The sequence below is a fragment of the Quercus lobata genome, chromosome 9 (assembly GCF_001633185.2).
Source record: "Quercus lobata isolate SW786 chromosome 9, ValleyOak3.0 Primary Assembly, whole genome shotgun sequence".
NCBI lineage: Eukaryota > Viridiplantae > Streptophyta > Magnoliopsida > Fagales > Fagaceae > Quercus > Quercus lobata.
The window spans coordinates 43,479,887-43,551,487 of NC_044912.1; the positions used below are offsets into that span (position 1 = coordinate 43,479,887).

General features: G+C 33.7%; 5 protein-coding genes across 8 annotated transcripts; all 5 read left to right on the forward strand.

Annotated features, from left to right (window-relative positions):
* Positions 1-8,552: 8,552 nt before the first annotated feature.
* On the forward strand, positions 8,553-9,059 carry LOC115961801 (TMV resistance protein N-like). Its single transcript, XM_031080717.1, has one exon. It carries the CDS (start codon positions 8,553-8,555, stop codon positions 9,057-9,059), a length of 507 nt encoding a protein of 168 aa, XP_030936577.1.
* Positions 9,060-14,502: 5,443 nt separating this feature from the next.
* Positions 14,503-19,116, forward strand: LOC115961802 (disease resistance-like protein DSC1). Its single transcript, XM_031080718.1, has 8 exons — positions 14,503-15,420; positions 15,540-15,815; positions 15,912-16,315; positions 16,537-16,801; positions 16,872-17,435; positions 17,578-17,666; positions 18,748-18,862; positions 18,964-19,116. The coding sequence occupies exons 1-8, from the start codon at positions 14,503-14,505 to the stop codon at positions 19,114-19,116; spliced, it is 2,784 nt and encodes a 927-aa protein (XP_030936578.1).
* A 6,309-nt stretch (positions 19,117-25,425) lies between these two features.
* Positions 25,426-30,634, forward strand: LOC115962063. 2 transcript variants are annotated; one of them, XM_031080934.1, is made up of 8 exons: positions 25,426-25,665; positions 26,606-26,716; positions 26,962-27,096; positions 27,304-27,426; positions 28,731-28,836; positions 28,942-28,972; positions 29,055-30,127; positions 30,407-30,634. In XM_031080934.1, the coding sequence occupies exons 1-8, from the start codon at positions 25,524-25,526 to the stop codon at positions 30,570-30,572; spliced, it is 1,887 nt and encodes a 628-aa protein (XP_030936794.1). In that variant the 5' UTR covers positions 25,426-25,523; the 3' UTR covers positions 30,573-30,634. The 2 variants fall into 2 exon arrangements, with proteins under 2 accessions (XP_030936794.1, XP_030936795.1); XM_031080935.1 differs by lacking the exon at positions 30,407-30,634 and having other exon boundaries at positions 28,915-28,972; positions 29,055-30,394.
* A 25,756-nt stretch (positions 30,635-56,390) lies between these two features.
* Positions 56,391-61,001, forward strand: LOC115962070. Of its 3 annotated transcripts, none has more exons than XR_004085341.1 (4): positions 56,391-56,632; positions 57,725-57,872; positions 58,740-59,402; positions 60,214-61,001. XR_004085341.1 is itself a non-coding variant. In XM_031080946.1 (4 exons), exons 1-3 carry the CDS (start codon positions 57,609-57,611, stop codon positions 59,081-59,083), a joined length of 495 nt encoding a protein of 164 aa, XP_030936806.1. In that variant the 5' UTR covers positions 56,965-57,608; the 3' UTR covers positions 59,084-59,402; positions 60,214-61,001. The 3 variants fall into 3 exon arrangements, 1 of the variants encoding a protein (XP_030936806.1); XR_004085342.1 differs by lacking the exon at positions 56,391-56,632 and adding an exon at positions 56,960-57,516; XM_031080946.1 differs by lacking the exon at positions 56,391-56,632 and adding an exon at positions 56,965-57,611.
* Positions 61,002-65,705: 4,704 nt separating this feature from the next.
* Positions 65,706-66,808, forward strand: LOC115962072. The gene is made up of 4 exons (XM_031080947.1): positions 65,706-65,889; positions 66,037-66,147; positions 66,389-66,499; positions 66,700-66,808. The coding sequence occupies exons 1-4, from the start codon at positions 65,748-65,750 to the stop codon at positions 66,762-66,764; spliced, it is 429 nt and encodes a 142-aa protein (XP_030936807.1). The 5' UTR covers positions 65,706-65,747; the 3' UTR covers positions 66,765-66,808.
* Positions 66,809-71,601: the final 4,793 nt, after the last annotated feature.

A 71,601-nucleotide genomic window follows, 5' to 3' on the forward strand; every position in this document is an offset into this window, starting at 1 on the left:
ACTACTGCACAAGCTCCTCAATGGCGTCAGCCGGGAGAGGGTTGCTAAACTGCTCCTCTAGCCATTTAGCTTTTACCCTCGGCCCTTCCATCACCACAGTGTTCTTACCAACACCGACTTGTCTGTTCAGCAGCCTATGTCCTAGTAATTCGGCACAGAGGTTGCCCCAATCTTGCATATGGGTAAATCCCACCGCCGGCAAGCCATCTACAAGTACCCCTATTATAACTTCCATGTCTTGTAGCGTGATGGTCATCTCACCGTGGGGCAAGTGGAATGAGTGCGTCTCCGGCCACCATCTCTCCACCAACACTGTGATCAATGCATGGTCAAGGTCTATATTTGGGACTCGAAGTAGCCCCTCTAACCCCACATCTATGATATAAGCGGAAATCCATGGATCTAACCCACCTTCTAGCACACTAATAAATCAGTGACAACAAGTCAGTACACCTGGTACTTCCTGCAAATGAAGCAACATTGTATTAGTAATAGCATTCACTAAGCACGTAATAAACATGCTTTAAACTTAAATGCCAATGCTAGGGACAAGTGCATTGTAAGAAAAATCTTTCTACTACACTACTATTTTGGACAAGTGCATACCTCGCCTGTCGAAGGAGCATCCCAAAGCAAACTTGAACGATGCACAGACTGCCTCGTCAACAAAGGTTAGATAGAGGGTCTCACTCCATGTGGGTCCATATCTGGCATAAATTACAGGTGATTAATGACCCATTGTACTTAAAAGCAATCAAATACAACAATATGCATCTTAGAAGCCAACCCAAATACAGGATAAACATTGAAACCAAAATGATTGAAAGGAGATACTGATGCATATCTAAAATTTTAAAATCCCAACAAATTTCCCAAATTATAATTTTTTTTTTTCAAAATATACGAATTTGGCCACTCCCTCACTTCCCGTAGTAGTGGACAATGAATTTTGCCAACAAAATTTCTCTTAACAAACAAATTAGAGCAACCATCACTGAAGAAAGTGCAAACCTATCATGTTATCAAAATCACAATAGTTGAATAAAATATAGAAATTGTTAATCAGAACAACAACATAATATAATGCATCAATGTGATGAAGCCCTAACACAATTAAGCCGAACCCTTTGTCTTCTCTCACATTCCTAAAACGACACCATCTTACCTTGTTCCCATATTATCACCCTTGTCAAAAATCAAAATTTTCACATCAAATATTACCCAAAATATATATATATATATATATATATATATATATATTCCCATCAAGTCATCAACATCCTTCACCCTAATTTTGAAAATGAAAATTCAAACAACATTCATCAAATCAAAACAAACCAAATTTATCATTAAAAAAAAAAAAAAAAAAACCCTAATTTCATTCCACCAATCAAAATCATACCCAAATAACCAAAAACCCAAACCCCCAAAATCAAAAATTCCCATCCCACAAAACACCAAAAAAAGCCAAAATGTTTAGTTATCTCAACAGTGAGATATTCGAGCACGGTGAAGAGATAAACTGGAGCACTGACACCAACACACTCGGCGTACTTTCCAGCCTTAAGAAACCTAGCGATCAATGTGCAATGTGATTGAGAGGGAGATCGAGAGTGTATTGGAGAGTGAGAGCAAGATTGAGAGAGTGAGAGGGAGATTGAGAAAGTGAGAGTGATGAGAGAGTAAGACTTTTTTATATATACAGATGAGAGAGTAAGACTGAGTGGGAGTAAGATTGAAAAAGTGTTTTAAGTAGCTCGGCCATACCCGAGTGCAATGAACTCGAGTATGAGTCAGCATCGTGGAAGTAATTAACCCGAGCCATACTCGAGTATAAGGGACTCGGGTACCACAATAACACAATACTCGAGCTTATTAAACTCGAGTATTAGGTGGCATTTTTTAATGCCCAAATGCCAGCTCAGCCAGCACCATGGTGGAATGTTCGCTAGGAACTCGAGTTTACTGAACTCGAGTTTACTAAACTCGAGTACCATTTAGAACTCGAGTTTAGTGAGCTTGAGTACCTAAAAAGTGGTACATTACTAATTAGTTCCGAAATAGTGTTAAATTGTCAAAATTTTTGCCAAAACGTGGTATTTGGCTATTTTGACCTATAAGTAGATATAGTCCTTGTTTTTAGGTTAGGTTCATACCCTTTTGCGATGGGACATTATTGCTGCGTGGGTGACTTTGGTTGTACATGCTAGGATTATTTTTTAAGCTTAGATGAATTGACAAGCTTAAAGATGATGAATAATATATTTTATAAACTAGTAAGGGCAGTTGGAGGTCTGTCCAATGCAACTAGGACACCTCAAGTTGATAGTTATTGTATATTAAAAAAACAGATATATAATTTAACTACTTGCTTACATTATTGAATATAATTTAATTTATAAACTTTTTTGAGAATCAATTTAATTTATAAATTGATTGAAAATGATCTGCAAAGAAAGCGAATGGCAAAGATGAAAGTATATATAATTCCAAGTGGATGCTCATTCCAACTCAGAAGTTATTTTTATTTTATGAGAATTGCTACGTCTATAATATTTTCACTATTTTATAGTATTTTAATTAATAACAAATTATAGGTGGTTAGTTGTTATTGGTTCCAATTTAAACCTGCCACTAAAATTATTTTTTTACCCAACCAATTACAACCCTTAATAACTTACTACTTAAAATTTATTGTAAAAATATTATAAAATTATTGTAGAAATAGTATTTCTTTTTATTTTCTCTTCCTGTACACACAATGTGTAAAGAAGTCTTGTCTTTATTTATTTATTTTATTTTTATTATTATTAGTTATTTATTTATTTATTTTATTAACAATTTGATAACCTCCAGTCATCCTTTTGACTGGAGGATGCCGAAAGAAATGGTATGTTGACAAAAGAAAATGGAAAAGAAAGATTCGTTGACTTGACCCATAACAGTTAGAGGGTGTGATTCGTGAATGCTTAGCCCTTTAATCAACCAATTACATTGAGATGGGTTTATCTTTTCAGTTATAAATAATTTCCTCTATGTATATTAAAGTAAAATCGTTACCATTTAAAAATAATTGTTGTCGTTGTTTTGCTAGGACGATTCCTGGAAGAAAAGGGTGAATTGCACACCTACTTATTTTTAAAGGAAAATAAAAAGGGGTTCTATTTTAAGAGAAAAACAACAGATTGGAATGCCGCGTTATTTCAAGCTGCTTTTGAGTAATTAATTATGTATTGCTTGTACCCTTTCTTAGGGGTGTCAATGTTCAACCCAACCCGTGAACACGACACGAACCCGACACGTGTTTTTTCGGGTTAGGGTTGGGCCTTAATGGGTTTGGGTTATAAACGGGTCGATCCGAAAGCGACACGATAAGAAACGTGTCATAAGCGGGTCAACCCGCGTAACCCGCAATAGACACGTTTGACACGCCAATTTATTTGTGTCAACTCGTAATGACCCACTTAACACAACTCGTTTAACTCGTATAACAAATAAATATTTATTTTATTTTAGATTTGTCAAATACTTTTTATATCCAACATATATTTTAAATTAAAAAAGATAAGTGAGTAATTACAAAGATTTACAATGGATATAATTGGAAATTGAAACTTTACAGACTCTAGAACTACTAATACTTTTTTTTTTTTTTTTTTTGGAGCATAGAACTTGCACAAATGAAATTGAATGAGCTTGTGGAAGATGTTATGAATTTGAACATCAGCAAAGAATCTATGGATGATAATCGTGGTCATAGTTAGCCTACTGTTTACTCAAATTCTTTCAATATTGATACTTAGTATTTGGCGAGTTCCAAAGATATTATATTTTTGTTGAACTATGTTATTTTATTTTTGTTATTTTGAATTTGGGTTGAAGTGTATGCACTTCTTTTGGAGTGTAAAGAACTTATTTCTAGATGAATATTATATTTTTGTTGAATTATATTATTTTTAATATGGGTTGAAGACTTAAAGTGTATGCACTGCTTTTTGGGATGTAAAAAAAATTATTTCTAGATGGATGTTATATTTAATATTATGCAAGTTGAAATGGGTTGTGTTACATTCATGTCAACCCAACACGACTCGTTTATTAAGCGTGTCAAATGGGTTGGGTTAGGTCAACCCGCTTTATTAACAGGTCGGGTTAGGGTTGAAGGATCATGACACGATTATTAAATGGGTCGGGTTAGGGTTGAGTCATTTAGTCGAATACTCCTACCTCGACACGACACGAACCCGACACGCTAACCCAAATTGACACCCCTACCCTTTCTTCAGCTAATTTACGCACTGCTTAAACAAAATTAATTAAAAGGATGAATTACACAAAGTTTATAGATTTTACTAATAAGTATTTATGTGTGACACGTCATGATGACATCTTTATTTTCTTTTCCTCAATTCAGAATGCGTTAAGTGTGTAATTGTCATTAAACTTCCACTAAGGTACTTATCCTCAAAGTAATAAAAAGTTTTTAAAAAAAGGAACCAACTCTTTCTTCTCTTTTCATTTCTTAATGAGGAGTAAATTACTTGCGTAAGTTCATCCCGTGTGCCACATTGGTGGGCCTATTCGGTGTTGACCCAGTGACATTCATATCCAGCCCACCTGCTATGATCTGAGGAAAATGTTAGAAACTTTAGAATTGATTTACATGGGTTTGACGTTTTGTGGTTATGCATGACAGATCACGATGACTTATCTCTATTCTGAATAAACGTAAAGAAAGTAATAGGAATACAACTTTAAGTGTCAAAAAGCAATATAAACGGAACTTTATAATTGACCACCACCAAGAAGTAATCTTTCTTTCTCTTTTCCTGAATGCAGAATGTGTAAAGTGTTATTTCATTTCCATCTAATTTCCACCAAAGTACTTCTCCTCCAAAAAATAATAAAAAAAGTTTACAAAAAAGAAAAATAAAATGTACACAAAAAAAAAAAAAAAAAAACTTTATACCGGTTACCAGGAACTCTCTCTTTTTTCTTTTTCTTTTATATTTTAGTAAATTACTTGGCTATAAGACACTACCATTTAAGAATAATTGTTGTCGTAGTTTTGCTTTTGCTAGGACAATTCCTGGAAGAAAAGGGTGACTTGCACACCTACTTCTGTTTAAAGGAAAATAAAAAGAGGTTCTATTGTTAGTGGGAAAATAAATAGTCAGTCTAGTAAGAGAAAAATAACAGATTAGAATGCTGCGTTGTTTCAAGTTGCTTTTGAGTAATTATGTACTGTACCCTTTCTTAAACAAAATTAATTAAAGGATGAATTACTCATAAAGTTTGCATATTTCACTAATAAGCATTTATGCATGACACATCACGGTGACATCTCTAGACATCTCTATTTTGAATAGACATAAAAAGAAAGCAATACAAATAGAACTTTATAACCCGTCAAAAAGCAATATAAACATGCATAATTTTTTTTTTTTAAAAGCAATATAAACAGGACCTATAGCTGGCCACCAAGAAGTTAATCTTTATTTTCTTTTCCTCAACGTTGAATGTGTAAAGTATAATTGTCATCAAACTTTAACTAAAGTACTTATTCTCAAAGAAATAAAAAGTTTTTTAAAAAGGAACTTTACTCTTTCTTCTCTTTTCTTTTCTTAATGAGGAGTAAATTACTTGCGTAAGTTCATCCTAGGTGCCACGTTAAAGAACCTAAAACAGCAAAGTCAGAGGGAAGGCATTCAAAAATAACTAGTCTAAGTTCTCTCAGCCAAGGTCTTATAGCTCAAATAGTTGGTGTTTTCCGGTGTTTTCAATGAAAATATCAATGATTCCAATATTGATCAATTACAGTACCCAACACACATTGCCCTTTACATTTAATTATTTATGATTTATGATTGTTTTCTTGGTATCAATTTTGTTTAGACCGGATTTTTGATTTGTTGTGTTGGCCTTTTGGTTTGTTTAAAGCCCCAAGAATTAGAGAATCCTTTAGACAAACCAAACAAATAAACAAACAAAAATCACAAATCCAGAAATCAAAAGGGATATCATAATTTGTTTTGGTGTTTCTCGGGTCAATTTATAAATTTTTTGGAGAGGAGGTGTCCAGAATAAAATTTTCTGCCCAATTGCAAAACTTTTGTGTTTGTATTTATATAAAGTGGTGAATTTTTTTTTTTTTTTTAAATAAAAATTGGGAGTGAGGAGGTTGACCCTAGTCCACACACGGTTCCATCTCTAGTTAGGGTTGAATTATATATTCAAATACTTTTACCTCAACACAACACAAACAACACCCACTAACATAAATTTCCACCCTACTCTGACTAGAAAGGACAAATAATGGGTATAAAAAAAAAGTTTTGTTGGTGTTTTAAAAAGCAGAAGAAATCATCTCCTTGAAAGCAAGAAACTATTCAAAATTTCTTCCCATATAATTTGGTATGGTTTAACTTAAAGCATGCAAAGGGGTTTCATTTGTTTGGTACTATTAAATGACTTCCTTGTTTTTTCATTGGCTACAAGTTATTTCTTTTACCTTGCGCATCTACCAAAGTTCTTCCATGATTAAAGATCCAAATCCAATATATACAATCCTATCCGTTAAAAGTCTAGAAGATTAGCTCTAAAGATTGGGAAATCAACGAACGATAACAGGTGAAGAATCGGAACCCATAAACTTATTAATTCTTGAGAAGGCAAGACAAGAACTAATGGTCCGTTTGAATTGAGAGGGAGGAAGAAGGAGTAGAGTAGAGTAGAATAAATTTAGCACAAAATTAACTTATTTTTAGCCAACACTACTCTACTCTCCACCACTCCCCCTCCTTCCCCCCTCCATCCAAATAGGCCATAAGTTGGAATTACAAAGAGTCAATTTGCTGGGAACACTTAATTAAGTTGACATATTCAAATGTTTAAAAAACAAAAGTGGGTTTGGAGACTGATCCCCTCTCATGCTTCATCTGATACCTGCAGTTAAAAAAGAGGAATGGCCGCTTGCATACCCTATTTTGCCAAATGAAAAGAAGTCTTCGTGGGTCTTTTTTTATTTATTTTTTTAATCAATTTGAGAACTTCCAGTCATCCTTTTGACTGGAAGATGCCTAGAGGAAAGAAAGAGCATCTTGACAAAGGAAAAAGAAAAAGAAGGATTAAAAATAATTGTTGTGGTTGTTGTTTTGCTAGGACAATTCCTGGAAAGAAAGGGCCACTTGCACACCGTTCAAAGCTGCTTTTGAGCATAAGTAAAGATAAAAGAAAAGGTTGGAATCATTTTTTTGAGAGCATTGCCTAAGAACAAAAACAAATTCTAGTTTAAAGCAAAAAGTTGTTCTATAAATTAGAACTGTATCCAGAAGCGTTGTTTCAAGAGGTTATTATAGCACTTCACAACAACCAATTTCTGCAATTCTCCAAATTTGTAAGTTATTACTTTTCTTGCACACATCCATGTCTTCTACTTCCCTCCTAGAAAAAAAAATTATTCACAACAAAGGTTTTTTTTTTTTTTTTTTTTTTGCTCTTTTAATTTATTTTACTTCAATTTGAAATTGCAATGGAACTACTTAGTGGTTCAAGATTTATCAACATATGCTATGATTTATTCCTTTCAAACAGATGATAGCCACTAGGGTCATTAGGATATTGAACTTGCCTGCATTCTTGTCCTAAGAGTAAGGGAGTAGCAACAATAATTTAGAGTTTATTTGCTGGACACACTTAAGTTGTTGACATATTAAAGTTCAAAAAACAAAAAGGGGTTTTGAGACTGATCCCCTCATGCTTGATCTGGTAGCTCCTACAGTTAAAAGAGACATGGTAGATAGTTTGAATTGGTAAAAACATTGTATAATTGATGTCAAAGCTTCTTTCTATGAATGTTCTTTTCTCCTAGCTCTCATTTTTAGGGAAGCAAATGCTTTAGCTAACTTTGCTGCCTCTCTCAGATCCTTTGTTTGTTGTAATAAGAACTCCCTACCTGATTCTATTCAGGATGTGTGGAGGAAGGATTTAGTCTTTGTTTGATCAGCCCTTTAATGAACCAATGACATGGAGAACGATTTATCTTTTCAGTTAAAAATAATTGAGTTTATCCTGTGTTTAAATATTTATATTAAAAATAATCATTACATTTAAAAATATTTTTTGGTCATTGTTTTGCCAGGAAGATTCCTAGAAGAAAACTAGAAAAGACCACATGCACACCTATTTGTTTAAAGGAAAATAAAAAGGGGTTCAAACTTGTTAGCGGGGAAAAAAATAAAAAAATACTTAGCTTCAAGAATAATCAGTTTAGTTAGTAAGAGAAAAAGAAAAGGTTGGAGAAGGCCGCATTATTTCAAGCTAGCTTTTGAGCTTTATAACCACCCCTGCAATTCCTTAAATCTGTAATTTTTCACTTTTCAGACACATCTATCTCTTTTATTTTTCTTTTCTCAAAAAATCCACGTTAAATCATATTCTTCTTCCCTAGCTAGTTATTTTACTTTCCACACATCCTTCAAATTGTTTTTTTACTAATTTATTTTTATCCTTGTTGCGGTTCAAGATTTACCAACATATTTCCTTTGGATTCAATGAGTACTCAAGGAGCCTCATTGTTGTCATCATCATCTTCTTCTTCAAGACGATGGATATATGACGTTTTCCTTAGTTTCAGAGGCGAGGACACACGCAATAGTTTTACTGACCATCTATATACTGCTTTGCAACGTTCGGGTATTTCTACCTTTAGAGACAATGAAAAACTTGAGAGAGGAAAATCTATTGCACCAGAACTCTTGAAAGCAATAGAAGAATCGAGATTTGCTATTGTTATTCTCTCAAGAAATTATGCATCTTCAACATGGTGCTTGGATGAACTTGCAAAGATCATTAGATGCATGAAAGAGAATGAAATGACCGTTCTACCTATATTTTATAAAGTGGACCCATCTGATGTACGAAATCAAAATGGAACTTTTTCACAAGCCTTTGCTAAGCATGAAAAACGTTTGAAGGGGAACACAAAGAAGGTGCAAACTTGGCGAGCTGCTTTGAGTGAAGTGGCCAATCTCTCCGAGTGGCATTCACAAGATAGGTAAAGTAATTTGACTTTTTTGTAAATGTTTCAAATAGCTCTTCCTATATATATACCATGAATTACATCATACAATACGATGTTTTGACTATAATATATGTTATGTTAAATCCACTCACATTATACATGATAGGTAATTTATATTACTATAAACAAAGTAAGACTTGATGATTTTTTTTTTTTTTTTGAGGAAATAAGATTTGATGATTTGATCCTTTAATTTATCAAGAAATATCTCATTAACTAGTTTTAAATAAAATGAAAGAATTTAAAGTATAGAATATGATAAGGTTAAAATTTTTAAATAAGAAGATTCCGAATAAATCTCAATCTTTGGAAAGTGGGGAAAAAAAATGATAAAGAGTTTTTTTTTTTAATTTTTTTTTATAGAATAATACCAAACATAATTACTAAACAATATGATTTTAGAACCCAATAGCGTAAACATCGGATTAACAAGTTGACCGTTATCAAATTTCATATAAGTTCAGAGTTAAAAAATTGATCTATTGTAAAGCCAGTGGCGGAGGGCAGGAGTGTAATATTTTTTGACATGTCAAAACTTACGTCTTCTTCTTCTTCTTTTTTCTTTTTTCTTTCTTCCTTTCTTTTTTCTTTTTTTTTTTTTGGCAAAGATGTAAAAAGTACAAACACTTATTTGATGTAAATATCTTTATTAATGTAAGAAAATATCATATGTTAAATCAAAATTACAAAAATTTCATGTATAAGCAATAAATAAATAAATGGCAAAAACACCATTTTGGTCTTCACATTTTGGAGATATAGTCAATTTGGTCCCACATTTTAGTAACCGTCAATTTGGTCCCGTTATTTTCACATTGCAATCAATTTGGTCCCTACCATTAACTTATTAACAAAATTACTTATATGGCAAACGATGTACACTGTTTGCATATTTAAAGATGACATGACTAATAAAATAATAATAAAATTTTTTATTGATCATTAAAAAATTCCATGTCAATATTTGAATTGAAAAAAAAAAATTTCAAGAATAAAAAATTAAAATCATCCTCAAATTTTCTTGTATTTTCCTGGTATCAAATCACAAAACTCAAACTCAAATTTCTTCCAAATTTGATTTTCCGCTTCTCTCTTTATTTGTTTCTCTCTTAAACAGTAAAACCCAGATTTGATACCTCTCCAATATCTATCTCTCTCTTTTATCTCAGTATCTCTGAAATCTTGCAACAAACTCACAATCAAACTAACAACAACAAAGACACGTATTCAAATAAAGAATACCTAGAAGACCAATATTTCAATTGCTTTTTTATATTTTGTTTTGTTTCTGGGCAAGCAAAGAGAAAATGGTTCCAAGGAAAGAATTGAAGGAAGGAAGGTGTCTACGTTTGTGCAATCGTTTGCGTGTGTGTGTTATCTGTTATGGCCAACATCATGTCCGATGGAGTTGCGGCAATCAATGGTCGTGGAGGAGAGCGAAGACATTGAGTTTTCGCTGGCAATCAAGCGGTGGTGCTGCTGGTAGTAAATGCTAAAAGAGCTCAAGGACTTTGGCTATGGAGGCCGATCTGTGCTTCGGCCATGGAGGATTGAAGCTAGGTTCAGTTGTAGATTAGAGTCATTAGAAAGTGAGAACTTTGGGTTTGCAAGGGAGAAAGAAAGATAGTAAAGAGTTTGAGAGAAAAGAATTGTCAGATATGGTACAAATTTGTTTTTGAGTTTCGTGTTTTGGTGTTTGGCTGAAAGGCTCAAGATGTTAGTATATAATATAGTTTGAGAATTGTGCCTACTAACTAAATAGTTGGGAAATCATAGTTAATTTCCCATTATCGCCGAGCTTTAACAAACAAGTTAAATCAAAATCCCTAAACCTAAAGACCAAACAAAGATAAAATTGAGCTTAACAACCAAGTCAAATCAAAAACCCCAAAACCACAAAACAAACAAAGAGAAAATAGAATAAATTTTAAGAAAGAAAACGATGACATTAATGGTGATGGCGCAGCCGTAGATCATTGGTGGTTGCGCGGGTTCTATTGTTTGGCAATGGAGCCGTCATAAACTGCTGGTGTTTATGGTTGCGTGGGTTCAGCTGTGGTTGAGCTCGATTGCGTGGGTACAGCTATGGCTGAGCTTGGTCCAGCCAAGGAGGCTTTAAGGGAGGAGATTCTAAGATGAGAGAGCAGTAGTGTTGGCGTTCAGTGAATAGAAGAGAGAGGGAGAGAGAAAAAATTGTAAAATAATCAAATACACAGCTACAGTACTCGTGTATATTTACACGGTATTGTAGTTTTTATATCTTTACACATTTTTACACGGTTTGATGCGGGGAATTTTTGAGAATTAGATGTGCAAAGATTGATGCAATTGCTCTAAGAGCTTTTTTTGGTAAGCACTACATAAGAGCTTAAATTACTTTAAAAGTTAAAAGAAATTTCAAGTTACTTTAGTCATCTGTCATAGTTTTTAAGTTACGTAGTAAACTTAGTCTTGTATAATCATTTATAATATAAATTAAATTACTTTTTATTTTATTTTTATTATTCAATTTAATGATAAATGTGAAATATTTATGGGAGAGGAGATTTCAATTTTAATTTGAACCATAAACATCTCTATTGAAAATATCAAGAGGTGCTAATTGAACTACAAAGCTCTTTAACATATTCCCCCTCAAAAAAAAAAAAAAAAATAAATAATTTTTTTTTTTTTTTTAAAAAAAGGCTCTTTAACATATAAGGGAAATATTTTCCTTGATAACATTTAAAATTTTTAATGAATTTTTGCTACTGCGCACCAATAGTATATACTACCCTCATCACATGCACTCCAGACGTGTGATGAGACTTTTTTTTTATTAAATTTAATACTCTCTCCATCCCAATTTGTTTGTCCTGTTTGAAAAGTCAACATTTTTAAGGGAACATCATTTATTATCTTGTCTACCTTATAAAAATGTATAAGTTTACAAAATAATCCTTAAATAAATTTATCATTTAAAAAAAAAAGTTATTCTTAATGAGGCAACTAAAAAGGTGCCCCAATTAGACTGATTTTTTTAAATATTTGTTAGTTTTCTTATAAATAGTTTTAAAAATAAAGTAGGGATATAATAGGAACATTAGTAAATTAATTACTTTTATTTTTAGAAATAGGACAATATTTTGAGACATCCCAAAATGAAATAAAGGACAAACAAACTGAGACGGAGGGAGTATAATTTTTCAATTTGAATTTATCTATTGTTAGTGAGGTTATGTAGGAAGAAATTTTTCTAAAACTAAAATTTAAAATTTGGAATAGATTAATAAAACTAAAATTTAGGATTGCTGGGTTTAGAGTGTGCTAGTTTTTAGGGAAAAAATATATCAAACATACATGAAATATGTTTAGATAGAGAGTGTGCTAATTTTTAGGAAAAAAGTTTCTCTGGTAGTATTTTTTTTATTAAATTACAATTTTAACCCTATTTTTTATTTTTTAAGAATAAGGATTATCTAATTAAATTATGGTTACTTTTGACATTTTTAGAAACCATAATTAACTTTCTAAACTCTCTTAATATATAGAGATAAAACAGAACATATTTTTTGCATCAATAGTTTGAGATGCACTTGGACTTTGTGAGCCCTGAAAAGGATAAACATGAAGAGATCAACCAAAATACTTGCTTCATGTACAATTTTGTATTGCATGATTAATTTGAAATGTACAGTAGCTCAAGCAATTACAAATTCCTGTGGCAGCTCTACTTGATATCATATTCTCTTTTTTCTTCCGAAGAAAGTAATTTTATTAGTTGTCGACTAACTCATTTGGTAATGAAAAAAGGAGAAAGAGAGAGACTGAGAGGATTGTCAAACTTATACGTGGAAACAGAGCTGTCAAAAAAAATTTGGGTAGACTCATTATAAGTTACTTGTTGTAATAGTAGAAGTTCTACTTCTAATACTAATTTGTTGTGAAAAAACATGTAAATAAAAGGTAAGCAATACTAGACACAAATGCTAACGTAATTTGATAAACTCTATACCCACATTCAAGGGCAACACTAACCAAAAGAAAATGCAATGTTACATCTACAACAACAATTTCACAATAAATTCTAAGCAGCAAGTTGTAACTAGTTGCCTTATTTTAGTGGTATGCTTAGATTGGAACGAGTAATAACTTCCCACCTAGAATCTTTTGTGAAAATATTATGAACATAGCATTACTCACAAAAAATCTCATTAACAATTATGAGAAAAAAAAATAAAAATAAAAAATAAAAAACCTGCATTCCCAAGTCCCAACTGTCATAAAGATAAAGAAACACAAGTTATCATTTCAGCCAAAGGTGTTCTTCACCTTTTCACCATTTTAAAAGACATATTATTATTTCCATATGGGCAATATTTCACTCAATTAAATGCAATGAAACACACAGTGACCTTTGTTTTTATTTATTTATTTATTTTTAGAATAATGTTAGAGGTATAAACTATTTTACAAATTTTTTTACAAACTGCTGATGTGGTAAGTGATTATTGGTAAATGAAAAAATGATATTAACGATAGACCTAGATGAAAACCAATAGGAGGTTGGCCATATCAACATTTTTTAAAAATGTTGTAAAATAGTTTGTGACTGTAATATTACTCTCATTTTTATATAGTTTTAATATATGACATTTGTTTCTAATGATTTTTTTTTTTTTTAATCATCATACTAAGACACCATTTGGTTTTTGGGGCAAACGGGGATCGAATCCAAGATCTTTTATTCATCTATAATAGATTTTACCAGTTAAACTAAGTAAAACCCTAAGCAACTTTTGTTTTACAGGAACATTGTGTTATAAAAAAGAAAATCTTACATTCAAAATATCTTCTTCTTTTTTCCTCAATTTTCTTTTTTCTTTTTTGGTTAATGAAGGGGAAAAAAACCTGGAGTTGCTTATATTATCCTAGGTCGAAAACTTATTAGACTCAAAACCCACCCAAACATGGAAACATAGGTAGCATGAAATTAGATTTTATTTTTTTAATCCAGCTAATATTCAGATTTTTAATATAGAGTATATATTGCATATGTCTCAAATTAAACCTAGGTTTCTTAAGGAATGAACTAAACTAAAACGATATATTCAGATTTTACATTATAGGTTGCATATACATTTATTTGTTTGGATTTCAGTTTTAATCAACTATACTAAATGCTATATATCTGCAAAAAATTTTATTTGGGTCTTGTCATGGGAGGTTTAAACTCACTGCTTATTATTCTCTCTTCATTGTAGGCTTGAGTCAGAAGTTATTGACAATATTGTGAAAGTGATAATAAATAAACAGAGTTATACATTCTTTGTAGCAACCGAGGGACTAGTGGGAACAAGTTCCAAAATTGAGAAATTGATGTCACATTTAGCTCTAGAGTCAAATGATGTTCGCATTATAGGAATTAGAGGAACAGGAGGATGGGTAAAACAACTCTAGCAAGAGTTGTTTACAGTATGATTTCTAATCAATTTGAAGCATGTAGTTTTGTTGCTAATGTCAGGGAAGTTTGCGAAAAATATGGCATACTTCAGTTACAACAAAAACTTTTGAATGATCTTTCAATTCTAAGAGACATGAATGTAAAAGATGTTGATAATGCAGTTTACATGATCAAGAATAGGTTACGTCACAAAAAGATTCTTCTCATTATTGATGATGTAAATGAATTAGACCAGATGAACAAATTAGGTGCGAAGCATGATTGGTTAGGTCCAGGTAGTAGAGTTATCATAACAACAAGAGATGCGAAGTTGCTAACGACCCAAAAAGTAGATGGAATATATGAGGCTAAAGTATTGAGTAATGGTGAAGCTTTTCATCTTTTTAATTTGAAAGCTTTTGACAAAGAGCATCCTCCTAAAGATTATCTAAAGCTATCCCTAGCCTTTGTACATTATGCTGGTGGCCTTCCTTTAGCCATTGAGGTTTTGGGTTCCATTCTAAACGGAAGAAGTACTTTTGAATGGAAAAGTGTATTAGATAGGCTTAGAGAATTTCCTGAAAGAAAAATTCTCAATGTACTTCAAATAAGTTTTGATGGACTACATGAAACAGAGCAGGAAATTTTCTTGAATATTGCATGCTTCTTTAATCATAAAAATCAAGAAACTATTATTCCAATATTAGATTGTCTTGAGCTTTACCCTAAAATTGGATTAAGTACTCTTATTGAAAAATCTCTCATCAAGTTGGAAGACAATCAATTGTGGATGCATGATTTGCTCCAAGAAATGGGTCGAGATATAGTCCGTAGAGAGTGCCCAAAAGACCAACCTGAGAAGCGTAGTAGATTGTGGTTGTATGAAGATATTGACAATGTGTTGACAAATAATACGGTAAGAGCTTATTGATAGAACCCAAGAATATACCTAATTAATTCAACATAGTTTAACATAAAGGTTTTGGTAATTATAAATTTTACAATTTACTAATTCATTTTGTTCATGATTATTAGGGAACAGAAGCAATTCAAGGCATCGTCTTACCGTTTCTAGGAACAGAAGGGGCACAGTGGAATCCTGAATCATTTTCAAAGATGAATCGTCTAAAACTCCTCATAATTGAAGATTCTTACCTCATGTATGATCCCAAAAATCTTCCTAATGGCTTAAGATATCTTAATTGGCATGGGTACCCTTCAAAATCTTTGCCAACAAGTTTCCAACCAGATGAGTTAATTGAACTTCACCTGTGTTTTAGCAACATTGAACAACTTTGGACAAGAGCAAAGGTAATAAATACCCTTCTACAACTTTTCTTTCAATAGTTTCATTAAACTATAAGGTTTTTGAAGCTAAAAATTATTTTGTCTTTTGGCTTTTTACAGCCTTGGGAGATGTTGAAAAAGCTTATTGTTCTTAATCTAGAAGGTTGTAAAAATCTCAAAAGTCTTCCAAGAAAATTTGAGATGAAGTCTCTAAAGATCCTTATTCTTTCCAACTGCTCAAAAATTAAAACAATTCCAGAATTTGGGGAGAATATGGGACGTGTAAAAGATCTTTACTTAAATGGCACTGCTATTACAAAACTACCCACATCAATTGGGAATTTGAGTGGCCTTGTTTCATTGGATGTAAGGGATTGTAAAAATCTTATGTCTCTTCCCAGCACCTTTTTTAGTTTGACGGGGCTTAAAGATCTCAGTCTTTCTGGCTGCTCAAAACTAATAGAGAACTTGGGGCGTGGTGAAAGTTTTGATGGGATCGGACAAATGCCTTCTTCTAAGGCCATGTTCGAAACTTTAAAAAAATAGCTTTTGGTGGATTTCAGCTTCTCCCTTTTAATCCACTGTCGAGAAGTTCCGAATCCATGGGCTTGCTATTGTCTTCTCTATTTGGTTTGTCTTCTTTGAACTATTTGAATTTAAGTAATTGCAATCTCAAGGAAATCCCCTATGATATTGCTTGCTTATTCTCTTTAGAAGGTTTAATTCTATGTGGAAATAATTTTAGTTGCCTTCCGGAAAGCATCGCTCAACTATCTAATCTAAAAGTTTTGAAGGTGGATAATTGCACGAGTCTTCAATCCTTTCCAACGCTTCCTTTAAATATAGGTTATGTTGAAGGATTTGGTTGCTCCTCATTGGAAACGGTACCAGTTTTGTTGAGACCAAATTCTTCATTTGAGCCAAGACTCTTTCTTTCAAATTGCAGCAAACTGACTGGCAATCAAGGATTCATTGACTTGTTTTTTGCAGTTATAAAAAAGTCTCCTCAGGTCTCTCTCTCTCTCTCTCTCTCTCTCTCTCTCTCTCATAGTTCTAAGCCTCAAGCTTTGCATGTTTCAGGGACTCTCTCCTAACTATCACGGGGAAAGATATGGAATGGTTTTTCCTGGAAGTGAAATACCGGAGTGGTTTAGCCATCAATGTATGGGGAATGAAGTGAATATAATGGAACCTTTTTCTCATTTGTGTAATGACTGGATTGGGATTGCTGTTTGCATTGCATTTTGTTCTCTTTCATGTCGCCAAATTAATTACAGTCCAGTTCACTTCCGGTGGAGAGTCAATGGAAAAGATATGTCTTCCGTAGGTATAAATGGAAGAGCTTCGAATTACTGCATTTCCGATGTTATGGTTGCTTTATCAGATCATATTTGGCTATGGTATTTGCTTCCTCAAGACGTCTGGGAGAAGGACAGAAAATCACTGTGGGAATGTGATGCAAATGGATTCCGTGAGATTGGAATTAAAATTGATAACACAGATTCAGGCTTGGTGAAGAAATGCGGGTTGCGTGTGGTATACAAGAAAGACATTGAAGATCTCAACGGTAATGTGGTTCAGAGTGGCAACAACAGCATCATTCCCTATGAGGGCTTGAAAGAGTCCCTGAATTTATGGCCCATGGTAAATATTATGAGGAGTCAAGTCGGTACAAGGAATGTGGTGAAGAGCTAAGCAATTGGCAGGAATTACATGTAAGTCACTGTCATTGTCTTTCTTCTTAATTCAAGCTCTGTTGGATGCTGCATTATCTTTTTTTCTTTAGTATACGTTTATAAATGGATTGTCCACCATATGTTTGATTACAGTTGTCAATGAGTCTCCTAGCAGTTTTACTAGAATGAACAAAGAATGGCAAGAAATAGCTTTTTGTTGGAAAGTTTTAAATGCAGAAGAATTCATCAAACTTGGAAAGTTTTGGCTGCTAAACGTACCAGTTTATTGTTCTATCTCATGTTGTTTTCTTCCAAACAACAAATACTGAATAATAGATAGTATTGGATAGTAATATTTCAAAATGGCTTTAGAAAAAACATCTTACCCCTGATCATCCCATGTGATGCTTCTGCGAAGGCATGGGTAAGACCTTAATATTATTTGAATCTCAATTAAAAGTGACAAATCTTTTTCCTCTGCATTTTGTTGGTTACATACTTACATTTCATATTAAATTGATGACACGCCTTTATAACCATCCAAGTATATGCATATGGTTCTAGTTTTATCGAATTTCTCCAAAGGAATGTCTAATAAAATTGCTTAGGTTCTCTGAAAGTTGTGGCAGATGTCCTAGTTAAAGATACATTCATAGGGAATTCTGAATTAGTTTGGAAACTCAATAGCCAAAATGATGCTAAGAGAATTTTCTTAATTCCTGTTTGTATTGCTCACAAGCTCATAAAGCCTCATTCTAAATATGGGTCTTATTTTGGCTAAAAAGGAAAATGGCTATTGCATACCAAGAATTGTAGAAACCAAGCTGGTAGGCCTTTAATTGGTCTTAATGGCATTGCAACCAGTTATGTAGGATACAATTACCTTCTAAAATGATTATCGTTTTCTGATTTTTTTTTCTTTTTTTAATTTTCTTCTTGTGAGGGTAGAAGTGAGAAGACATCTGATGACTAATGTCCTTTGTGTCCAAGATACTGAAAGCTTAGACCATATTTTCCCCCCTTGTCATGTAGAGAAATCTGGCTTGTTTGATCTGTTCATTGGACCGGATTTCATTCAGCCTTACTTGATTCAGGCATGAATGAAGATTTGGATGAAGGGTAACAGGGGCCATTGAGAAATCATAAAGTACTTTTTGCTGTCTTTTGTCTCTGATTTATGGTCTATTTGGAGTTATGGGAACAAGGCAATAGTGAATAAAGAATCTTTATCTGCCACTAATGTAGTGAAAGTATTGTAAAAGTTTGATTTCAATGTGCAGGGTAACTAACAGTTCAAAAACAAAGAAAAGCCTCAGCAGCAGCAGGATAAGCAAGTCCACACCTTTAGAGAGTGTTCCAACTGGTGACCAACCACGTTGGATGAGAGCTGCAAGGGTAAGAGAAGGAAAGGGGATCCAGTTTCTTTCTGTAAAAATAGAGGTCCATGTCTGTGGCTGGTTTTTTCAGCTGGACTGTTAAAGATTCTATTGTGACAGCAACTTTATTGGCTTTTTTATGAAGCATTATTGAAGATTCTAGCTTTGGGATTTCTCTCTGTTAGTATTCTTAGAAGCAACAAAGAGGTGGCAGAGTTACCTAATAGAGAGGCTGTGGTAAAGGACAAATGTTTGGGATTGACATGTGGATAGACGTTTTGGCAAAGCCTTGATCTCTAGCAACCATTGCCCCTAAGTCTTTATGAACAGTAGCTTGGATAATAGATAATAGACAGAGAGCTCCTAATCTTCTAATCTTTTCTTCTTGTGCTGTTTTGGTTCCTTTGTTTCAATGTACCCAAAAAAGAATGGCAAGAAAAGGTTTTTGTTGGTGTTTTAAAGGCAGTAGAAATCATGGGCTGGAAAGCTTTTACTGCCAAAGGTATTATTAATTTATTGTTTTACCCATGTTTCCATTCAAAATTATGCCTATGGGTTGTCCTCAGTTTAGAATTCTATTAGCACAGGCTGATTGGTAAGAAAAGGCATGACAAATTGACAGGTAATTCAAAGTGAATAAACTATAATTCTAATTCTTATATTTTTCCTTCTTGTCCTTTGCGTATAATTTGGTTTGCTTTAATTTAAAGTATGAAAAAGGGGTTTTATTTGTTTGGAACTATCAAAATGCTTTCTTATTTCTTCTTGTCATCTAGAAATCTAGTTTGGTTAGATCTGTCCATTACTAATGTGGTTATGTATAGTAATAGTTTGATTTCTGTTAATGTCACATATAAATGCTTGTTGATGTTGATGTTCCTCTTCCTTCATTGGTGGAGCTCCTCCGTCAACGAGTGGTCTCATATTCCATTGCGTTGTGGAGCAGCGTTGCTGCCTTTATTTATCAAAAAAAAAAAAAAGTAATAGTTTGATTTCTATGTGACTATGTGTATGTTAGCTATCAGTTCAAATTAAAGGAAAGCCTTGACAGTGGAAAAATAAGTCCAGACATTTATAGAGTCTTCCAAATGGCAACCAATCCTGAAATGGGGAGGGGATTCAATTTTTTTGGTAAAAATAGAGATAGATGTATGGTCATGGCTGTTGTTTCTGCTGGGCCGTTAAGGATTCTATATTTCTATGAAAGCAGCTGTTTTGTATTTGTGTGAAGGAGCAAGGATTGTTGAAGCTGCGAGCCAAGCCTGCAAGCCTTGGGATTTCTCTCTGGTAGTATTCTTAGAAGTAATGTCTTCTCATAAACTATATTACACTACAAAAATTTGTTGTCATGTTCAAATTGATATTAAAAAAAAAAAAATCGAAGTTTTTTGGAGAGAATTAGTTCCACTTCCATGTATCTTTTAGAACTTTGCTCGCAGATGTCATATTAGTCAATCAAGATTATCTACCTTTCTAAAAAAAAAAAAAAATTTAAATTCTTATCTAGTTGAATAATTTTCAGTCAAAATTTAAGCACTTGAACTACTACTTTATTTATATAATAATTGAGTTGTTAACTTTACTGAAAACACAATGTTATAATGAACAACTAAAAGCTTGGCTCTAACATGGTCATGATTATAGAAAACAATGGAAGAATCCATGAAATCATGTAGAAATACTGGATTATCTTGGCCTTTACCATTAGGGGTTCTTATTGATAAATCTCTTGAAAAAGTTAATGATGATGGTTAGTGGATGCATGATTTACAACATGAAATGGGCAAGAACATAGTTTATCAAGAGTTCCCTAGGAGTCTGGAAAGTGTAGTAGATTGTGGTTATATATTTGTAGACATTAATAATGTTCTTACAAAAAATATAGTTAGAGGTTATCGTCAAAACTTGAGCAACATACCATTTTATATGGTTCAATAGACTTGGAAAGGTTTTGGTAATCTTAAATTTTGCAATTCATTAATCCTTTTATTCACGGCTATGAACAAAAGCAATTAAAGACATAACCTTAAAGTTGCTTGAACTAAAATAGGCATATTAGAATCTCAAGAGTCTTTTTAAAAAAGTATCATCTTAAATTACTCATAATTGGTAATGTTAACCTGTTGTATAATCTTGAAACATCTTCCTAATGGCTTGAGCTTTCTCAATTAGTTTGGATACCCTTCAAAAAAAAGTTAAACAAGTTTCCATCCCATTAAGCAATTTTTAAAAACATATTGAAATTCCAAACTTCATTGGAATCCTAGTCCTAAGAAATTGTTCCTTGAGGATTGTATAAATTTACCTAGGTGCACACATCAATTGGAGCTCATAAAAAAAATATTAAAGAAATAATTAAAAAACTTAAATTTCTTAGTTGTAAACTCTCAATATTATCACAATAAAATTTCTAAACTCTGCACACACAAAATTCTAATCTATATATATATATATATATATATATATATTGTAGGGACACAATTTTGGTTAACCCGGTCCTGGACGATTAGGCCCTGGCCTAAGAAGTCCCACACAATGAATTTTGTAGAGTATGGGCTGAAGAACTCAGTTCCAATTGACTTAGACGGTTCGTTGCATGTTCTTAGCAGATGTAGAAACGTGAATCAAGAAAATGGATATGAAAGTGGAAGTTTTATTCATGGCTATGCATTCATACCATGAATCCTTGCTTTTTCTCTCTTCTCTCCCTTCTCTTTCGTCCCCCTCTTCTGAGGGACTCTTACATATTATATAGGCCGCTTTTTATCATCTGGGTCTTACACTTGTTGATCATCCAATCCCCCACTTGAGCACCTGTCCCATCAGACGCCCTTACCAGTTCTTTGTGAGTTGCAGTGACCAAGGTAACACTGTTCAAGGGTCTTCTCTTCATTAATGCGGCCAGGAGAGTAGTTGTGGTGCATTTAATGTGGTGGTGACAACCTTTGCTGGGATATTTTAAGCCTTCTTTCTTCTTACGTGTTTGGAGTGAGGGCTACAATAACTGGGATGCATCATTGACCTGTACTTTGGAATGTCCAAGGAGGAATTACTCCTCGGACGTGTTTTCTTCGCCCCAATTGGATTAGGCAAGGATTATGGGTCGCGACGTCTCTTCGAACAGAATGGTCCTCGGACGGGCCCAAGGCCCAGCCAACTTGTTATTCTGGGCCGATCCCCACATATATATATATATATATATAACCGAAACCTTTGAAACTTCCACAATTTTTCATGTCAGTACAATATTTAAATAAAATTATCATTTTATTTAAATAAAATTATTTTTGTTTAATCCAAATTTAATAAAGAGTAAAATTTTATCTTTCTAATAAGTCCAACTTAAACTCAAACCCATTATTATCATTAATATTTAAATAAAATTATCATTTTTTTAATATAAAAAAGGCTACTATCTCTCCCCTCCTAAAAAGAGATTGTCTATCATTCAAATTTTAATACATCCAAGAAAGATAAATATTGGAAAAATAAAAAGAGGTTATCTATCATTCAAAGTCTAATACATCCAAGAGTAACATATAAATACTACTAATTTTCGGCTCTTTGTCCACAACACAATAGTTTTATGATTTATCTCCCAATCTCCTTTCATTCTCTCACGCTCACGCTTTTGCACAAACAGAAAGAAACCCAGAAACCGATCTCCAATTCAGCCTAGACTACGATTGCATGAATGGGCAGTAAGTTTTAAAAAAGGGTCATAATCGATGGCCAAGTATATGAATATATAGCAAAGCGTGAAATGACCGATGAAGAAATCAAACGCTATTATGATCAGTTTAATAAGAGTGGGGTAAGTTTTTTTTTTTCATTTTCGTATCTGAAACACAATGAAGCGCAACAGTGAATAAAGAATCTTTATCTGCCACTAATGTAGTGAAAGTATTGTAAAAGTTTGATTTCAATGTGCAGGGTAACTAACAGTTCAAAAACAAAGAAAAGCCTCAACAGCAGCAGGATAAGCAAGTCCACACCTTTAGAGAGTGTTCCAACTGGCAACCAACCACGTTGGATGAGAGCTGCAAGGGTAAGAGAAGGAAAGGGGATCCAGTTTCTTTCTGTAAAAAATAGAGGTCCATGTCTGTGGCTGGTTTTTTCAGCTGGACTGTTAAAGATTCTATTGTGACAGCAACTTTATAGGCTTTTTTATGAAGCATATTGAAGATTCTAGCTTTGGGATTTCTCTCTGTTAGTATTCTTAGAAGCAACAAAGAGGTGGCAGAGTTACCTAATAGAGAGGCTGTGGTAAAGGACATTCAGCAGTTTACAAATGTTTGGGATTGACATGTGGATAGACGTTTTGGCAAAGCCTTGATCTCTAGCAACCATTGCCCCTAAGTCTTTATGAACAGTAGCTTGGATAATAGACAGAGAGCTCCTAATCTTCTAATCTTTTCTTCTTGTTCTGTTTTGGTTCCTTTGTTTCAATGTACCCAAAAAAGAATGGCAAGAAAAGGTTTTTGTTGGTGTTTTAAAGGCAGTAGAAATCATGGGCTGGAAAGCTTTTACTGCCAAAGGTATTATTAATTTATTGTTTTACCCATGTTTCCATTCAAAATTATGCTTGTGGGTTGTCCTCAGTTTAGAATTCTATTAGCACAAGCCGATTGGTAAGAAAAGGCATGACAAATTGACAGGTAATTCAAAGTGAATAAACTAGAATTCTAATTCTTATATTTTTCCTTCTTGTCCTTTGCGTATAATTTGGTTTGCTTTAATTTAAAGTATGAAAAAGGGTTTTTATTTGTTTGGAACTATCAAAATGCTTTCTTATTTCTTCTTGTCATCTAGAAATCTAGTTTGGTTAGATCTGTCCATTACTAATGTGGTCATGTATAGTAATAGTTTGATTTCTGTTAATGTCACACATAAATGCTTGTTGATGTTGATGGTCCTCTTCCTTCGTTGGTGGAGCTCCTCCGTCAACGAGTGGTCTCATATTCCATTGCGTTGTGGAGCAGCGTTGCTGCCTTTATTTATCCAAAAAAAAAAAAAGTAATACTTTGATTTCTATGTTACTATGTGTATGTTAGCTAACGGTTCAAATTAAAGGAAAGCCCTGACAGTGGAAAAATAAGTCCAGACATTTATAGAGTCTTCCAAATGGCAACCAATCCTGAAATGGGGAGGGGATTCAATATTTTTTGTAAAAATAGAGATAGATGTATGTTCATGGCTGTTGTTTCAGCTGGGCCGTTAAGGATTCTATATTTCTATGAAAGCAGCTGTTTTGTATTTGTGTGAAGGAGCGAGGATTGTTGAAGCTGCAAGCCAAGCCTGCAAGCCTTGGGATTTCTCTCTGGTAGTATTCTTAGAAGTAATGTCTTCTCATAAACTATATTACACTACAAAAATTAGTTGTCATGTTCAAATTGATATTAAAAAAAAAATCGAAGTTTTTTGGAGAGAATTAGTTCCACTTCCATGTATCTTTTAGAACTTTGCTCGCAGATGTCATATTAGTCAATCAAGATTATCTACCTTTCTAAAAAATTTAAATTCTTATCTAGTTGAATAATTTTCAGTCAAAATTTAAACACTTACTCCTACTTTATTTATATAATAATTGAGTTGTTAACTTTACTGAAAACACTATGTTATAATGAACAACTAAAAGCTTGGCTCTAACATGGTCATGATCATAGAAAACAATGGAAGAATCCATGAAATCATGTAGAAATACTGGATTATCTTGGCCTTTACCATTAGGGGTTCTTATTGATAAATCTCTTGAAAAAGTTAATGATGATGGTTAGTGGATGCATGATTTACAACATCAAATGGGCAAGAACATAGTTTATCAAGAGTTCCCTAGGAGTCTGGAAAGTGTAGTAGATTGTGGTTATATATTTGTAGACATTAATAATGTTCTTACAAAAAATATAGTTAGAGGTTATCTTCAAAACTTGAGCAACGTACCATTTTATATGGTTCAATAGACCTGGAACGATTTTGGTAATCTTAAATTTTACAATTCATTAATCCTTTTATTCACGACTATGAACAAAAGCAATTAAAGACATAACCTTAAAGTTGCTTGAACTAAAATAAGCATATTAGAATCTCAAGAGTCTTTTTTAAAAAATATCATCTTAAATTGCTCATAATTGGTAATGTTAACTTGTTGTACAATCTTGAAACATCTTCCTAATGGCTTGAGCTTTCTCGATTAGTGTGGATACCCTTCAAAAAAAATTTAAAAAAGTTTCCATCCCATTAAGCAATTTTTAAAAACATATTGAAATTCCAAACTTCATTGGAATCCTAGTCCTAAGAAATTGGTCCTTCTTGAAGATTGTATAAATTTACCTAGGTGCATACATCAATTGGAGCTCATAAAAAAAAAAAATTAAAAAAACGTAAATTTCTTAGTTGTAAACTCTCGATATTATCACAATAAAATTTCTAAACTCTACACAAAAAAATTTCTAATAACAAAAATTATCGAGTAGTATCTCACGCCTCCCAGTCACGTGCCATTTTGGCGCCCAAATTTCCCCACAAATTCCAATCACTTTCCTCTTTGCTCTCATTCACCATTTCATAAACGCCCAGCCCAGTACAGCCAAAAATCATCAATTCCTCAAAGAAAATCCCCAAACCCATCTATATATGTAGTGTTAGGGTTTTTTTTTTTTCATTTTCGTATCTGAAACACAATGAAGCGACAAATTTCCAAAACTGCTCATAAAGATCCATCACCGATCATCGGAGCAACTTTACCACAACAATCACGTCGTCTCCGTGTAGTTCGGAGCTCCGATTTCCGCATTCCAAATCCAACTTCCCAATCAACCAAAGGTTCTTCTCCTAAATCATTCATTTTTCTTTTCTTTTTTTCTTCGTGTAATTGGTTCAAATTTGATTGATTAACAAGTTCTAAGTTTCAATTAGGAAAGTTTTTTAGCACGGAAAATGGATTTATATATAAATAGGGTTTAGAAATTTCATAGAGAAAAATTAGGAAAGTAGAGTAGAATGTAGGTGCACTGAGAAACAAAGACAAAAATGCGCATCACTAACTGGCCCATTTCATGTTCTTGCTTGCATTGATATTGATGCATGGCTTAAATGACTCACCAAAATGAAGATTGTTGTTGTTCAGGCCCTAGAATACTAATTTAAATAAATAAATTAATAAGGGTGTATCCTGAGGTAGATTCCTAAACTTGAATTTGTCGCCTGTCGATTTTGGTGGAAAGCATGTATGCACCAAGGCTTGACTTTTATGCCTGAAAAAATCTAGTACCACATCCTTTTGTGCTAGAACTTTTCCATAATTCTAATGTAACAGATTGTGAGTAGTGAAAAAGTGGTGGGTCAATATAAAAGTGATAAGCAATCAATCACAATTTACCACATAAGATAGTTGTGGAAAATTGTACGGTCCTAAAATTACTCTTTATGCCTTGAATACTTATGCATAGTATTATTTTCATATTAGTTATTGAAACGCATTCTCTTGCGCTAAACAACAGATTTGACATGGGCTCTTTGGCGTTTATATCGTGATTCTTTTTTTGGATTTTATTGCTTATATGAATTTTTATGGATGTGTTATAGTCATCCCTTGTATAATTTATTTGTTTGAATGTTGCCAGGCAAATGCTTGGACCTATATCTCTAATTTTTTTTCCACTGCACTTACCATTATGCACTATGGCATACTGCTTCATGACAAAATCATTTAAATTGAATTGTTTTTTCCTACTAATTTGTTTCATTTTTCATTTCCATGTAGATATCAGCTGCAGGAAAAGAGTAAAGCTTACAAATCTTGATGTTAATATTCCCTTAAGTTGCAGAAGAAATGCCTCTCCCACAGCTTTAGAAGGAAGACAGAGTCCGAGATGTAAGTTTCTACTGCTGACCATACATTGCTTTTCTTTTCTGGTGCTGCATATTCCTTGGGTTCTTGGTATTACTTGTTGTTTTCCTTTTCTTGAAGTAAAAATGTTTTTTATTTTTGTGCTAAAATGTTTAAATATATACAAGCTCTATTGTCATAATTATGTTGTATTTCTAATGGTACCAATCAAAAGTAATTGGAACTCGTGTTTGAAAATATTAATCATTCCATTTGAATGTAACATGCAGCCGATGACCCCAAAACTTCCGAATTTGCATTTTTTAAGAAATTGAAGGAAAATACAGGCCGCAAATACGAATCCCATACATTGCATAAAGAAGAAAACCAGTCAAAGAAGTTCAGAATTAGTGACTGTGCTGGAGGTAAATGATCAGAAATGCATCTCAACTGCAATTTGGGGTTTTTTTTTTTTTTTTTTTTTCTCTCTCTCTCCCAGTCATAAAGGCTGGTATGAACTTATTTCTTCTTCTAGAAAATTTTATGTGTATGAATCAGCCATACTTAAAATATTTAAAGGCAATGCACTTGTCTGAACATGATTATTTATGTGCTTTCTCTGTACTATGCAGGAAACCCAAACAGTGTCAAATTTAGCTGTAAGGACTTCAGTTCCTCATTACTTGCTGAAAATGTCACACCTAGTAACTTTAGCTCACACCTGTCACCTCTTGGTGGGGCATCAAAGAAATCAGGTATGTGTTGTAAAGTGGCTTTTCTTTTCTTTTTCTTCTTTTAATGGTATGCTTCTGATTAGTATTTCTTTCTTGTTTATTCTATCAATAAAAAGGGAAGAAAATGATGACAACAAATTATTGCTCCTAATTTTGGAATAATTTTACAGTAATCTTCCTTGTAAATAAATGGAGATTGTTCTCTGTAATTTGAACGTGGAATCTAATTTTTACTCCCTTTTTGTGATTTTATTATAACCTTTTAATATTGTGTGAAATAACTCCTCTTCTGATGTCAAGAATGCACTGGCTTATCATTTCTAACATCTTTAAAAATGGCAGATATAAATGCAGTTATACTGACTTATAAACTGAAAAGAAGAAGGAAAAAAAAAAAAAAAAGAGGTTATATTGTACTGTCCTGAGACGACTTTTTGGGATATCACTTGGTATTCTGAATCCCTAGAAAAAATAATGCTAATTCTTTGTAGGAGGTGAATGCTGCTTCCTTCATTGTTGACCACTTGCTTCTTGGTAGTTGATTCCTGGTGATTCATATCTGTTGCTGCCCTTGCACTATGATACTTACGGGGGGCTATTTGACATGGATAGAATTAGAAAGCCATCTAGGAATGCTATTTTAGTAGGCTTGGGTTAGACGAATTTGTGATTTTAGTATTCCAAAAGGTGAGAGAGCACTATTAGGCTTCAACATTCTTAAGTAAAATATTCACCACCACTTTATTTAACCTCATCCCCAGTATGGTGTTCTGCTTCATAATCTAATGTTACATGATTTGTAGTATCTTTAATCATGATTTTTTGTACATTGTCATAATATTCTCGTTAATGTTCTCATTTTGTAAATGACGATGCCAAATTAGAACCACTAATGAACTTGCTCAGTTTGCAATATATCCCGCGGATTTGGAATCCAGAACTTTGAAATGATATTTTGACTATTTTAATGGTTGGCAGAGGGAAATTCACCAGAAACTTATTCAACCTCAGCAGGTATATGCTGCCTGCATACATGAAAATATTGAGAAATTTAGCAATGTGTTGAATCCTAGGGTTATGTATGCTTTGTTTGTTAGCTAATATCATGGAAGGAAAGGATGAGAAAAATATAGATTTTTTCAACTTATTAAGCATTTTGTTTCTAAATTCCAAAATTTATTTTATTCTTGGCAATCCCATGGAGTTCTATTGCTTGTTTAAGGTAGATTATAACAATCTTTCTCCACTTCCAAATCTCACAACTAGAGATGCTGGTGGAATGCTTTGCTGAATAGTCTTAAATGCTTGCAAGTCTTTATTTTTAGGGGGCCAGCACGGGCATGGAGAAATCTTTTCTAAAAAGAGACATAAATTACGCAAATGGGTTGTAGAGACATCATATCCTCATATTGAAGAACTCTGTTCAAAGGGGTTAGACACATGACCATTTAATAAGTTTTCTATTTTATTTTAGCCTCATTTCATGGACTTGTAGAAATTTCTTCTCAGGTATGATTTTGTTTCTTTGCTTCTCAGTCGCCTCTTCCCCGAGGGCAACAAAAACAGTGTATGTTCCTTTTGCTTTCCATATGGATGTCACTTATTCTGTTGTTGTTGGTAATTAAGCTGAATAATTATTTCTCTGGCAGGGTTTTAAGAAATCAAAATCAAGGCAAGTTGATATTGATACCAAATCTCAATTTCTCACTTCTTTGGAATTGCATAGTCAGCTCAAAAAATTAAGTCATATGCCTGCAAGGAATTATATGGAACTTGACCATGTTTCACACTTGGATGATGGTTCTTCATCTTGTTGGTTGAATAGATCACCAGAGGGGGTTCTCTCAAATTTTTACACTCCCCCAAACAATGCCAGTATAGCATGTCTCGAGTATGAAATGAGAGAAACCGATTATGAAGTTGGAGGAAGAAGTCCAGTTCTATGCACTCAGTGTGATTCCACTTATGGCTTTCAATCTAAAAGATATGGATCTCTTGCATATAATCATCTCAAAGAACTGGATGACTTGCATTATCCAAAAAAATGTTTGATTAAAAGTGGGTCAAATCCTCTTCTTCTGGGTTGGGACTTTGGCAGGAATACAGAGGAAAGAAACTCGTCTAATACTTGTCAAAATACAGAGCTGAATCTGTATTCACCTTCATCAAGTTCCTTGGGTGATTATCATCAGCACATTCTGGATGAAAGGATAGGTGCAAAAGAGTTAAGTGAATCATCCTTCCTGTCAACAAATTCTCCAAATGTTATTTCATTCCCATGGTCCCATTCAGCCAACTATAATGAACTTGATTTTGGAAAACAAGTTGAAGACAAGGAAGATATAAATGCTGACTTTAACCATTTTCCTCTAGCTCTAACACTTGCACCAGACTATCTTACTCTGGCTGAAGATCACAAGAATGACACTAAATGCAAAGATAGCAGCATCTTCTTTTCTCCTCATAATCTTGATATAATGAGCAAGGTTTTTGGTGAGAGATATCATCATCCTGGTTTTGAAGGTGTCCTCCTCTCCTCTGGACTTGATTTAGATTTAGAATGGGATTGCCCATCATTAAGTGGTTCCTCAAGGAAGCATCATCCACCTGTCAATTGTGCTTTTAAGTCTCCCAGAAATGAAGGAACATATTCATGCTTTTTACTCAAAGACAAGAGTGAAAGTTTCCTAGATGGTTCAAGTCATAGAGGAACCCTGAGTCATGTCAGTGATATTGTTAATATCCAAGACTTGTCATCATTTTATTTCCAAATGTCGCTAGAAAAAGACAGGCCATGCCCTTTGCTGCTCAATAAATCAAGCTGGGATGGAACTTGAGGACAAATTTATTATGATGATAGTAAAGATGCTTCCAAGAATTTTGGACATGCTCTTCATGCTTTCATTATGCCTAGTTGTAGCTGCACATTATTGTTAATGTAGCTACTTTGTTTACTGGAATTTTCCAATGTTTTAAAGATTTCAAGTATACGGGTCTATCAAGAGATTACTTGTGAATTTGACACTGCCTTGTCTATTGTCATATGTTGGGGGCAAGTTCAATCTCTCTTGTCATCTCTCAAAAGTTGTTTCTTGAGCCACACCCTGGCACAAGAAGCTACACTTGCCACACAATCTCAAAGAAGCCCACCCCTTAAATTGCAGTGACGTGGCAGTTTGTACACTGTTAAATAAAATCTGAACTGTGAGATGGACAAGACTAGGTATGAAGAGGGTATCAAAGCTTTGGAAGTAACCTTTAGAATCTTAACTTAGGGAGCAGGTGGACTCTAGCTCACATTTTTTTTTTCTTTCAACTACCAAGAAAAGATAAAAAGTTATAAAACATGCTCACATTGGTTTACAAAAGTTCCTGATGCATGTTTAGTCATATGCTTGCAAAAAATGAACCCCTCTACTCTCCTGTAGTCCAGGTCTGCTATTATTAGTGCTAAGCAAGTCCACGGGGTTGTTTAGTAGTCTAGTCTATTATTGCTTCGGCATGCTTCTTGTTTGCTAGGATTACTACTCTATCAAATCCCCGGCTTCTCTGACAGCAGCTAGTTTGGCATTTATTTGTTAGAGATCTGAGAGTATACCGATAGTACACATGGTTTTTGTTATGTGAAGTTTAAGCTACCAACTCATGTCAGAATAAAATTGTTCAAAACTTCAATTTTATACTCCTACCAAATGTTTGCAGTTTAGAAGGGTTAACTAATCTTCACAATAGCAACACAGGGTTTGAGTTGATTTAGTGCACAAGGATGATATTGCATAAGAAGCTGCTCTCTCTAGACCTCTACCTTGAAAAATTATATTGTGTTAAGATGTATGCAACAAGCTTCTCACAGTCTATGGTTTGTTCATGTTTGGGATCTTGTGTTGATTCACCATGTGTCCAAATTCGATTAGAAATGGGCTCACCCGGCCTCACCGGCAGCTCTATAACAAAAATGAAATGACATCTTGGTTTTTCTGGTTTGCCCTTTGCAGTACCACTAAAACCGAGCCCGCTAAAAACGAAGTCAATACCACAAAATAAATAAATTCAGAAGACAATTGCATGGTTTATATAGACTGTGACCCTAATAATAATAATATACCAGAATTTTTAAAGTAACATTATAATGAATCCCTAACTATCAAAGGTCACTATCAACAAACCCTAATACTTGGAGTGTGGAAGCTGGGAAATCTAATGGTGAATCCGGTAGCCTCTACAACCAAGAAAGCTAGCGTTAAGGCTTGTGAGAATTGTATGGAGGGAGTTTGCAAAGCAAGAAAGCGAGGTAAGTGGAGCATTTGCATCCGGTTTCTTCAAAAAATTATATTTTACCATCTCAAAACCTACTTTATCAATTATATCATACCATTTTACAACACACTCAATATTTCAACTTTTATTTTCCTATACAACACATTAAAATAATATATCTACACAATAAAATATATAACCCAAAAAGTGGGAGAGAGAAATTTTGTTAGAATCATTAATAAAAAGTAGGAGAGAGACATTTAAAAAATGCTTTTTAGGAATACCATTGTGCTACAATAGCATCATATAAATAAGATGCCGAATAATGCACACTTTTATTGTTTTGATGCTACAATCTTTTAACATATACCATTTACAAGCTCCTATACTAATGCTAGTCACTACGAGGTTAGTAGCTCATAAACCAATTTACAACACGTTTAAAAACTCATGAGTACCTACTCAAGTTTTGGCTAGACAATGGTCAAGATGAGGAAATCCCTACTCCATGTAGACCAAGCCCAAAGAAAGAGGGTGGCAAGAACAAAGAGTCCACTGACCGGAAAATTATTGAATATTTTAGGAGTACAATAAATGTGTACTCCCCCCACTCACATGAATTATGGGTCCTACCATGAATTTAATTAGTAGGACCCACAATTATATGAGAGGAAAGAGTATACATTTAGAGCAACCACATCAGCTCATTTATAGTCTTCTAAAATAGAAAAAAGTACAAATTTTACACATTTTGAGCAAAAAAACACCCACATTAGTGGGTGTAAAAATGTGCAAAGATATGTAAATATCTCCATGAACTACAGTAACTGTGTATATTTACACGGTTACTGTAGCTCGTTTATCCATTAAAATAATATTATCTTTGTATAGTATAAAAACTTCTTTTTCACTCTTTTTTTTCTCTCTCTTCTCTCACTGAGCACACCAACGCCTCTCAGGTCCCAACTTCTCTCTCCCTGTTTCATTCTTGAGCTCTTCCTCTCATCTTCTCTCTTCATCTGCTTCTTATCAGCTTTTGCTCATTCTCATCACCATGGGAAATAATAATGTGATCGGTTTGGGGGTTTTGTAGCCCCATGAGGAGGGTGGATCAATTGACAGACTCATCTTCTCTATTGACAGACTTTGGGGCTAATTTCTCTAAAAAGGCATGGGTTTTTCTCATTGAGATTTTAGGGTTTTTTTGCTTTTTGGTTTCAAGCAAGATTCTTGGGAGTTTCTCTAAACTAATTTTTTTTTAGGATTTCTTGTTTCAAATTTTTTTGGGTTTGGGGTTTTTTTTTAGGGATTCTTCGAAGCACACCCGAAGTTATATTTGGAATTTATTAGTGTTTCAGATTTTATGTGTATTTATATTTGATTATTTTAGAGTTTAGGTAAGGATTAAATTTTATGTCTTTTGATAGGGATTAGTTTCCCCGTGTGTAAGGAGTGTTTGAAGAATTTGGAGTTTTTTAAACTTGTATTAAATTTCTATTTCTCCCCTGCTTTTGGACTGATTGAACAGGATATATACTTAGTTATAAACTATTTAGTTATATACTTAGTTTTCAGACTGTTCTCCCCTATTTTGGTTTATTTTTGAATTTTGTTGAATACTTATTATTTCTGAGGTTGAATTCTATGTGGGTTTTATCTTAAAGTTGAAGGATGGTGCTTGTAGTTGTCTTTTTGGTTTTCTTTTTTGTGTTTTGTTGGTGGGGTTGAAAGTGAGGGTTTTGATTTTGATTTTTATTTTTATTTTTGTTGCTTTGAGGTTTGATTTTCTTTTGTTTGTACATGAATTGGTCAATGAATTAGCCCATAAGGGTGCTTGGTTGTGATTGTGGAATTTGATTAACTCTGTGCAGTTAAATGAATTTTGGTTATTGTATTGCCTATGACATCGATTTGGCGATGCTCGTCAGAGCCACTATTACAACAATTGGCCCACCGGTGATGGCGGTACAATGGTCGGAGATACCAATCCGGTGGGCAGTCACCAAAGCCACTATTTTGGTAGTTTGGGCATCGGCAGTGTTCGTCGAAGCCACTATTTTAATAATCCACTCACCGATGGGCCACTATTCGGCAGTATGGTGGGCGGCAAGACCAATCCAGCAACTTTCGCCGAAGCCACTATTTTGGCGGTTCTGCCATCGGACCTCCGCCACAAGCAACTCCATTAGCCGAGCCACCGGTGTTGGTAGTTTACTTAAAATATAAGTTTAAATTAAAAAAAAAAAAGTATAATCATTAGGGAAAATAATAAAAAATTGATGAAGAATGAATATTTTATTGAAAAGTCTTATAAAATAGATAAACTGATGTGAGTGTTTTGTAAAAGTAATAATGTAAAATAGAAAAAGTAGGTTTTTTGTGTAAAATAGACGAAATCTTTTCCATGAGCTAATATGGTTGCTCTTATGGTACTTCAAGAGTATCTAATAATTACTCCCACTAACATGATAGAAGGTGGCGGATACGATGGGTTTGTGAATGGAAATAAAAATGCGGTGTTTTTTCTTGGGGCACTTTTGCAAAAATAAAAAATAAAAAAAGTGGGAGAGGCCTCTGAAATTTGGTAAGGGGACTGGTCCGAAAAGCACTTCAAATGGTTTGCCTAAAAAATTCAATTGCCCAATTCCATATGCTTAAATAGCTAGTAATTGCGTCAATTACATTTGCAGTTCGAACAACATAATAGATCAAATAAAACAGTATCCCAATTAGAAATCCTACAACACACTTGCAGTTCGAACAATATAATGGGCGATGCACTGGTGCCCATGCTGAGGCTTGTTATAAGAATTTTCAGTGTACTTATACTAAACTCATTGCCAGCCTCTATTATTTATTTTTGAAATTCACAATTTTTCATTCATCCCAATTTAATGTTTATACATTTGTCTGATGAATTTTCTGCTTTTGTCAATTACGAAAATAGTCAAAAGTGAGATGAGTCCTAACACAAGAAAATAAACACCGAAATAATATTGAAGTCATTATCAAGTATGGGTATTTTTTTTTTCTCTTTCTTCTTTTTTTGGGCACGGAGTCTCACCACATTCCCAGTTCTTTTGATGATTGGTGAACGTATAACCTCATAGTTGTGATAAATGAAAATTCATGAAATTTAAATAAAATAAAATAAAAAAACCCTTAAGAATGCATGTAACGTGTGTGATAAGGTTAGTATTAAGTATATTTTATATTATTCCAATTGAAATAGATTTGAAAATTATTTCTTAAAGAATGAAATCATAATGAAAAACTATACTAATAGTAAACCCTCGTGTCAATATCCGAATGGTGAGTTAATTATTTTGAAATAGTGTAAAATGACTTGAAGGCTATAGGTTCAATTCATTATACTATTTTTACATAGGGTTTTAGGGATATATCATGAGAATGAAGTGAAATAGTCTGATAAAAAAAAAATAGGACACCAATTCCTTAGTAAAAAATTAAAAATAAAAATAAAAACAATAATTATAGTATAAAGGATAGCTAGCTAGTAGGAGGAACGAGCTGCTCGTGACCCACTCCTCCTTCCGAGAAAGTATTTGGTATCCAATAATATAATTTTAGCGATACCAAAATTCAATAAATAAGAGGCATGTCTGCAAAAAATAATTATCCCACTAACAAATAAAAGACATGTATTAATAGATAGTTATTTTTGCACACATATCTTTTGTTTATTGAATTTTTTTATAAATGATGTGATATCATTTAATACAAAAGATTCCTCCGACTTTATGGTCGAACTTCACCACGTCATTTGTTCCCACTTTGTTTATCTACATCATTTGTGCGTGGGTGTATTCCTCAAAAAAAAGAAGGTGCTGAATAAAAATTATAAAATAAATAAAATAAAAAACTTTAAGGTCTGTTTGTTTCTTTCTTTTTTTAACCTTTTCATTTATTTCCTTTTAAAGTCGCACTTTTTAAAGTACAAAATAAAACTGGATTCTTATATTTCATTCTAAAAGATATAATTTCTTATAATATTTAAGTTAAATGTGTGATAAAACGCTACAAGTTAATTTATTTTTAAATAGTAAGAAAACTGAGACAAAAGCAAAAAAATTTTAGCAATAAGCAAAAAAAAAAGCTTTTAGCTAGAGTTACTAACAATAGATTTTCTAGTAGTAATACACAGAAGGATGGCATTAACAAAGATAGCAAACTACTAAATTAGCAAAACCACAATTTAAATAATTGAAATGACAATTAATCCATGGTTTAAGAATGTAAAATGAGTTTTAGTCCTATTTTTATTATTTTATAAAATACAATTTATTCCTTGCATTTTGGTTAATCCATTTTACCTTTAGTGCTTTTTTCAATATTATAGTTTATCCCTTGTGCTTTAGGGTAAAGTAAATAAATTTTAATATTTTTGTTGTTATTCATGTAATTACTCACATGAGACATAAGAATGTTCTTTCTCTCTCTTTATGAGAGATGTCTGCATCTTATGAAGTGGATTTATAGAACACCTCCTCATAATATGTGGATGGACTCACCCAATGTGAGAGAAGGGTTGCATAAATCCGTGTTATAAGATATTGACTCTTGTTTGGACTGTATCCCAAGCAAGAACACATTCAACCCATATGATGAAACAATGAATGTTGTTGCTTCAATACTTCCTAACTTTAATTTAGAAACTATAGCCCAACAAAGGGGAATATGGAAACAAAGAGTTGCACATGAACTAAAGAGCCTTAAAAGGATCAGATTCTTGAGTCTGGAAGTAGTGATTAGTGAATTAGTGATGGAAGTATAGCATATGAAAACACGTTAGGGATGAGGCATATATATGGAGTACATGTGTGCTATAAGTGAGATTGAAGGAACTTGGCCTATGAGTATTAGTAGCTTATTTATGAACATTCATAGGATAGATATTGGGATACAAACTAGAATAAGAGAAAATGACAGTGTAAGTATAAATTCCTAGCTTTTGATATTGCTCTGCCCCATAGGCTTGTCTGCATAACGTCTCTAAAGCTCCAGTCATCCCACCTTGATTAGCAATATCAAAAATTCACTTGTCAATTAGAGCTTATCTGTTAGCTTAAGCTTTTATGTTAAGTAGTTTCTCCATATGCTATATTAACTACTTAATTCGAGACTACCTAAAGTGTTATCTCACCAACAACATAAAAGGAAAACAAACTAGGGAAGAAGAAAATGAGTTGATGGTGATTTTTTTTTTTTTTTTTTTTTTTAAGAAGTGAGTCAAAAGTAAAAGAAATAAAAGATATTCATGTGAGCATGAAAAGGAGAAGAAATAAATTTTATAGATAGATTTGACAATATACAAAGTGTCATCTTATATAAAATTTTAAATGATATAACACTAGATATATTTTTTAATATGCAACTCTTTATATGAATCATAAAATGGATTCATTTCAAATTAAGTGGACTATAATGCAAACAAGTTAAGCAACTAAGATTCTAAGAATGATTAATCTTCAACAACAACAAAAAAAAGTCCTAAGAATGATGAATTTTAAGGCTTTAAGATTATTGTGAAGACAAATATTTAATCCATTTTCAATCGAACAATAATACTAACATAACAATTTTTTTTCATAAGATTCACAAATGAACACTTTTAGCCTCAATTTCATTATACATGAATTATAACTTGTTAACTCAATAGTTGTGAATAAAATTGTAAAATTTGACTTGTATTTAGACTTAATGTTTAATTTGAGTCAACTCAAAGCCCAAGCAGTCAACAAATAAGCAAGTAAGCGAATCAACAGCGTGATTATTTTTCTCTCCAAGAAAAAACAGCATGCATATATAAACGCACAATTTTTTTTTTTTTAATATTCCATAAAAATGCACACTTTTAGAATATAATTTTTTTTTTTGAGAAAAAGAATACAATGTTTAGAACTTCGAGGGTGTTTGGTAAAGGAGTTTGAGTAATAATGTTGTTTGGGTGTTTTTAATATACGTGTAGGTGAAAAAATATGTAAATATGTTTAAAATGCTCAAAAGTGTGTTTGAAATGCCTTATCAAACGAGTTGTGACAATATCCCGATTCTCAAAAAATAAAAAGAATTGATATGTCCCTCACAAATGTAACGTACTTATTACTACTTATATTTAGAGGTCGCAAAATCTGACACGACCTGTGAACCTAACATGACTAACCTGTTTATAAATAAGTCATGGGTTGAAGCTAAACGGATTTGGGTCATATTCGGGTCGACTTAGCTAACTTGTTTAATAAACAAGTCGTGTTCTTATTCAATATGTGAACTTGTATGATCTATTTAACCCGTTTAAGTTATAAAGGTATTAAATTTTGTTATTATTATCTTGTTATTATTGCTCAATTTTTTGTTGTAATAATATGTTTATTACTATATTTATGGTTGTAATTGTATTTTAATTTTAGATATATAGAAATTGATTATAGGTTATTCAGGTCAAGTATGACCTATTAATCAAATGGGTTATTAAACGGATCATTTGTATTGACATTTACATGACTTGTTAATTAAATGGGTTAAATGTATCATGTTGAGTTGACCTTTTTAATAAACGAATCGCGTTAGGATTAAGGATTTTTGACACATTTACTAAAGAGATTGGGTTCGGGTCAACCCATATAGCCAAGTACTTATAACTTAACACGACACGAACCTAACCTGCAAACACATATTGCCACACCTACTTATATCTTTCTTTATGCACCATTGGCCTTTTTTCATTTATTTTTTTCCCCCCGAATTAAAGGGTTAGACCTTTTTTTTTTTTTTTTTTTGAAAATAAAGGGTTAGACCTTTTAAACTTTAAATAGAAATCAATAGTTATGTTAATCATTATTGTGGTTGTGGCCACTTTAGACCACGTTGCATTGCATGTAGGTAATGGTGAGTGGTGACAAAGAACAAATGGAAAGTGACTTTTTCTTCGTTTGCCACTCAAATTTGGGATTAATTGTGACCTGCTCTTTATGTCTAACTTTCAAATTTCAACAAAATTACATCATTTTTCTGAGTATTTTATGTTCATAAGAGAATTAAAAGGTCAAAATGGCCACTGTCTATTGAAAACAAAATTGGGAGTCATTTTCACTTGCATGTGCAATCGTACACTCGACATGACCCAATTGGTATGGATAAGGGATTTGTGGCCCCTCGCAGATTTTTTGCCGTGATTTAGTTAGAAAGCTCAACTGTTCATTTGCCATGAGATTCACGGTTTTAACAGGGGATTTGGTCCATCATCATGGTAAATGGATTAACAAGTCAATAAAAACTCAGGAAAAAGATAATAATAATAATTAAGTAAAAGGACTTGATTTTCTCTCCACATGACATCCTTCATTGAGTATAGTTTTGATTTTCCTGAGCCCAAAAAAAAGAAAAAGTAAAAGAATAAAAGGGAAGAAAAAGAGAAGGTTCAAGTGTTCAACCGTTCAAGGTTGTGCCAAAGCTCATAGAAAATTTAATTAGGTTCTAAATTATATTTTAATTGTGAGCTAATTTTGTATAATGTGTCTATTTAAATTTTTAAATTTTTGTGCCAAATAAGGTAATAAATAGAAAAAACTAAGAGTCAATTTCAAAACAAAAAGTAAAAAGTACTAAGAATCCAATGTTAATGAACTATAAAAATAAAAATAAAAAACAGTTATATATCTATTCAACAAAAATCATCACATGTTCTATCTTATTAAAAATTAGAATTTAAAAAAAAAAAAACATAAGTAGTATTAAATTTAGATATAAATTTTAGTATGCATCTGCATATATTTATTTTCTCTAATAATTTGATTAATTATGTATATTTTTATGATAAAAAATGCATTTATTTTTAAATGTATCCATACATATGCATGGGTTACAAACTAGTTACTTTAATGATCAGGAAAAGAGAGAATTTTTTTTCCTAAATATTATTTTGCAGCAAAAGTGTACTCCCATGAGTCATGACAGGAAAAAAAAATGGTGGATAGTGACAATTAGGCGTCCAAGAATTTGTCACTAGTGTCAGATCAATTAACCAAGACTTTTAAGTAGAGTTTGTGGTATATTTTTGCGGGTAGAACATCTTTTTCTCTCCCTCGTATGTGTGTTTGTTTCTCCAAAAAAAAAAAAATCATAATTGTCTTTCGGCAAACAACTTGTCCTCTCTTGCTTCATTTCTCAATTTATTTATATTATTATTACTATTTTATTAAATAATAACCAAGAAGAACTCAGCTCTCTATAGACTATTACAAGTAGAATTGATGTCCAAGATTATTATTGAAGAAAGATAACAAAATTGATATGCAAGACGTCGTAAAAAATACTAGTCTTTTTATACCCAACATGTACTTGTTTAGAGACTTTATTTTTAAATAAAAAATATAATATTTTTATATTCTTATATTATATTTCCAGTAATTATATTTTAATTATAAAATATATGTCATAATTTCAGGAATTTCAAAATTAAAAATTTTGAATTTACCTTTATACCCTTAATTTGTCTCATTTTTAAATCATTTTTACTTAGATAATAAAATTATTTTTGGACTTATAGAAAAAGGACACTAAAAATTGTATTCCAAAAAATATATATAAATGTATCATGAAATATGTAGATCAAAAGATCATTTTTTAAGTTAAAACTATCTCCACTCTATCTCTCCTAACTCCTAAGTCGAGTTTTCTTTTTTTCCTCAAAAAAAAAAAAAAAAAAGTATAGTTTTCATTAATCTTATAAATACTAGTAAAGCTTTTAATCTTATATATAAAACTTGAATTAGTATTTTGTTTGATTTAAATTTGCTTCTGATTAAAAAAAAATATTTAAGTTATTTGCTATTTTTCCTTTTATGAAATGAGTTATTCTTTCTCGGTTGTTTGACTAAGAAATCAAAGTACCAAATATATAGAATAAACAAGGAGCTAGAGACCCGGTTTGGTTTTGAATATCTAGACCCGACGTACCATATAATAAACTGACTATAAATGAAAATTAAAGTCCCACCCATCTCCCACCTTAATTTTGGGAATAATAAGATCTAGATACGCAAAGTCATACTGGTTGGTGATTAGTCTCATTCACCCATCTCCCAAGTCCCAACTTATTAAACAATGTCATGAGTTTAATGTGATTTCATTGATCAAGCCACAACCTTCATATGCATTTCTATAATTTAGGACTACTCAGGGAAAAAATAAATACAAATTTAACTATGATACCTATAATATTGAAGTCAGTTCTTTTTTTCTTTTTCTTTTTGGTAGTTCTAAACTTCTCAAAAAATATAAAAAAAATAAAAAAAAAAACTTGATAAATTTTATTTTTTTAATTAGCAACTCATTGTGGATTCTAGTAACTCAACTAGTAAAACTTCAATTTCTATCTACACCAGTTAGTTTTTGGTGTCTATCTCATGATAAAGAACAATTATCAGGAAATAAATATAATAAAGTTTGAAATATCATCCTATCTAAAAATTAAAAAGTTTCTCTAATTTGTTTTGTCCTACTTTATCCCATATGAGTTTTTCTTGTCCTGAAAAATTGATAAAATAACTAAGTAAGGATAAGTTTTGCTTACTTTATCTTGTCATGTCCTGCTTGCCTTAAATTTGTATATTTATTTTATATATTTATACGATATATATAACTTAATCTCTTTTTAGACATACTCTATTATTTTAATTTTTTTTATACATGATGGGTAACGGTCATTTATCTTTGCTCATTTAAAGTTCTCCAAATGTCTAGTATTTAGTCATCCATCATAAAGTGGGTGAAGTAAAAAAGGACGAGGTCTCACTATTTAAAAAGGTATTGTTTCTCAAGAAAAAAAAAAAAAAAAAACTATTTAAAAAGGTACAATCTCTGAACGAGAGCACAAGATCTTCACCCCATTAACTCATGATCAAAAAATGTTAGCATAAATCCCAAGATTCCCACCCATGATTGAAGCCATTGCTTGTTTCACTCCCCATTATGGAAAATGAAGACAATTGTGATGATGATGGTCAAATCGGATCTTTATATAACAAATTACACCATTTCAAATTCAAGGCATGAGAGAAAAACCCTAATTGTTATATACTTTATATTTTGAGTTTGTGAGTTTGAACTTAAGCAACAAAGAAACTTTGACAAACACCACACTCAAGTGCTACTTCGATTGAGTCTTCTTGTATATTACATCTCTTCCAAAACTCTTCTTGGATGAGTGGCCCATTGAAATCCTTTGCATCATCAATACATATTTTATTATTTTCCTCCACAGTGCCTCTCTGTCCTTATGCTTTTTTTCCGTTAATTTTTATCTCATCAAAGGACAAAATATTTCTAACTTGTCATACTCCTAACCTGCCCCACTACTACTCTACATAAGTTTCCTTTGTTCCATTCCATTGCCGTCCCTAGAATTTTAATTGCCATTTACAAATTCTCATCTGGTATCCTTAAGAGATAGAGAGAGCGAGAAAAATGAATGTTAAAATTTGTCAATTTTATTATGAGTAAGGTTATAGATATAACAATTTTTTTTTTTTTTGAGCGATATAACAATTTTCACAATAATTGAGTTGTAACTTTTTTTTTTTTCTCATTTTGGTGTTCTTGTGGCTCCTATCTTGAAATAGTTTATTTATTCCCTAAGAATTGTAAAATATTTTGTGAAAATAATATAATTATAGGATTATTGTTTTGTAAAATTAAAAGTCTTGTAACAGTACTTTTTGAGTTTGATTGGGATCCACTTATTTTGTTGAAATTAATTTTTTTTTTCTAAAAGTCTTATAGATAAAAATAAAAAATAACTGAAATAATACAGTGAAACCCATAAATAATATAAAAAAATATATAATAAAATCCATAAATAATAATAAAAATAAACTAATTTTTTAAACCGAGCTAGATACAAACTTTGTGCACTAAAAAAACTCAGTAAACATTTGCACCGTCCAAGCCGCGTGGTTGAGTTTTCACAGACAATGACGAAACTTCGGGTGCAGTAAGTACACCTAAAAAGCTGATTTTAAGCCGAAAGCTAATGCCTAAATAAGCTAATCATATAATGCAAGTCATACTCATATGACCTCACCAGGTATCTGTTTTTCTTTTTCTTTTTCTTTTTTTGGTGTACGTACCTTAATATATTACAAAGTTTTATTGTCAAATATATACATATATATATATATATATTAGTTTTGCATTGATTATTCGGTGTTGCTCTACGTATCTTAATATATTACAAGTTTTATTACATATAAAAAATATATATTACAAGTTTGTTTATTATCAAAAAATATGACAAGCTCCTTTTAACTTGCAATATTAATAATATAAATGGGGTGCTTCCGTTTTGTCTTAGCCAATAGCCATCGCTTAAAATAAGAACATGGAGAATCTTCCCGACCTGACGTACAGATTTATTAGCTAAAAAATGTCCTGAGTTTCTAACTTATTATTAAGAAAAAGAAAGTGAGCAACTTGAAAATGTGTGGCAATAAAAAATTCTATCCATGAGGGGTTGGTGGGTGCAGTTAAAATAAAATAAATAAATCCTCCATGATGGGTAGGTGTGACTGTCTGATTGGCTTACACAAATATTTATTTAAGAATCTCCTGCGAATCCTTATGGGTTGGGTCAGGACTCAGGATGGTGTACTAATTTAAAGAAAGAAAGAAAACATAAAAATTTATGAAATAAGTATCGTGCATAAATGTGATATTACAAAAATATTGAAGTGATAGATATAGAGAGGGGACATTTTTCCACTTCTCCGGTGAGTGTTGACGTACGTTGCTACCTTATTGGTTTTACTGTTTGGCATTCTATTTTCTATAGTTTTATTAACTATAATAATGAAGAATAAGGGAATTGCAATCAATAACTATAATAATAGTTGTTTTCATAGAAAAAAAAGGCATGAACAGTTTAAACAGTAATTATAATTTAATTGCAAGTTGACTTGTTGCCTTTACTTTCGCCACAATTTTAGTGTAGTATATTGTGACTAGTTGTCTACCACTTTTATATAAATCCATCATTTTTTAATTTATACATTACTCAGTGCTCACAATTAGTTATATAGAATAATGTGGCTTGGGTCCTAGAAGTGAGCTGCAAATGAAAGCCTTTCGTGATGTCTTGGACGAGCTCGGTCTGAAGGATTTGGGCTTTGTAGGGAAAAAATTCACTTGGAAAGGGCGTCGACACGGTGGCTATGTGCTTGAGCGGTTGGACAGAGCAGTTGCAAACTCTCTTTGGCTCGCAAAAAACCCGGGCACAAAAGTTCAGAACCTCCATTCCAACTCATCGGATCACCAAGCCATCCTGGTGAAGCCTGAAGGTATCACCCCTAATCCAAATCGCCCCTTTAAATTTGAACAAATGTGGCTTAGGGATAGTGGGTGTAGTGCCACTGTCAAAAGCGCATGGGGTCCTCCTATGGTGGGGATTACAATGCCGGAGGTGGCAGGGAAGGTTAAAGTCTGTGGCTCGAAGTTGTCGGAATGGAGCAAAAACTCCTTTGGCAGCGTCAAAAAAAGGCTTGAGGAAAAGAAAAAACTCCTTGAAAAAGCTGAATTGGTCGCGGCTAAGGGAGGTGATTTTCTAGTTGTGAAGTCCCTTCAGAAGGAAATAAACGACATTCTAGACTCAGAAAATTTGATGTGGCAACAACGTTCTCGCGCGCTTTTCCTAACCTGTGGTGACAGGAATACTACTTACTTTCACAGTAAGGCTTCCCAAAGATTCAGGAGGAATAGGATTTTGGGCTTGAGAAATGCTCAGAATAATTGGTGTACGGAAGTGAATCAAATTAAAGAAATCGTAGTTGAGTATTACCAAGCTCTATTTTCCACCTCCTCACCATCTGATTTTGGGGACGTCCTGGACAAAATTCAACCATCAGTAACTGAAGAAATGAATGCAAAGCTACTAAAGGAGTTCAACAAGGAAGAAGTGGTACTAGCAGTAAACCAGATGAAAGCCATTTCAGCCCCAGGTCCCGACGAGAACCAAAGTGCCTTTCAGGCAGGTAGGGTTATCACAGACAACATTTTGATGGCTTTCAAAACTCTGCATTACATGAAGCATCACCAGTCGGGCAAGTCGGGATTCATGGCCTTGAAATTAAATATGAGTAAAGCGTACGACCGGGTTGAATGGAAATATCTGGAGTTAATTATGAAGAGTATGGGTTTTGCTGACAAGTGGGTGGCCTTAATGATGAAATGTATTTCAACAGTTAGCTACTCGATACTCATTAACGGTGAACCCTCTCAAACTATCCACCCTACTAGAGGAATCAGACAGGGAGACCCGCTCTCCCCATTCCTCTTCCTTTTCTGCACTGAAGGTCTCCATAGCCTTCTCCGCCATTCTGCAGAAACTGGCCACATCAAGGGGATCTCCATTTATAGAAGGGGCCCCCGGCTAACTCACCTCTTCTTTGCTGACGACAGCATTCTTTTCTGTAAAGCCTCTACTTCGGAATGCCTCAAGATCCAAAACATTTTGGACAGCTATGAAAGAGCCTCCGGGCAGCAGTTAAATAAATCTAAGACTTCTCTCTTTTTCAGCAAATCTACCACAGTTGAAACCATTGATCAAATCACTAGTTTAATGGGAGCTCCAAAGGTCAAGCAATATGAGAAATACCTCGGTCTCCCTACCCTAGTGGGCAGAAACAAGAAAGCAAGTCTTAGATTTATCAAGGAGTGAGTGTGGGCCAAACTTCAGGGTTGGAAAGAGCAACTCCTCTCCCAAGCGGGTCGAGAAGTATTGTTGAAGGCGGTGATTCAGGCCATCCCTTCCTTTGCCATGAGTTGCTTTAAACTCCCCATCACCCTATGCAATGACATAGAGCAATTAATCCGCAAATTCTAGTGGGGTCACAGGGGAAACCAAAGGAAGATTCATTGGTCTAAATGGAGCACTCTCTGCCTTCCAAAAGACATGGGTGGCTTAGGTTTTAAGGATCTTCAGAAATTTAATGAAGCTTTGTTGGCTAAGCAAGTGTGGCGTCTCTTGGAGGATAAGCCCTCTCTCTTCCACAGGTTTTTCAAGTCGAAGTTCTTCCCTAGAGGCTCTATTTTTGATGCAAAGGAAGGCGGGGGTTCGTTTGCTTGGAAGAGTATCCTTAAAAGCCAAGAACTTATTAAAAAAGGGTCCCAATGGCATGTGGGAAATGGAGAAAACATTCCAATATACGAAGCCAAATGGCTTCCTGACCCCCAATATCCAGAAATTCAATCTGCTCCTACTTTCTTCGGCGAAGATGCTAAGGTGTCTATTTTGATCGATAAAGATCGAAAATGCTGGATTGAAGAGGTAATTGACAATAATTTCCTGGTCCATAAAGCTAGACTGATCAAAGCAATCCCTCTAAGCCTCATTGAAGTAGTTGACAAACTTTGCTAGTATAACAATTTAGATGGTCTGTATTCGGTGAAAGGGGGTTACAAACTCCTTATGAGCGAGGATCAAAACTCTAATGTTGTAGCTTCCCCGAGGTCCTTGCCAAAGAGCTCGTGGAGGAGTCTCTGGAATCTGAACACCCCAAACAGAATAAAGACTTTGCTGTGGCGCGCCATTTCAAATACCTTACCAACCCGGGCTAACTTGGTTAAGAGGAAAGTCCTCACTGACCCAACTTGTCATGCTTGCGGTTTGGCTCCTGAGACATCCTTACATGCCCTCTGGTCTTGTCCTAAGCTATCTAGTATGTGGGCCGTGCACTTTAGCTTACTGAGAAATGAAGCTAGTGGAAGCTCTTCCTTCCGTGAAGTCTTTCAACTGTGTTTGGAGAAGTCTCACCCCCCTGATCTTTTTGCAATGATTTCTTATCAAATCTGGTTTAGGCGCAATAAGGTGAGGCTAGGTGAAGTTGTGGAGGATCTGAAAATGGTTAACTCTTTGGCCAGGGATGCCCTTCAAGAATTCCAACAAGCAAACATAGCTCCTCTCAAGTCTTCCCCTGCTCGGAGCATCCCCAAGTGGGTGCCTCCACCTTCGGGTTGGGTCAAAGCTAACTTTGATGGGGCTATTTTCCAGGATCGTGATGCTGCAGGACTTGGTATCATCATCCGAAACGACTACGGTCTTGTAATGGCTGCTCTAACACAAATTATTCCTCTGCCCACTTCAGTGGAGACAGTGGAAGTGTTGGCAACAAGAAGGGCGGTGATCTTCGCCTTTGAACTTGGATTTGATCAAGTCATCCTTGAGGGTGACTCTGCAATTGCAATCCAAGCTTTGAACTCTGATGACTACTCGGCAACTCCCTTTGGGCATATAATTTCTGATATTAAGTCCTTTTCTCCCAGCTTTAGGTCCCTGGTCTTCTGCCATACTCGTAGATTGGGAAACAAAGTAGCTCATAGACTAGCTAGGGAAGCTTGTAATTTCTCTTTTCCTTTTTGTACTTGGATAGAAGAAGTACCTGTAAGCTCCTATGCAGATTACTCTGCAGAAATTGTTAATACATAGCCCTCCCTTGCTTTTGCTGGGAAGGTTTTTCTCAAAAAAAAAAAAAGTTATATAGAATAATATTTCTATTTAAAAAAAAAGCTATATAGGATAATAATGAAAATTGGTGTGGCAAAAGTTGGGGGTTGTAAGATTATTGTGACAATAATAATTTAAGGTTATGAATTTAATGAGCATGGTGCAACCAAGATATCACACTGTTACTTAGTTAAGCAAAACTATACACTTCTAAATAAAATAAAATAAAGCATAACTATTAACCAGTAGTAAGAGAAAAATTAACTCCCATAAAAATAAAATTTAAAACATAAAGTAAAGTTAACTAAGAAATTTTTTTATGATTTCAATCATTTTATATTTTCATGAAAATAAATTCAAAATTTTCCTAAAATATTTCAAAAACAAATGCCGTATGTGATTTAAATAAATAAATAAACTTAGGAGGCGTAGTGGACATATATGATAAATCTCTCCCTCTTTTCTCTTCCTCTTCTCTTACCGGTATCATTGCAACATAATTCTAAACATCATTACGATGTTTTCGTACTCGAAACTCCAAAGAATATTAATTGCTTAATTGGCATATATGATATATGGTCCCAATTCCCAAACGACATTATACTATAGTTGGACAAATCATAATGTTAAACCCACCTTTAAGGAATATATATATATATATATATATATATTTTTTAAATCTTTAACTTGGTTTAAAATTCTCCATAAAAGAATAGATCATTTTTTACGTTATTTAAAAAAGTGTGTTGTGTACAGTATAACTTACTCTAAATTCTCTTAAAAAATTACTTAAGAGGGTATGATGTGTAATATAACTTGTTCCATATTCCCTTAAAGAGTATCATAACTTATGAGTGGAGTTTGTGATGTGCATTTATATTAAAGCCCATTTCACTTTCCTCTGTATGTCTATTTGCTTCTCAAAAAAAAAAAAAAACACTTAGTGTAAATTAAAATCCAAAAATATTCCAATTTTTTTAAGAGATTCTATTTGCCAAAATTTAATTATGGTTAGTGATGATACAAAAAATCAGCAGTTGAGCTCCTCGTCGTAGTGGATGGACGAAGTTATGATCAAGATTGTCGCTATTGGAGGAAAACCTGCAAAATGAACTGGGTGGAAGAATAACACACTGGTGTGGCGTTAGCCAAACCACCTCTGATGCTTAAGTCACTAAGGGAAGAAGATTTTAGACAGAATTGACTAGAGAGTGATTTTCGTAGAGTATTTTTATGTGTACCTTTAACTTTTGTTGCCTTCTCTTTTTATAGTTGCGTGCTTTATTAATGGGCAATGAATTGTTGTATTTATGCTCAATGGCTAGTGTGTTACAAAATATTTGTCTGAAGTTCACTGCTCACTCTGTGACCGTTGCTCCTTCTGTTACACTTTGTCATCAATGAGCGTAATAAATGCGTAACATCTTCTCTTGGTTAATGACAATCTCAGCATAACGGCGATCATAAATTTCTGACTCATTAATTGCCCCCTTATTTGAATTTTTGTCTGTTAGACGAGATGAAAACATAACCATCTGACGCTTTGTATTCCATGTATAGCATATTTATGACGAGTTGATGTTTGATCTGCTGAGTGCCACGTGTACGGTCAAGATGTGTCTAACGTGCAGACTTTCCTCGGTTTTCCCGCGCACGTTTTGGCCATTTATTTTGCCATTTTCCCTTCTTTTTCCTTTTCTTCATTTTCTTTCCTTGTTCAATTGGCGTTCTAGGGTTTTTCTCTTCTTCGAGCTTTCTTTTTCAGTTCTACATTCCCTCATAAGTTCTTCATGCTCCTCTCTTTTTTTCTGCTCTTCCATGGTAGATTACTCTTTTCTTTGGGTTGATTGTCCTTCAATATCTTTTCTTTTTGCTCGCTTAGGTTGTTTGCTTGAGATTATAGAGGGAGAGTGTCTCAAGGGGGTTAGTCTTTTCATGGGGGAGGACTATCTGTGTAGGTTTGTCCTTTCCTCTTTATTTCCTTTGGCTTCTTGTTCTGCTAAAGTTGATAGGTCTTTAAAAATGTCTGGGGAAGTTAGGTCTAGTGAGTTGGAGAGGGGTTATCTTTGTCTGATAATCGCGAGATTCCTGAGGTTACTTCCCCTTCTACTCCCTATAAAGCTTGGGACATCCAATGTGCCCTCTAAGAGAAAGATGAGAAGCGAATTAGGGATAGGTTTCAATTTCTTGATTCGGTTAGAATTAGGATTCCGAGTGACAAGGATAGGGCCTGTCACTCATATGCTGATGAAGTATGTTTCTACGAAGCAGATTTCGCTAGTGGTCTTCGTCTTCCCATTCATCCCTTTGTTAGGGAACTTTTTGCGTATTTGCACCTTGCCCCGACACAATTAGTGCCTAATTCTTGGCGAATCGTCATTTGTTGTATGGTGGTGTGGATGTTTGCCAATGAAGGAGATGTCATCAAGAGAGACGAATTTCTCCATTTTTATTGTTTGAGAAAGTCCAAAGACCCCTAGCTACTGGGAATTTAAGCCATGGGACAGGGCTTCTAGGTTAACACTTGACTCTCCATTGTCCCTCCGCAATTAGAAACCAAACTTCTTCTTTATTTCGGGCAATGGTTGGGAGTTCGTCCCTAGTGAGGGCCTAGATGAAGCCTCTAAGTTTTTTCGTAGTTGAGGAACTCCTGTGTCTGGTGCGTCCTTCTTGTCTGATCTTTTTGTTCTTTATTTATTCTTTGTGAGTGACAATGATATATGATATACTTGCTTTTTGCAATTCCATAACGCCCTCATCTAAAGAAAAGATATCACAGTCATGTTAAGAAGGTCAGAGAATATCTTAGGACTGTTAGAGATTTCGACGACCTTATCTCTCCTCAATTGTTGTTCCTCCATTTTTTGGGCCCAGAGCCCTCAAGCAAGGTTTTGAAGAATTTAGAGGTTGTGAAGAAAAGTAAGTGTTTTCTTCATCTCTCTATGTTTTTTTTTTTTAAATATATATCTCTCCTTCTTTTCTCCAAGAATGACGACCGGGTTTAGCAAATAGAAACTGGACGAGGCCCAAGAGAAGAAGGCCAGGAGTGGCATTGTTGGTGGCCTTCTGTCTAGGAAGCGTCAAAAAGTGGGCAATGCTCCTTCCGGAGTACTTGTGGTGACTCCTCCCTCTGCTCACTCTGCTGCCAAGCGTCCTCCCTCTCCCACATCGTCTTTGGAGGTGTTTGTCTCTTCAGAGGGGTGCACCAGAAGAAGATCCATTAGCAAATCTTTTTGGGACGATGCTAACGCCATTGCATTGAAGGCGCATGAGGCGCTTTCAATGGATGACTTGAATCCTCTAATGGTGAAGTCTTCTAGTGATGTGATGTCATCTCACATTCAGAAATTGGTGCAAGTTTGTTCTAACAACGAAGGTTGCTTTTTCTCTTTTGTTTTGCTTTTGCTAAGAGAGATTTTTTCAAATGTGCGCTTTGGGGGAGTCCTTGTTCGTCTCTGGGAAGCTTCTGGATTTGGAGAAGAAGGTGGCTACAACTGAGCCTATGATCAAATCCCTCTCTGCTGAGAATGAGATACTCAAGAACAAGGTTGCCATCCTTACTGTTGAAGCTGAGAATGATAAAGAATGTGTGCCAACTTTGGAGAAGAGTCTTCAAGTGGAAGAGGACTTTTCTAAGCTGAAGGACAAGCAGATAGGCGATCTTCAATTTAAACTGGAAAAAGCTAGTCCTGATGCTATACAGGAGTTCAAAGAATCTGACTTGTACTTAGGCAACCTGTGTGAGTACTATGTGGAGGGCTTTGAACTCTTCAGAAGATGGATGGCTAAGCACCACCTAGAACTAAATCTCTCTGGTCTGGTAATGGGTGAAGTGGAGAAGGAGTTTGTAGCAGATCGTCCTTCCAAGGTCACGGAGGAGAATGTAGTAGAAGAAACTACGACTGCTGCTCTTGTAGATCCGTCCCCCTCTGATCCAGCTAGACAATAATTTACTTTATATCTTCTTTTATTTTCTCTCTTTTATGTAAGAGGAAAACAATGTCTTGTTATGGGGCCTATCGTTTTGAGCATATATTTTTTGAACAATTTATTTGGGCTTGTGTGTTTTGGGTATGCAATTCTCTTTTAACAACTGATTTGCTGACGAAGTGTGTTTGTAACCATTTATTTCATTGGGTCTTTGCCATGTTAAGTGACTTTATATGTTGGTTGTATTTGTTTAATCGTAGTTCTTCGTCATAACAGTTAAGCAGATCTCATTAAGTTATGATGGTGATGGGAGTTGTGGTTGAACAACTTCTTATATAGTTGTATTTGAACAACTTTCATTAAGTCATGTTTGAATGATGATGATAGAAGTTGTGTTTGAACAACTTTCATTAAGTCATGTTTGAATGACGATAATAGGAGTTGTGTTTGAACAACTTTCATTAAGTCATGTTTGAATGATGATGATAGGAGCTATGTTTGAACAACTTCTCTTTTAGTTGTGTTTGAACAACTTTTTGTTTGAATAATGATGATAGGAATTGTGTATGAACAACTTCTCTTTTAGTTGTGTTTGAACAACTTTCATTGAGTCATGTTTGAATGACGATATTAGAAGTTGTGTTTGAACAACTCCTTTTTTAGTTGTGTTTGAACAATTTTATTAAGTCATGTTTGAATGGCGATATTAGAAGTTGTGTTTGAACAACTTCCTTTTTTTTTTTTCATATGCCATGACGTTATTAGTAATGACAATGTTGCGTTGTACGCATGACTTGGAGTCACGCTATTGGAGCATCTTTGGGTTAACCATTTTTTTTTTTGGTTATGTTTGAATGACAATGATAATAGTTGTGTTTAAACAACTCTTGATTTAGTCGACTTTGATGGTTGTGTGTCAATCCTCCTGAGATCATCTTTATCTCTCCTGTAGGAGGTTTACTATCTCCTACTTCTCAATCTCTGTCTTTATCGTCTTTCCATTGATATTTGTAGGGCTCCATTTTCCTGACATACTTTTGTAACTTCCTTTATCGGATTAAAGTCTCCACCTGGTCTTTCAAATGTCTACACTCGTCGATGCGATGCCCGTGGTCCTAGTGGAATTTATAGTACTTGTTCTTGTCCTTTATTTCTGCTGGAGCACTGATTGGCTTCGGCCATTGCAGGGAGGGATAGTCCCTTATCTGCATCAAGACTTGCTCAATTGGCATCGTTAGAGGAGTAAAGTTAGTGAACTTTGGCCTCCTATCTGGAAGTTCCTTCTTTTTTCTTACCGTTTGCCCAACACTTCGTGTCTCCTTCTTCTTATCGCGATTGCTGCTTGTTCCTTCGTCTCTCTTCTTTTTTCCTTTCATTTCTTTTGCAAGTACCATGTCTTCTGCATTCATGTACATCTGAGCTTTTCGAAGCAATTCCACAACCATTTTTGGTGGGCCTTTGGTGATTGAGAAGAAAAAATCCCCTGGTAGCAACCTTGCTTGGGAAGTTGTAAGGATGACTTGATCTTCAACTTTGTCTACCTGTAGTAGCTCCTTATTAAATCGGGTCACATACTATCTTAGTGATTCTCCTTCTGCTTGTTGAATGTTGAGAAGATAACCAGTTGGCTTCTTGTGTCTTTGGCCCCCAATGAAATGACGAACAAAACCCTTGCTGAGTTATTCCAAAATTTGCAATTGTTCCTAGGGGTATCTTGCTGAACCATACTCTAGCTGCTCCTTTCAGCGTCGTTGGGAATGCCCTGCACATCACCTCGTTTGGGGTCATCTGCAATAGCATCAGTGTCTTAAATGATTCAATGTGATCCAAGGGATCCTTGGAACCGTCATATAATTCTAGCTATGGGAGAGGGAATTTTGGTGGGAGTGGACGGTTCAGTTTTCCAATGGTGAATGGTGAGTTTGCCCTTTGAATCATCCCTTCCAAATTCTTCTCGCCTTTGTCCTTCATGGCACTTCTTAATTCGTCCATCTCCTTCCTTATGTTGCAAAGCTCATTCTCCATCTTAGAGGAATCTTCTCCTGAGGTTCTATCTTGCTTGTTGGCTTGGGAGTTTGATTCTTCTTCATTGTTGTGCCCTTTAAGTCTTCTAAGTTGTTCTTCCTCATTTTGGTTTTCAACTGCTCGCTGACGTTTTAGGTTTTGGGATTCTATTGTCTTTTGTAGCTTTTCATTATGGTCAGTCAATTCTTCCACATTAGATAGGAGGGCCTGGATTTGTTGCTGTTGCACAGCTTCTGGATGTTGTACAGCTTCTGGCTCCATCTCGTACTTCAAGGAACTCTTTTTTCTCTAGGAAAGATGGCTTGAATGATTAGTAATTCCCACAGACGACGCCAAACTGATGATGCAAAAAATTAGCAGTTGAGCTCCTCGTCGTAGTGGATGGACGAAGCTGTGATTGGGGTTGTCTCTATTGGAGGAAAACCTGCAAAACAAACTGGGTGGAAGAGTAACATGCTAGTGTGGCATTAGCCAAACTGCCTCCGATGTTTAAGTCAATAAGGGAGAAAGATTTTAGAGAGAATTGACTGGAGAGTGATTTTTGTAGAGTATTTTTTGTGTGTACCTTTAACTTCTGTTGCCTTCTCTTTTTATGGTTGTGTGCCTCATTAATGGGCAATGAATTGCTGTATTTATGCTCAACAGTTAGTGCATTACAAAATCTTCGTTTGAAGTTTACAGCTCACTCTGTGACCGTTGCTCCGTCCGTTACACTTTGTCATCAATGAGCATAACAAATGCGTAACGTCTTCTCTTGGTTAATGATGATCTTAGCTTAATGACAATCATAAATTTCTAACTCATCAGTTAGTAAAAACATAATGGATAATTTTGGAACATAAATAAATGCAAAGTTTATCAAGCACCAAATGACTTGCAACGACAAATCTCTCCATTGCTTGTTGGAAAAAGAAAAACAATAAAATAAAATTCATCCAATTTTTTTAAAACTCTTTAATTAAAACAATTGATTTTAGAATTAGGGAATAAGAAATAAAGAAAGGTAATTCTTCTTCCTTCATAGGAGTTCTTCTAGGACAATGAATCTAATTTTTTTAATGCCTCACTTTAACAAAATTTGGTTAAAAGGGTGTCAAGGGGGAAATATTTTGTCTCTTCCGAGTTGAGGTGGAGTATCATTTTCTCAAACCTCAAGAGAGAAAAATGTAATTACCCATTTTATTATTAATGAAATTCTTATAAGCTATAATATTCATTTTTAATTAACTACCAGATATCAATTATAAATACATAGATAAAACTAAATTCAAGTTTGACTTTTTTTAAGTTTGAAAAAACCCAAATCCAACTAATGTAACTACTTTTTTTGTTATGAGTTTTGAATAACACTAGGTAATAATGATAAAGGTATTTTGTACTGATTCAAATAAATTAGTTTGGGCAAAGATGACTTAGGTTAGTTTGAATTATGATAAGTCATGATTTTTTGTGTGTTAAATTCTAACGAAATAAGATATTTATCTTTATCTCAAAAAAAAATTCATGTATAAATTTTGATTTAGTGAATGAATGAATGAAGAGAATGTAAGAACTCATCTAGTTAAAAGAGTGCTCAACATTTCTCCTTCCTATTGGACAAAAAGGCATACTATGGAATAAAGTTAGCTAACATCCATCTCTCTCTCTCTCTCTCACATTTGAATTGGTGACTTAATTGATGACAAGGGACTTTATAGTTTTTTTTTTTTGTTTTTTTTATTTATAATTTTTGCTTCCTAATACAAATAATCATCAAGTGCTCATACTTTCTAGGGACTTTTATAGATAAGTTAACCAAAACCCATAAGTTACAAATTGTTTGTTAGTATAATTTGAAGATTTGAACTCCTTAATCCATTTTAGTAAACTTAGAGACCCTGGTTGCCGGTTCCTCGAAAAAAATGTACATAATATTTTTTGAATTAATTTAATTATTTTTGGATATAAAAAAGAAATCCAACTAAAATATATATATGTATATATATATATATATATTTCCTTCTAAAAAAATCTAAAAAATATTTAATCTAAAATAGTTTAAGGCAAAATCGACATAAATTTTGGATCCCAACCTTGAATCACCAAAACAAAAGAAGGCCAAACCAAAAATGCCCTAGACTAGGAGTACAATATTGCAAATACCTTAAGATTTTTTATTTTTTTAAATAACAATAGAAAAATTCCACCATTTTTTTTAAATTTATAGTTTTCAACTCTATGATAATTGGTATAGATCATACAAAAACGCTAATATATATATATATATATATATTTAATATAGACAGGATTAAGATACTAGGTTTCTTGGTCAATAAAAGATTTTAATGGTTGAATTAATTAAAAATCATAAAAATTCCCAAAACATCAATATATATTTCTTGTTTTTAATCACAAAAGTAAAATTATAATGAAAAAATATTAACAAATATTATTAATTATAATAAAAGAAATTTATAAATTAACCATAATAATAATGTGATAATTGCGACATCAACAATATAATTAATCAAATTTTAATTAATTTTTTGTGTAATGTTTAAAATTTGACAATGCTAATTAAATTTAAGTCTTTGTAGTATGTAGTAATCTCCCTCTTCTCTTATTTATTTATTTAAGTATATGCAACAATCTCTTTAAAAAAAAAAAACAACTCATAAAAATAAGCACAACTTGAGAAAAGGGATGACATAGCTCTAAGTGCTCAATGCAATGAAGCGGACACGTATTTGAAATGTTGGCTCTAAGACGAGTCTCTTTAAAAAATAAGAAAAAAAGATCCCTTAAAAAAAGGAAAAAAAAAAAAAAAAAGATTGAGTTGGCTCCAGAATGCCAGGAGTCCGATTGAGAACAACTTATTTAATTAAAACTAAATTTTTTGTTAAAAATACTGTAAATACTAAGGGTTCGATTGGAAACAATTTATTTAATTAAAACTGAACTTTTTGTTAAAAGTACTGTAGATAAAAGTAAAAATTAGCTGAAATAGTATAGTGAAACCCGTAAACAATATCAAAAAGTTCAATAGAACTATAAATAGTAATAAAAATAAATTAAATAGTAATAAAAATAAACTAAATAGTAAAATAAGGTGATTTTAAACTCACTTTACTAAGTGGAATGCAACCTAATTGTAAGTCGAGTTCCTTAAAAAAAAAAAAAAAAAAAAAGCAATTTAGAGCAAGACACATAGTCGGTGGGAGAGTAAAACATGGTATGATATGAGAGAGAGAGAGAGTATAATAATAATACAATCAAAGCCTTCCCATAACTTAACAATTTTTCAATTACAACTACCCACACAATATACCACCAAAACAAAACCACCTCACTTCCACTTCTCTCTTTCTTTCTCTATCTAACACAAACACACGCACTCGTTCACACGCACTCGTTCACACGCACATCCAGTCAGAGAGAGATACCCGCGGATCCCATCGTGCCACGTCAGATCCAACTCATCTGTCCGCCGTACCGGAATGCCATTTCCGGCCACCCCAGGTCCCCCCCCCCACCCCCACATCCTCTCTTTCCATATTTGCTTCACTTTATATCACACTCTTTTTTGTGGGTTTCTGCTTTCTGGGTCTGTGAATCTTTGGGTTTCATTTCTGTGAATGTAGTGCTTTTTTTTTTTTGGGTGGGGACTTGTCCTTTTTGCCCTCTTTTGGATCTCTATGATACTCGAATCAAATTTACTCTCTCTTTCTAGATTTGCTTTTGTTTTCTGCTCAAAGTGCAGCTTTTTGTGCACTTCAAAATTCTGCTTTTTGTTACAGTCTACTTTTAGTCTCACGTAATTTTCTGTTTTTCCTTTTTGGGTATGTTTTAATTAACTTTTTTTTTTAGTATAAATATGCGTAATTTTGGTTCATTTCTGTTCTGAGTTTTGCCTTTTTGAATCAAAATTTGGGCCTTTGAGCATTTTTTTTACTAAGTGGGTATCAGTGAGATTTAGTTTTAGGGTCTTTGAGACTTTAGAGGCTTTGATCAGTGTAGCTTAGCCAAAACTTAAAAAAAAAAAAAAAAAAGTATGGAGTTATTTTTTAGGAATTTTTTTTTGAAATATTAATGGAGTTTTTTTATTAAGCTTTACCTTGAGTTTGATCAGGGAATATAGTGACGCATGAATTGATGTGATATCTCATGCGAATATGGTTAATTTTCTCTCTGCATAGAAGTGGACTTGTCTTTTGTAATTCTCATTTTCACATTACTTTAGGCCATAAACAGTGTTTTAAACAAATAGCTCTCTCTCTCTATCCCTCTCTCCCTCCCTCACGCTCCCTTTTATCTTTATTTTATATTATTTATTGTAGGGGAACATGAAGCTTACCTGCTTTTAAGTAAAAAATAACATCTGTGTTTGAGCTTTAATTTTTTTGGTAAGCAAATGTAGGAGTGATTTATATGTATGCAAGGTTTTGGGTGATTAGGATTACAATCTTCTTGTTCTTTCCTTATTTGTGTAGAATATATGGTATGTATTCAAAGTGTATAAATGCTTCTATGTATGCATTTTATTTTTTATAATTAATTATCGAACGAAAGATGGTATTTTGGGATTAATTTTCTGAAATGTTGTCACTACAGGCGTTTAAAATGAATGGGATTCAGAGCGGGAAACCTTACACCACTGAGAAACCCGTCCCAGGATGTCTGGGAAGAATGGTGAACCTTTTTGATTTGAGTTCGGGCGTTGCTGGAAACAAGATGCTTACCGATAAACCGCATCGTGATGGTAGTTTCCTTTCTCATATTTCTCTTCATTTTGTTATCTAATTTGCCATGAAATTTTCCGCTTTGCTTTGTGGTTCATATGTAAAATGTAAAATATTCTTGACTATAATTTTTTTTTTTTGACTGATCTTTTCTTTGGTAATCAGTTACTCTATAAATTCTTGAGCAGTTATGGGCATATGATCGTATTAATCGTGTAATCAAAAAAAATATGACAGCCCCATTTGTTAAAGTTCACTTGTTTTAATGTCAGTCTATTCCATTACTGGATTTCTTTTTTGCCTATTGTAGTTGTTTTCAAAAAGAACTACGTGCAATGTCATTTGGCATTGTTAACTATAACTTTTAAATTGCCTTGTACGTTCTGAAGTTCTTGAACAATATACATTATGCTAGTGGAGAATTTTGATTTAATTTTGTTCATCTGTCTGCTTGGCCTGTATTATTGGCATCATGCATAAATTCCTTCAGGTTGATGTAGATTCCCTTTTTTGGTGGTTAGTTAATTTGCTTTCTCTGTCTATGCTTCTCTCTCATGGGTGGGGGTATAAATCATAAAATAATATCTCCCCCATCAGATAGAGGCTTAAAGTAATTAGCATTTTGAGCTCAATTGAGTAATATTGTTGTTAAATTACAATATCCTCTTTTCTCTCCTCAACCAGGCCGGCTACTTTATGGTTTCTTTAGTTGTATATTTTAGATTAAATTATTGCCGATGAGCTCTAATTTAATACCACTTCCTCCTTAATATATATAAAGAGACGGAGAGTATGGTTGTGGGTGTGCATTTTTAACTTAACAAATAAATTTAAATTATTTCATACTATTTCTAGCTATTGTTGAGATGGAATTGGTTGTTTGGCAGGTTCTTCGCTCTCAAGGAATAGATCAGATGTGGCAAGGACATGGAGTCCTCTTGGAGATCAGATAGAGAAAAAGATGGCTCTTGTTCGTCAAAAATTCATGGAAGCAAAGCGACTCTCTACAGATGAAAGGCTTCGCCAATCTAAGGAATTTCAAGATGCATTGGAAGTTTTAAGTTCCAATAAAGATTTATTACTGAAGATTTTGCAAGAACCAAATACCTTATTTTCCCAACATCTATATGACCTGAAGTCTACAAAGCGTACCACTGTTCTTAGGCCTTCGAAGATGGTTGATAATGACAAATTTGTTGGATCAGGGAAGAAGAATGATAAACAAAGTTGATGAAAGTCCTTTTCAACCAACTAGAATAGTGGCATTGAAGCCTAGCCCTGGCAAGAGTCAAGGCATCAAGGCTGTTGTTTCTTCACCTTCCTTATCACCAAAAATATTGCACGGTGAAAGCTTTTATGAGGAAGCTGAAGACACTGAAATATTAGAATCAAGGGAAATGGCAAAGGAGATCACCAGGCAGATGCGTGAAAATTTGATGGGTCACCTAAGGGATTGAGACTTTCCTTTCTTCTCTTTTTTCCAATGGCTACACTGGTGATGAGAGTTCATTTAACAAATCAGAGAATGAGTATGCAGCGGGAAATCTTAGGTCTTGTTTGGTTTAAAAAAATGGTCACTCATCACTCAGTTTTCATCACCCATCACTCATCACTCAGTTTTTATCACTCATCACTTATTACTTATCACTCATCACTTAAAACACCCCATCCTGTTTGGCACCATCACTCACTTATCATCACTCAATATTTTTCAATTATTTGTGGGCCCCATACTTGTACCTTGTGTAGCTTTTACTCTTTTTTTTTTTTTTTTCCTTCAACCCCCAGTAGCTAAATTCACTGAACCCAGTGAGAAAAAAAATAATTAAAAAAAAAACCAAACTCACTGAACCCAGGAAAAAAAAAAAAAAAAAAAAAGAGAGAGAGACGAAGAACTGAAGAAAGAATCAGTGAAGAAGAAAAAAAAAAAAAAAAAAGAACGGAAGACCAACCAGTGAAAAAAAAAAAAAAAAAGGAGTCAAGACCGAACGGTGAAAAAAGAGAGAGAAAGAGACGAAGAACTGAAGAAAAAAAAAAGAACGGAAGACCAACTAGTGAAAAAAAAAAAAAAAAAAGAGTCAAAGGTCAAAAGTTGCGGCTGTAGGTCCCTCCATGTGTGTATAATTACAAAAATGCCATTGAGTTATGAGTTATGAAAACTGAAAACAGCTAAAATGTGTTTTTAGTTTCCATAATTCATAACTCAAAAATCAGAGAATTGAGTGATGGAAACTGAGTCATGGTTCATGAGTGATGGTGTCCAAACAAAAAAAATTTCCGTGGGTCCCACAAATTTTGGATGATGAGTGATGAAAACAAAATCATATCACTCAAAACTCACTCATCCAAACAACACCTTAGTGATTCTGAAGTCATGTCACCGTCTCCTAGGCATTCATGGGATTACATCAATAGGTTTGGTAGCCCTTATTCTACTTCATCCTTCAGCCGTGCATCATGTTCTCCAGAGTCATCAGTTTGTAGAGAAGCAAAGAAGCGACTCTCTGAAAGATGGGCCATGATGGCATCACATGGGACTTCTCAAGAGCAAAGACATGCCCGGAGAAGCTCTAGTACTTTGGGTGAGATGCTTGCTCTTTCAGATAAAAAGAAGTCAGTGGGAGCTGAGGACAAGGATAGTAATAAAGAACAAGAACCAAGGGAATTAGTCTCATGTGTAAACCAATAATTTAAATAAAGAAGAAGGTGTGGTTGATTCTCCTAAAAATCTTCTGAGGTCAAAATCTGTTCCTGTGTCTTCTACAGTGTATGGTGCCAGGCTCAATGTTGAAGTTTCTGATATTGAGGTGGTCAAAACACATGTTCCCAAGGAGCTGACAAAAGCAAAGGGCATGAAATCATCATTCAAAGGGAAGGTTTCAAGTTTATTTTTCTCAAGGAATAAGAAATCGAATAAGGATAAATGTGCTGCATCTCAAATTAAAGATTGAAGCTAATTTTGCCTCCTCTGAAACAACAGCATCTCCATTACATCCTCATGGAGTGATTAGTGATGATGCCTCTCAACGTGGAAAATTTTAAGTTGTTAGACTAGAAAAGAAAGTTTACTTCTTACTGAAATCACAATTGAGCAAACTTATTATTTAAGTTTGGGCAATAATATGTCAAGCGAGAGTTTGTAAACTTTTTGTATGAAGTGTACTCTAACAAGTATTTTCAAACTTGATTTCTTCAATGTTACTCCTTGACTTAACATTAAGAAAACTATTTAAATACAAGCCTCACTAACACTTATTAAACTTAACACAGGAATTAGCCTACACAAATGTAAAACCTAACAATTAAAAATAAAGTAGCAATAGAATTAATGACTGTTGTTATAATTAGGCAAAATAAAATTATATTTAAAAAAGAGTATAAAATTGAATTATTTAAAATTACAAACATAGTGGTGAGGGCCTTAATTTAGCCAAATAAAATTTCTTTTCAAAAAGAAAAATAGTCACTGAGAATTTTTTTTTTTTTTTTTTTTTTTTTAAAGTTGTGTTATACAGTGAATAAAGAATCTTTATCTGCCACTAATGCAGTGAAAGAATTGTAAAAGTTTGATTTCAATGTGCAGGGTAACTAACAGTTCAAAAACAAAGAGAAGCCTCGACAGCAGTAGGATAAGCAAGTCCACACCTTTAGAGAGTGTTCCAACTGGCAACCAACCACGTTGGATGAGAGCTGCAAGGGTAAGAGAAGGAAAGGGGGTCCAGTTTCTTTCTGTAAAAATAGAGGTCCATGTCTGTGGCTGGTTTTTTCAGCTGGACTGTTAAAGATTCTATTGTGACAGCAACTTTATTGTCTTTTTTATGAAGCATTATTGAAGATTCTAGCTTTGGGATTTCTCTTTGTTAGAATTCTTAGAAGCAACAAAGGGGTGGCAGAGTTACCTAATAGAGAGGCTGTGGTAAAGGACATTCAGCAGTTTACAAATGTTTGGGATTGACATGTGGATAGACGTTTTGGCAAAGCCTTGATCTCTAGCAATCATTGCCCCTAAGTCTTTATGAACAGTAGCTTGGATAATAGACAGAGAGCTCCTAATCTTCTAATCTTTTCTTCTTGTGCTGTTTTGGTTCCTTTGTTTCAATGTACCCAAAAAAGAATGGCAAGAAAAGGTTTTTGTTGGTGTTTTAAAGGCAGTAGAAATCATGGGCTGGAAAGCTTTTACTGCCAAAGGTATTATTAATTTATTGTTTTACCCATGTTTCCATTCAAAATTATGCTTATGGGTTGTCCTCAGTTTAGAATTCTATTAGCACAAGCTGATAGGTAAGAAAAGGCATGACAAATTGACAGGTAATTCAAAGTGAATAAACTAGAATTCTAATTCTTATATTTTTCCTTCTTGTCCTTTGCGTATAATTTGGTTTGCTTTAATTTAAAGTATGAAAAAGGGGTTTTATTTGTTTGGAACTATCAAAATGCTTTCTTATTTCTTCTTGTCATCTAGAAATCTAGTTTGGTTAGATCTGTCCATTACTAATGTGGTCATGTATAGTAATAGTTTGATTTCTGTTAATGTCACATATAAATGCTTGTTGATGTTGATGGTCCTCTTCCTTCATTGGTGGAGCTCCTCCGTCAACGAGTGGTCTCATATTCCATTGCGTTGTGGAGCAGCGTTGCTGCCTTTATTTATCAAAAAAAAAGAAGAAGTAATAGTTTGATTTCTATGTGACCATGTGTATGTTAGCTAACAGTTCAAATTAAAGGAAAGCCTTGACAGTGGAAAAATAAGTCCAGACATTTATAGAGTCTTCCAAATGGCAACCAATCCTGAAATGGGGAGGGGATTCAATTTTTTTTTTTTTTTTGTAAAAATAGAGATAGATGTATGGTCATGGCTGTTGTTTTAGCTGGGCCGTTAGGGATTCTATATTTCTATGAAAGCAGCTGTTTTGCCTTTGTGTGAAGGAGCAAGGATTGTTGAAGCTACAAGCCAAGCCTGCAAGCCTTGAGATTTCTCGCTGTTAGTATTCTTAGAAGTAATGTCTTCTCATAAACTATATTGCACTACAAATTTGGTTGTCATGTTCAAATTGATATTAAAAAAAAAAAAAAAAATCGAAGTTTTCTTTTGGAGAACTAGTTCCATGTATCTTTTAGAACTTAGATCGCCGATGTCATATTAGTCAATCAAGATTATCTACCTTTCTATAATAAAAAATAAAAAAATAAAATAAAATTTTAAAATTCTTATCTAGTTGAATAATTTTCGGTCAAAATTTAAACACTTGAACTCCTACTTTATTTATATAATAATTGAGTTGTTAACTTCACTGCAAACACTATGTTATAATGAACAATTGAAAGCTTGGCTGTAACATGATCATGATTATAGAAAACAATGGAAGAATCCATGAAAATCATGTAGAAATACTGGATTATCTTGGCCTTTACCATTAGGGATTCTTATTGATAAATCTCTCGAAAAAGTGCATGATTTACAACATTAAAAGGGCAAGAACATAGTTTATCAAGAGTTCTCTAAAGAGTCTGGAAAGCGTAGTAGATTGTGGTTATATATTTGTGGACATTAATAATGTTCTTACAAAAAATATAGTAAGAGGTTATCTTGAAAACTTGAGCAATGTACCATTTATATAGTTCAATAGACTTAGAACAGTTTTTGTAATCTTACATTTTGCAATTCTTTATTCCTTTTATTCACGACTATGAACAAAAGCAATGAAAGGTAGCCTTAAAGTTGCTTGAACCAAAATAGGCATATTGGAATCCTAAGAGTCTTTTTAAAAAAGTATCATCTTAAATTGCTCGTAATTGATAATGTTCACTTGTTGTATAATCTTGAAACATCTTCCTAATGGCTTGAGCTTTCTCGATTAGTGTGGATACCCTTCAAAAAAAAAAAAAAAAATTAAACAAGTTTCCATCCAGTTAAGCAACTTTTAAAAACTTATTGAAATTCCAAACTTCATTGGAATCCTAGTGCTAAGAAATTGGTCTTTGAAGATTGTATAAATTTACCTAGGTGCACACATCAATTGGAGCTCATAAAAAAAAATATATATATATAAAATAATATAATAAAAAAACCTTAAATTTCTTAGTTGTAAACTCTCGATATTATCTCAATAAAATTTCTAAACTTTTCACTAAAGAAATTCTAATAACAAAAATGATCGAGTAGTCTCTCACGCCTCCAACAAATATATACATATATAGAGAGAGAGAGAGAGAGTGGTGCATCCTTCCTCCTAGTCACGTGCCGTTTTGGTATTTTTATTTTGAAAATATAAGATGTAAAATGCTAAAAATGTACATAATTTTTTTTAAAAATGTTATATATTTTTAAAGCAAACATATTTATTACTATTAGTTTATTAGTGTATAAAAAATAATATTTATTAATAAAATTATTTATTACATCATTGATTTGACCATCGGTCCAACCTGGTTGAACCATAAAATCATTAACAAGTCCCTTATTGGGTCTTTTACCAAACTGGTTTTTTTTTTTTTTTTTTTTTTAAATGGTTTATATAATTGGGTTGTTGACTTTAATGAAAACACTATGCTATATTGAGCAACTGAATGCTTGGCTCTAACATGATCATGATTATAGAAAACAATGGAAGAATCCATGAAAATCATGTAGAAATACTAGATTATCTTGGCCTTTACAATTAGGGGTTCTTACAAAAAATATAATAAGAGGTTTATTTTGAAAACTTGAGCACATACCCTTTTATATAGTTCAATGGACTTAGAATGGTTTTGGTAAACTTACATTATGCAATTCATTATTCCTTTTGTTCATGATTATGAACAAAAGCAATTTAAGTCATAGCCTTAAAAGTTGCTTGAACCAAAATAGGCATATTGGAATCCTAAGAGTCCTTTTAAAAAAGTGTCATCTTAAATTGCTCATAAGTGGTAATGTTCACCTTTTGTATGATTTCGAATCATCTTCCTAATGGTTTAAGAGTGGATACCCTTCAAAATCTTTTCTATCAAGTTTCCATCCAATTAAGCTATTTTCAAAAACTTATTGAGCCCCAAACTTCATTAGAATCCTAGTCCTAAGAAATTGGTTCTTGAAGATTGTATTAATTTACCTGGGTGCACCCATCAATTGGAGATCATTAAAAAAAAAAAAAAAAAAAAAACTTAAATTTTTTAGTTGTAGACTCTAGATATTATCTCAATAAATTTTTTTCACTTTTCACTAAAAATAAAAATCCAATGATGTATGCGGTCATGGTAGATTTCTCTTTGATATCGATCTGGAATTGGGTCGCCATAGTCAACCTTTTGATATCGATCATGGTAGTTTGTTTCATTTTGATGAGTTTGTCACAGAGAACTTTTTGTTCTTTTGATTAGAATATCTTTAGAGAGAAGTTTTGATATTTGATTTATATTTATTTGAAATTTTTTATGTAACGTTCATCCTTTTTTTAGCAAAATTTCAAACCCTAACATTTTTATTCGTTTGTTGTTATATTTTCAAATTAAAATGTGCTTTTCTAACTACAAACGGAAAAGTGGGTCACTGAAGCATAATGGAGCAGAGTTCAAGTAAATAAAGTGTTAAATTTCAAACTCAAAGTAAGCGACTTAAATTCAAATCAAATCACAAATAGCTAAATTATAATTTGCTCAAAAATCTAATAACAAAAATTATAGAGTAGTCTCTCACGCATCCAACAAATATACATACAGAGAGAGTGGTGCATCCTCCCAGTCACGTGACATTTTGGCGCCCAAATTTCCCCTCAAATTCTAATCGTTCTCATTCACCCTTTCATAAACATCCAGACGGTACAACCAAAAATCTTCAATTCCTCAAAAAGAAAATCCCCAAACCCATCTATATATATATGGATTAGGGCCTTTTTCATTTTCGTATCTGAAACACAATGAAGCGACGAATTTCCGAAACTACTCATAAAGATCCATCGCCGATCATCGGAGCAACTCTACCACAACAACCGGGTCGTCTCCGTGGAGTTCGGAGCCCCGATTTCCGCATTCCAAATCCAACTTCCCAATCAACCAAAGGTTCTTCTCCTAAATCACTCATTTTTCTTCGTGTAATTGAGTTTTCATTTGTGTTCCTTTTGGTTCAAATTTGTTCCAGTTGAGATTAATCATTTAAATTGAATTGTTGTTTCCTACTAATTTGTTTCATTTTTCATTTCCATGTAGATATCAGCTGCAGAAAAAGAGTAAAGCTTTCAGATCTTGATGTCAATATTCTCTCAAGTTGCAGAAGAAATGCCTCTTCCACAGCTTTAGAAGGAAGACAGAGTCCGAGATGTAAGTTTCTACTGCTGACCATACATTGCTTTTCTTTTCTGGAGCTGCATATTCCTTGGGTTCTTGGTATTACTTGTTGTTTTTCTTTTCTTGAAGTAAAAATGTTTTTTTTTTTTTTTCTCTTTGTGCTAAATGTTTAAATATATACAAGCTCTATGGTAATAATTATGTTGTATTTCTAGTGGTACCAATCAAAAGTAATTGGAACATATTAATCATTCCATTTGAATGTAACATGCAGCCAATGAACCCAAAACTTCCGAATTTGCATTTTTTAAGAAATACCAATCCCATACATTGCATAAAGAAGAAAACCAGTCAAAGAAGTTCAAAATTAGTGACTGTTCTGGAGGTAAATGTTCAGAAATGCATCTCAACTGCTATTTGGGTTTATTCTTTTTTTTTTTCCTCTCTCTCGGTCTTAAAGGCTGGTATGAATTTATTTCTTTTTCTAGAAAATTTTATGTATATGAATCAGCCATACTTAAAATATTTAAAGGCAATGCACTTGTCTGGACATGATTATTTACTTGCTTTCTCTGTACGATGCAGGAAACCCAAACAGTGTCAAATTTAGCTGTAAGGACTTCAGTTCCTCATTGCTTGCTGAAACCTAGTAACTTTAGCTCACACCTGTCACCTCTTGGTGGGGCATCAAAGAAATAAGGTGTGTGCTGTAAAGTGGCCTTTTATTTTCTTTTTTCTTTTTTCTTTTAATGGTATGCTTCTTATTAGTATTTCTTTCTTGTTTATTCTATCAATTAAAAAGGGAAGAAAATCATGACAACAAATTATTTCTCCTAATTGTCGAATAATGTTACAGTAATCTTCCTTGAAAATAAATGGAGATTGTTCTCTCTAATTTGAATGTGAAATCTAATTTTTACACCCTTTTTGTGATTTTATTATAACCTCTTAGTATTGTGTGAAATAGCTCCTCTTTTGATGTTCAGAATGCACTGGCTTATTGTTTCTAACATATTTAAAAATGGCAGATATAAATACAGTTATACTGACTTAAAAACTGAAAAGAAAAAAAAAGGGTTATATTGTACTGTCCTGAGACCACTTTTAGGGAAATCACTTGGTATTCTGAATCCCTAGCAAAAATATTAAAATAATGCTAATGCTTTGTAGGAGGTGAATGCAGCTTCCTTCATTGTTGACCACTTGCTTCTTGGTAGTTGATTCTTGGTGATTCATATCCGTTGCTGCCCATGCAACATCACACTTTTGGGGGGCTATTTGACATGGATAGAATTAGAAAGCCATCTAGGAAACTCTTTTAGTAGGCTTGGGTTAGAATAATTTGTGATTTCAGTATTCCAAAAGGTGAGAGAGCGCTATTAGGCTTCAACATTCTTGAGTAAAATATTCACGACCACTTTATTTAACCTCATTCTCAGTATGGTATTCTGCTTCATGATCTAATGTTACATGATTCGTAGTATCTTTAATCATGATTTTTTGTTCATTGCCATAATATCCTCATTAATGTTCTCATTTTGCAAATGATGATGCCAAATTAGAACCACTAATGAAGTTGCTCAGTTTGCAATATATCCCATGGATTTGGAATCCAGAACTTTGATATGATACATGCAAGTAACCCATTTTTACTTTTTTATTGGTTGGCAGAGGGAAATTCACCGGAAGCTTGTACAACCTCAGCAGGTTTATGCTGCCTGCACTGCATACATGAAAATATTGAGAAATATAGCAATGTGTTGAATCCTGGGGTTATGTATGCTTTGTTTGGTAGCTAATATCATGGAAGGAAAGGAAGAAAAAAATATAGATTTTTACAAGTTATTAAGCATTTTGTTTTTAAATTCCAAAATTTATTTTATCCTTGGCAATCCCATGGAGTTCTATTGCTTGTTTAAGGTAGATTATAACAATCTTTTTCCACTTCCAAATCTTACAACCATAGATGCTGGTGGAATGCTTTGCTGAATAGTCTTAAATGCTTGCAAGTCTTTATGTATAGGGGGCCAGCACAGCCGTGGAGAAATCTTTTCTAAAAAGAGACTGAAATTACGCAAATGGGTTGTAGAGACGTAGTATCCTCATATTGAAGAACTCTGTTCAAAGGGGTTAGACACATGACCTTTTAATAAGTTTTCTCGTTTTATTTTAGCCTCATGTCATGGACTTGTAGAAATTTTCTCAGATATGATTTTTGTTTCTTTGCTTCTCAGTCGCCTGTTCCGCAAGAGCAATGAAAACAGCGTATGTTCCTTTTGCTTTCCATATGGATGTCACTTATTCTGTTGGTGTTGGTGAATCACCAACACCAACAGAATAAGTGACATTTTACTTTCCTGAGACCACTTTTAGTGATGTCACTTGGTATTCTGAATCCCTAGCAAAAATTCTTCCAATGCTTTGGAAGAGATGAACTCTGCTTCCTTCATTGTTGACCACTTGTTTCTTGGTAATTGATTCCTGGTGCTGCCCATGCACTATGACACTTGTGGGGGGCTGTTTGACAACATGGATAGAATTAGAAAGCCATCTAGAAATGGTTTTTTAGTAGGCTAGGATTAGACTAAATTGTATTTTAGTATTCCAAAAGGTGAGAGAGAGTTATTTGGCTTTAACATTCTTAAGTAGAATATTCACCACCACTTTATTTGGCCTCACTCTCAGTATGGGGTTCTGCTTCATAATTTAATGTTACATAATTTGTAATATCTTTAATTACAATATCCACATTAATGTTCTCATCTTGTAAATTATGATGCCAAATTAGAACAGCTAATGAAATTTCTCAGTTTGCTATATATCCCATGGAATTGGAATCCAGAACTTGATTTGGTACTTGCAACAAACCCATTTTGACTTTTAGTTTTTGGTTGGAAGAGATAACTCCACTGGAAGCTTGTACAACGTCAGTAGGTATATGCAGCATACATGAAAATATTGAGAAATATCAATGTGTTGAATCCTGGGGTTATGTGTACTTTGTTTGGTAGCTAAAATTATGGAAGGAAAGGAATAAAATAATATATATTTTTACAAGTTATTAAGCATTTTCAAAATCTATTCTCTCCCTACCAACCCCATGGATTTTTATTGCTTGTTTAAGTTAGATTATAACAATCTTTTACTACCTCCAAACCTCACAACTATAGATTCTGGTGGAATGCTTTGCTGAATAGTCTTATATGCTTGCAAGTATGTCTTTTATGTTCAGGGGCCCAGAACAGGCATGGAGACATTTTTTCAAAAAAGAGACAGAAATTACGTGAATGGGTTGTGGAGACTTCATATCCTCATACTGAAGAACTCTGTTCAAAGGGGTTAGACACATGACCATTAATAAGTTCTCTTTTTTTAGCCTCATATCGTGGACTTGTATAAACCTCTTTATAAAAAGAGATAGAAATTATGCGAATGGGTTGTGGAGACCTCGTATCCTCATATTGAAGAACTCTGTTCAAAGGGGTTAGACACATAACGTTAATAAGTTCTCTCTCTTTTTTTTTTTTTTAGCCTCATATCATGACTTTTAGAAATTTTCTCAGGTATGACTTTGTTTCTTTGCTCCTTAGTCGCCTTTTCCCCGAGAGCAACAAAAACAGTGTTTGCTTCTTTTGCTTTCCATGTGGATGTGACGTTCTGTTGGTGTTGGCAATTAAGCTGAAACTACATGTCTCTGGCAGGGTTTAAGGGAAGTAGATATTGATACCAAATCTCAGTTTCTTGCTTTTTTGGACTCGCATAGTCAGCTCAAAAAATTAAGTCATATGTCTGCAAGGAACTATATGGAACTTCACTATGGTTCACACTTGGATGATGGTCCTTTATCTTGTTGGTTGAATAGATTGCCAGAGTAGAATAGCATGTCTCAAGTATGAAATGAGGGAACCCAGATTTGAAGTAGGAGGAAGAAGTTCTACTCTATGTACTCTGATTCCACTTACGGATTTCAATCTAAAAGATATGGGATCTCTTGAATATAATCATCTCAAAGAACTGAATGACTTGCATCCAAAAAAATATTTGATTGAAAGTGAGTCACATCCTCTTCTTCTGGGTTGGGACTTTGACAGGAATCCAGAGGAAAGAACCTTGTCTATTACTTGTCAAACTATAGAGCTGAGTGTGTATTCACCTTCATTAAGTTCCTGGGATGATTATTATCAGCACACTGGATGATAGGATAGGTGCAAAAGACTTGAGTGAATCATCCTTCCTGTCCACTTATTCTCCAAATGTTATTTCATTACCATGGTCCCATTCAGCCAGCTATAAGGACATTGATTTTGGAAAACAAGTTGAAGTCAAGAAAGATATAAATGCTGATTTTAACCATTTTCCTTTATCTCTAACACTTGCACCAGACTCTCTTACTCTGGTTGAAGATTGCAGAAATTGCACTAAATGCAAAGATGGCAGTATGTTCCTTTCTCCTCATAATCTCCATATAATGAGTAAGGTTTTCGGTGAGAGATATCATCATCCTGGTTTAGAAGGTTTCCTCCTTTGCTCTGGACTTGATATTGATCTAGAATGGGATTGCCCATCATTAAGTGGTTTCTCAAGGAAGCATCATTCACCTTTCAATTGTGCTTTTTAATCTCCCAGAAATTAAGGAACATCTTCATGCTTTCTACTTAAAGACAAGAATGAAAGTTGCCTGGATGGTTCAAGTCATAGAGGAACCCTTAGTCTTGTCAGTGATATTGTTAACATCAACCCTTAGTCTTGTCAGTGATATTGTTAACATCCAAGCTTCCCAACTGCCTCTAGACAAAGACAAATCCTGCCCTTTGCTGCTCGATAAATCAAGCTGGAAGGGGACTTTTGGAAAATGTATTGTGATGATAGTGAAGATGCTTCCAAGCACTTTGGACATGCTATTCATGATTTCATTATGCTTATATGGTGTATACCGTCCTTTTTGGACGCGGGGGGACGGGGGACTAAGGAAGGAAATCTTAAAATTTGATTCTGCTACTGCCACTGCATTGTAGCAAGGGCAAGGTGGAAGAATTTAGTATGCAAAAAATTATTAGTAACATGCAAATTTTAAAAGGCTCTTGAATTTTCTACTTTTAGACGATGTACCAATACTTGGAGTTGTTAGCAATTCAACACGTTCACTAAAAGAGACATTGGAGGCAACTAACAAATGTGAACCTGAAAACCTATCGGAATCCGAAACCTGTATACAACCCTTTGAACGATAGGTTGGGTTAGGTTGACTTGCGGGTCACATAGATGGATTTTTTTTATTCTTTTCCTGTATTTTCCCTTGTTTTGGGCTTTTTGACTCTTGTATTTTTCTGTTTTTACCACCAAGAAAAGAGAGTTACAAAACATGTTCATAATGGTTAACGAAAGTTTTTGGTCCGTGTTTAGCTCTATTCAAAACCAAGCTTAACGGCTGACACCATATAATCAGCTACAATCAAAATTGAACTCCTCTTCTCTCTTGTAGGCTAG

What these genes read in the sequence shown, in the direction of transcription:
- LOC115962072 (XM_031080947.1), top strand. Translation starts at nt 65,748, where the DNA reads ATGAAGCGACGAATTTCCGAAACTACTCATAAAGATCCATCGCCGATC. An exon ending in AACTTCCCAATCAACCAAAG is followed by an intron (nt 65,890 to 66,036) that starts GTTCTTCTCCTA and finishes ATTTCCATGTAG; the next exon opens with ATATCAGCTGCAGAAAAAGA. An exon ending in AATTAGTGACTGTTCTGGAG is followed by an intron (nt 66,500 to 66,699) that starts GTAAATGTTCAG and finishes TGTACGATGCAG; the next exon opens with GAAACCCAAACAGTGTCAAA.
- LOC115961801 (XM_031080717.1), top strand. Translation starts at nt 8,553, where the DNA reads ATGAGTACTCAAGGAGCCTCATTGTTGTCATCATCATCTTCTTCTTCA.
- LOC115962070 (XM_031080946.1), top strand. An exon ending in CGATAAACCGCATCGTGATG is followed by an intron (nt 57,873 to 58,739) that starts GTAGTTTCCTTT and finishes GTTGTTTGGCAG; the next exon opens with GTTCTTCGCTCTCAAGGAAT.
- LOC115961802 (XM_031080718.1), top strand. Translation starts at nt 14,503, where the DNA reads ATGGGTAAAACAACTCTAGCAAGAGTTGTTTACAGTATGATTTCTAAT. An exon ending in TTATAAAAAAGTCTCCTCAG is followed by an intron (nt 16,802 to 16,871) that starts GTCTCTCTCTCT and finishes TGCATGTTTCAG; the next exon opens with GGACTCTCTCCTAACTATCA. An exon ending in CCCTGAATTTATGGCCCATG is followed by an intron (nt 17,436 to 17,577) that starts GTAAATATTATG and finishes TTTTTTCTTTAG; the next exon opens with TATACGTTTATAAATGGATT.
- LOC115962063 (XM_031080934.1), top strand. Translation starts at nt 25,524, where the DNA reads ATGAAGCGACAAATTTCCAAAACTGCTCATAAAGATCCATCACCGATC. An exon ending in TGGGGCATCAAAGAAATCAG is followed by an intron (nt 27,427 to 28,730) that starts GTATGTGTTGTA and finishes CTTTATTTTTAG; the next exon opens with GGGGCCAGCACGGGCATGGA. An exon ending in CCGAGGGCAACAAAAACAGT is followed by an intron (nt 28,973 to 29,054) that starts GTATGTTCCTTT and finishes TTTCTCTGGCAG; the next exon opens with GGTTTTAAGAAATCAAAATC.